At 35.5% G+C, this 72,089-nt stretch overlaps 3 protein-coding genes and 1 long non-coding RNA gene across 5 annotated transcripts; 2 read left to right on the top strand and 2 right to left on the bottom strand.

The window, feature by feature from the left end:
- Positions 1-36,012: 36,012 nt before the first annotated feature.
- LOC147520005 (uncharacterized) lies at positions 36,013-36,541 on the bottom strand. Its single transcript, XR_015214345.1, has 3 exons — positions 36,490-36,541; positions 36,186-36,409; positions 36,013-36,107 (listed from the first exon to the last, which is right to left on the bottom strand). It is a non-coding gene; the product is annotated as an uncharacterized LOC147520005 (long non-coding RNA).
- A 6,559-nt stretch (positions 36,542-43,100) lies between these two features.
- Positions 43,101-44,453, bottom strand: LOC147520004 (uncharacterized). Its single transcript, XM_086594224.1, has one exon. It carries the CDS (start codon positions 44,451-44,453, stop codon positions 43,101-43,103), a length of 1,353 nt encoding a protein of 450 aa, XP_086450350.1.
- Positions 44,454-50,677: 6,224 nt separating this feature from the next.
- LOC147520003 (kinesin-like protein) lies at positions 50,678-55,146 on the top strand. 2 transcript variants are annotated; one of them, XM_086591510.1, is made up of 6 exons: positions 50,689-51,090; positions 51,173-51,273; positions 52,676-52,839; positions 53,142-53,249; positions 54,525-54,693; positions 54,805-55,146. In XM_086591510.1, the coding sequence occupies exons 1-5, from the start codon at positions 50,744-50,746 to the stop codon at positions 54,651-54,653; spliced, it is 849 nt and encodes a 282-aa protein (XP_086447636.1). In that variant the 5' UTR covers positions 50,689-50,743; the 3' UTR covers positions 54,654-54,693; positions 54,805-55,146. The 2 variants fall into 2 exon arrangements, with proteins under 2 accessions (XP_086447637.1, XP_086447636.1); XM_086591511.1 differs by having other exon boundaries at positions 50,678-51,090; positions 54,525-55,146.
- A 4,766-nt stretch (positions 55,147-59,912) lies between these two features.
- Positions 59,913-62,137, top strand: LOC147520002 (thaumatin-like protein 1b). Its single transcript, XM_086591509.1, has 2 exons — positions 59,913-60,790; positions 61,517-62,137. Exons 1-2 carry the CDS (start codon positions 60,048-60,050, stop codon positions 61,692-61,694), a joined length of 921 nt encoding a protein of 306 aa, XP_086447635.1. The 5' UTR covers positions 59,913-60,047; the 3' UTR covers positions 61,695-62,137.
- The last annotated feature ends 9,952 nt before the right edge of the window (positions 62,138-72,089 follow it).

Genomic DNA, 72,089 nt, shown 5'->3' with positions numbered 1-72,089 from the left:
CTTCAAAAGATCTTTCTTCTATAAGTAAGCTTAACCATGAACAGAAAATTGCTTTTGACCAGATTATTAGTTTTGTTCAGTAGAGGAATGGTGGTGTATACTTTGTTAATAGGCCTGGCAGGACATGTAAAACATACTTATATAAGTCCATTTTAGCAAAACTCTGTGTCAATGGACATATTGCTATTGCAACAGCTACATCGGGAATTGCTACTATCATGATGCCTGGAGGTCGTACAGCCCACTCTAGATTCAAGATTCCAATTCCAATTAAATCCAATTCCACTTGCAAGATAAGAAAAGATGGCAATTTAGGGAGTTTGTTAAGGCATGCGAGCATACTGATATGGGATGAGGCTACAATGGCACATCGTTATGCGTTTGAAGCACTTGAGAGAACTTTAAGGGACATCACAGACAATGCATTACCTTTTGGAGGAAAAGTTTTTGTTATGGGTGGAGATTTTTGTCAGGTGCTACCTGTTGTTCCTCGTGGTACAAGGGAACAAACTATTGATGCATGTATTACAAGCTTACCACTTTGGGATAAAGTTCATGTTTTATGTCTACATAGGAAAACATACGAGCTAAAAATTACCCCGCTTTTGCAGAGTTACTGATGGCCATCGACGATGGTATTCCGCCAATTATTTATGAGGAAGACATCTTTGAACTGCCAAAAGATATTGTCGTTCCGTGGGAGAATGAGTATTCACGTCTGAAGCTCATAAATGAGATCTTTCTAGGATTAGATAGAAATGCTGGTAACAAAGACTACATGATTAGGAGGGCAATAGTAACTCCTAAGAATGATACTATTCATTTATTGAATGATGAAATAATTGATCGCTTTCCAGGTGAAGAAGTCACATATTACTCTTTTGATTTGGTTCAAAATGACTCTCGTGGTCTATACCGGCAAGAATACTTGAATTCAATCTGTCCCAGTGGTATACCTCCTCACAAATTGAAGCTAAAGTTGGGAGCTCCCGTTATACTAACAAGAAATTTAAATCCTAAAAATGGCCTATGTAATGGAACAAGACTAATATGTAGAGGATTTGACATGCATGTAATTGATGCAGAAATTGTCACTGGAAATTCCGTTGGTGATCGAGTTTTCCTGCCACGCATGCATTCCACTGTGTCCCTATCAGGATGCAAGGTTGCCATTCGAAATGACTAGGAAACAATTTCCTATTAAGTTAAGTTTTGCTCTTACAATAAACAAATCACAAGATCAAACCATTCCCAATGTTGGGGTCTATTTGTCCGATCATGTTTTTTCCCACAGCCAACTCTATGTTGCCTTATCAAGAGGAGTATCACAAACTACAATGAAAGTCTTAGTGAAAAAGGGAACAATACTCTAGAAATGTTGTCTACAATGACATTCTAGATTCTTGCAATGTTTAGTTACAAGTGGTAGGTTTTGCTATTGTCTGGCTAAATATTACTTTAAGCACATATATATTATTTTGTTTCTTGCTTAATTTATATGGCGACCGAGTCTCATTGTTATACAGTATAAAACCTAAAAAAACATCCATTTCAAAAATCCCTTCAATTTTTCATGTGGACGTTGGGCAAACTTTAACCCAACAAACAAGGTTAACGATGTTTACTCATTTTTATGTACAATTTAACCATTTTTTTTTCTCGGTATTGATATGATTTAAATCGTTTTTATTGAACTCAACGCTTTTATCCTTGCAGTTTATTTTGGAGGTGATCCCAAATAAGTTAAGAGGCTTTTCAGAACTTATCAACAATTGAAGATGGGCTTGAAGGATGCTTTGTATGATGCATATAATGTGCTTGATGGCTGACCAGCTTAGCGTAATTAACCAACTACAATCTAAAAGAATATTATAAACAACTTATAAGGTATGTGGCTATTTTTGAACTGTGTCAACTTTTCACCTTATCAAGTTTAGCTATCAGATGCCCGTCATTCATCAACAGGGCAAGACTTAATCAATTAAATTAAGTTGATTGAGGGGTTTGTTTGTTAAAATGATTATCCATACTTGACGTGTAAACTCAATTAGACCTAAAATAAAGTGATACAATAATGTGCATTGACGGTACATTTATTTGCAAAAAAAAAAATGACATCTGTCTTATTCAATATAATTAAAAAGCATACTAGAGCATGTAAATGTGGGCAAGTACATATATTTTCCCTTATATAAAAAAATGCAAACCTGACATATTATGAAAATGTCAAATATTGTGATATATGATCATCTTGGCCAAACCCCACTCAACCATTCTATTATGCCAAAAGATAATTGTGGTGTAGTAAAATTTGTTTTAAATATTAAGTCGGTCGGTAGCGTAGTCACGGTTGAATAATAGTTCTTAAGCAAACCTTATTATTGTTAATGGGAGTCAAATCTGGATATCTTTCGTACATATCCAAATCTTATCATTAGCAAATGAGCATTAACTAATAGTGAAAACGAGATAGAGAGATACAAAAATCCGTTATACATTAAAATGATTTTTTTTTTGTTAGGTGAAATTCTTAATAAGATATTTCATCTACGCTTGATAGGTAGACTCGATTAGACTTAAATTAAACAGATGCAATAATGTATATTGGCCATATATTGATTTTTTAAAAAAATGAACTTTGTCTTATTTAATTAAGATAATAGTTGACTACGTTATAGTTCTTAGGTAGACCTTATTATTGTGCACATGATTCAAATGTGGGTATCTTTCGTACATATCCAAATCTTATCATTAGCAAATGAGAATTGACTAATAGTAAAAACGACATAGAGAGATACAAAGATCCGTTAGATAGTAAAATGTTTTTGTGTCAACTAAAATTATTAGTAAGATATTTCATCTACGCTTTATGGGTAGACTAGATTAGACTTAAATTAAAGAGATACAATAATATATATTGGCGACATATTTATTCTAAAAATAGTATGGACTTGGTCTTATTTAAGATAATAATTGGCTAGGTTGTCTATTGACATATGTACTAGATTGCCTAAGTTTAAAATAATATATATGTTATGTTGTATTTATGCTAAGAGGCAGTAACAACATTGTAGGGGAACAAAAAAAAATAAAAAATAAAAAATTAGTAAGTTGCATTGTTAGGGTGGTATTGAACAGCTTTGAGCCGCACATTGTTACCACGGGCGAGACTTAAATTTACATATATGCAGTAATAACATTCACTACACCATAGCAGGCTATTTGCAAAGGCAAAAAACCGTTGCTAATCATTTTCGCAATGCTTTTTAAGCGTTGCAAATATGGCGTAGGTAAAGTGTTGAAAATATTTGAAACGGTTAATAAGTGTTGCAAACAGAAATTTCCAACGGCTATTAACGGTTGCAATAATGATTTGTAATGCTTTTTATAACTATTTTGTATACAAATTTAAAACATTTGTAACGGTTATAAACCATTACTGATGTGTTGCTGATAAAAAAATAATAATTTCTCATATTTTGTAGCGAGACCCGCTAAACCTACAAAAAATGAATGGCATTCACAATTTTGTGTCACTAAATACCCATAAAAATGAAAAATTAAATAACTTACAAAGAATTGAATTTCAGTAACATTTGAAATAAGAAAGAAAGAACAGATTTTAAATTCCACAATTTTGAAAAATTAATAAGCGTGGCATCCACAATTTTGTGTCACTCATCGCTCGACTTGCTTTTTCCACTGAAAAAAAATCCACAATAGCATAACTCTCCTCTTGATTAACATACACATCAAGTACAACACCTATAAATACAGATGCAAGAGCGACACGTGAACTTGTATAATGAGAAACCAAAACAAAAAGAGTGCATAGTTAAATATTTTAGGTGAGAAAGGACCTAAATAGAAAGATCCTTTTACTTTACAATTAAACAACTCCACAATTGCCTGTTTCAAGGGATACAATAGTTAGAACAATGAAATAAAACATTAGGCAAATACCATCAATATATACCTAGAAATACAATGCCAATATGTGAATCAATCACTCTGTCTTTATATTTCACTTTCATATTTCAGCTATAACGCATAAGGTATCTTTGACATTCTGGAAAAACACTCGTCATTCAGTCAATATAAGGAAATTATAAAATTAACTAGAAGCAGAAAAACAAAATTTATGAGCAAATAATAGAAACAACAAAAAGAATATGAAGGCATTCCAAAAGAGAAGAAATGGGGAAATAAAAGTTAAACTCTCAACTTTCAACTCTCTCTCAGAGGAAGAAAATAGAAAAAGCAATATCCACATTGGAAAGATATGTTATTACTTATTAGCGATATTGACTTGTTTATTCTGCAATCCATTTAAGATACATTGTTGTGCTTCCCTATAAAGTCACATAATATCACACCAATAAGAAGCTGCAATAAGCAACACCTACAAGGCTACAAGAAATCCGAGACAAGCTCAACCGATCCCAGACAATAGAGGGTTAAGTATAACCCTGACTAAACTTGCCTATAAGCGATAACTATTACCATTCTGGCCTTTTTTTGGTCAATTGCGTGCCCATATCAATCAACAACGTCAAGAAGCGTCTGGAGGGAATGCTTGAAGACTTACGCTTTATATATGTGGAAGGCTTGCCTAAGCCGGCTAAGCGTATGGTCGAAAACTTATCCAATCTATTCAGTTTTAACTATGAACCATGGGAAAATCTGCATAAGTTTTTACGCTTGTCTCTATGGACTTGCAATTTCTACTTATTTATAAATATCTCTAAGACTTGTATTTGAAATGAACTAGTATTTTCAATGAAGTCGTTGTACTTTTCTTGAGATGGAGTTCTTCTCCGTGATACAACTTGTATCCCTTTGGTTAGTGGTGACTATCCATAGGGTGGTGGATTATTGTTTTTTCTCGAGTTTGTGTAGTGTACTTGTCTTTGTTGTTCTTTCATCACTCAGTTGGTGTCAACCTAACAAAGGACTAGAAGCATAGGTGAGTCGGCGGATGCACCGCCTAAAATAAACTACAGACAGAGGTCTTCTAGGGCCGATTTTTTGTATTGCTTTATATGCATCTCGAGAAATAATGACTCGTCAATTTAAGATAAATAGATTTTGAAGAACTATTTTGTACTCTAAGATTTTTAGAACTTCGAAGTATCCCTACTTGTGATCGGCATCTCTATTTTAATTAAAACTGGTACATTTTTATTTTGTGAATGGATATCCTCTTCCTATGAGGAAAAAACAAGTTTGACGATACAGTAAGTTAAATAAATAACATAACAACACCTCTTTGCTTGTCCCTGAACGAAGGCCACCAACATATATTCAACGTGCATGTCTAGAGGCCTACGCAGAAAAGATGGAAACAAATACACAACTAGGACTTCTGACATGATTTGCATCGGCACCAATGCAAAAGCCCCAAATTCACATTAACAATGACACCATCAATAAAAACTTCAACAGTGTATAACAAGAAAACCAAATCTTTCTGAGCATAAGCACCTGTGGTGTCACATGAATCCTTGACATTGTCTGTTCAACTGTAGCAAGAAACAACACAAATGGACAATAACAGTTAGAACACTTTTTCATTAAACATCACTAGCATTGCACACGTGTTTGCGTGGGACTTACGATTGTATATATGAAAAAGAGAATATAAACTTTTACGAAAAAATAATATATTTTACAAGTATCATTCAAATTAGTAGGTTATGGATAGTTATACTGGATTAGGAGTGTGGAATCAAATAACAAGGGACCATGGAATCAAAGACAGAATTCAAGCTTATCGAGCCGAGCTTCACTATGCTCAAAATAAGGTATTCTTTTAATAAGGGGATTCCTCATTCGATATTTGGACAGGGGATCCCTTGGGACAACTCAAGAATTTCATATTCAACATATGTTATGTCGTAATTGATTAATTTGAATGTTATAAGGTGAATTTAGAAAATTTAAATTGCAGATCTAACTAAGAGGAAGAATGAATCAGTGAAATGTTGGTTGGCCCTCATATATATATATACATATCATAAGAAAGAAAATCTAGCAGAAATAAGTAATCATTCTAAAAGACCCATAATAATACCTATAAACAACAATAGACAACAAAACTCTCAAGTTATGTCAACAAGTAAGAGACCGTTTTGCAAGAAAACAACAATAGTATCTGATAGGGGAAAAGCAAGAAGATCTGAAAATGTTTATCCCAGTTATCGAGTAAAAATTTGATAAAAATGGAGTAGTAGAGCACAAACTTTGAAGAACAGGGTCAGGAGAAGTTGGAGAGTGTCGTCGAGACCTTTTCCTGTAGAGGGAGCAAAAAAAAGAGGCAAGTTAAAATTGGCCAATAATTAGAAACTAGGAACTAAGTGCTCCACTGAAAGGGAAGGGGATGGTTTCAAAGGTACTTACAAGGTAAAGCAGTCGTTCATATGAAGGACATCTCAGAGGGGGTGATGATCAATCCGGTGGACATGGGCATGGAAGCTACCATCTGGTTTTTCCTGGATGTGAAATACTGCACAATTAACATTGATACCACCACTTCCTTGAACATCAAAAGAATGCAAAATAGTAAGATGGTTAGAAATTGAGAGAAAGGTGATATACATACCCCAACCGATGAAGCCATCTTAAAGTAAAACCAAATTAAGAACGCTGGTCTCTTAAAGTTTCAAAATTTGGTAGTTAAAATTTGAAAATCGAGCAGCGATAACAAAACCCTAAGATTGGGAAGAGAGTAGTAGCGGCTGTGAGAGAGAAAGAGTGGTTTTCTATTTCGACATACGAGCGCGATTTCTTTTTTGTTTCCCACTTTCCGAAATTTCGAAGTTGTTTTGGTTTTTTGGGATTTCTAACACTTATCACAAGGTTTTTAGCGTTAGAAATTAATTCTTGAAATTCATGCGAATTTAAGCAACACTTAACAACATTCTCAACGCTTACAAAGCGTAGGCAACTTACCAACTCTAAAAAACTGTTGCAAAGCAAAATAGGTATGTGTTACAAATATCCTGTTATGGTGTACTGATTATAGGGGAGTGAAAAAAAGTTAAACATATAAAAATAGTAGATTGCATAGTAAGAGTTGGGTCGAACAGCTCTGAGCTGCACATTGCTATCACAGGCGAGACTGAAATTTACATATCTGCAGAACATATCTAAATCTTGAGGTCGGCAACAATAAAGTTATTAAATAGTTGACAAAATGTAAAAAGCCATCAGTGTCCGTGACACATTAAATTATTGTTTTCTGTGTCAAACAAAATTATTGTTAATAAGATTTATCATCCACAGTTGATAGAACACACCCCCACTCTTTTTTTCCTAACCAGGCGTCCGGGCTAGCTTATGTCACCTCGACTAATCCCAAGGCCCTGGTTGGAAATTCGACCGAATACTGCCTCGCCAGTGGCCTTGAGGGACCCACTCACTCAATCATGCTAAGAGACAATAATAACATTGTAGGGGAGCAAAAAAAAAAGGTTAAAAATATAAATTTAGTAGGTTGCATAGTGAGGGTGGGATCAAACAACTTTGAGCCGCACATTGCTATCACGGGCGGGACTTAAATTTACATATCTGTAATACATATCTCAATTTTGACGTCAACAGCAATAAAGATGTTAAATAGTGTACATAATGTAGAGAAACATCAGTGTCCATGACACATTAAATTAGGAGAATAATAACTATTCAATCATGCTAAAAGGCAATAATAACATTGTAGGGGAACAAAAAAGAGTTTAAAATATAAAATTAGGAGGTTGCATAGTAAAAGTGGGGTCGAACAGCTCTGACCCGCACATTGTTATCATGGGCGGGACTTAAATTTACATATCTGCAGTACATATCTAACTCTTGAGGTCGGCAACAATAAAGTTATTAAATAGTTGACACAAAGTAAAGAGCCATCAGTGTCCGTGACACTTTAGATTATTGTTTTCTGTATCAAACAAAATTATTGTTAAGCAGATTTATCATCCAAAGTTGATAGAACACAACCCCACTTAATCATGCTAAGAGACAATAATAACATTGTAGGGGAGCAAAAAAAAGTAAAAATATCCAAAATTAGTTGGTTGTATAGTAAGAGTGGGATTGAACAGCTTTGAGTCGCACATTGTTATCCCGGGCAGGACTCAAATTTACATATCTGCAGTACATATCTAAATCTTGACGTATATTGACAACAAATTCATTATAAAAAAAAAATGTACTTTGTCTTATTAAAATTTATTATTAGGTAGGTTGGCCTACGTTGACATATAGACTAGATTACCTTACTTTGTTAATGCAAAAACTTATATAATCTCTCCACTCTCTCTTTAATGTTCTGAGTTCATTAGAGTGATTCATTTTTTCTTTAAAAAAAAACGTCTATTTCACTTCAGAAAACTTATTCCACAAGCTACCATTGCCAAATGGCAACATAAGCATGTCAATTCCTTGCTAATCTCCAAACAGGAACTGATAAGTGGAAAGTTAAGGTTCATGTGACAAGAATGTGGGAGTCAATTGACTTGAATAACAACAACGTCTTAAGCATAGACTTTTTGCCATTAGATGTTCAGGTAATCGGGCACATTAGGCTTAAGATTGTTTTTAAAAAAAATAACGTACATGCAAAATAACTTTTTTTTTTTAATTCTTTATGAATAGGGAACTCACGTACATACAAAATTGGTATCGAAAATTTTTAAAGAATTTGACAAATTTGCAAAAGGAAATGTGATAGAAGGAGGAAAAATCTACCTCATTCAAAGATTTGATGTGATGTTAGCAACAACCTATCGGCCAGTGGTGCATCCATTTGTGATTCATTTGAAGCCAGAGATATTGATAGAATCAGTAGATAAAGAAGGGCATGAAATAGCAAGGCACAAGTTCAATTTTGTGGACTTCAAAAACCTTCAAGAAAGGGCTAAACGGAAAACTCTTTTATCAGGTTATATATTAGAACTTTATGCTTAAATATTTCATCTAATTTATAATTTCACATTAGATTAATCATTCTTTTCACTTGAGAAGCTAAATGATAGAACTTCTAATGTTCTATTTACGTCAACACGTAGATATTATTGGTGTCTTGAAGAGAGTTGGCAACCCAAAAGAAAAATCAGGATCAAATTTACAAGAGATCGTAATCATGGATAAGAAGTGAGTAAAACATTTATATCTTTAGTTAACAAAACAAATATATTGTTGTAACTTAATGAAGTCTACCCAATCTATAGCAGCACCGAAATAACAATTGCTTTGTGGGGTGATCTGGGTAAATCAATTCCAGAGGACATTATGACTAAGCATAATGTGATCACTATAGCAACTTCGCTGAATGCAAAAAATTATCAAGACACATATACATTGATATTGTTTACAATTTATGCTGGTAACGAATATTAATTAATATCAAATTATCATATTTGAAATTTCATCCAATAAAAAGGGTTTTTAATACAGTTTTTGTTGTAGACAAAATTACACTTTCATCTCTTAGCGGGACAAAAATCTATATCAACCTAGAAATTGACGTTGTTGCTGAATACAAGCGCAAGTGAATTATATATATATATATATATATATATATATATATATATATATATATATATCAAATTATTTTTTACCAAAAAATTATTAACATAAACTATATTCGTTAGCACTATAAATGAATGTGTTACATTGGGTTCAATTTCCTTTCCCTAAATTGCTTTGCGTATTTAGGGAATTGCGATTCATTTGCATTTTTTTTTCCTATTCCCATTATAATACATACTTTTTTTTTTGTTGCATACTAGCATCCGAGGTACATACATTTTCGTCGAGGTGGAGGGTCCCATTGAAAATCTTTCTGAAGAAGAACTACTTAGAGATAGAAGAGTGACCATAACTAAATTAAAGGAACTTGGAAGAGATGAATCACAAAACAGATCAAGCTATACTTGCTTTGCCATAGTAGACAAAGTATATAGTTTTAATTGGTTCTACAATTGCTTCAGATGTTGTAAGATAACTATCCCACAAATTGAATCCGATAAACCTTGTTCCAAGTGTAAGGTGGAAACAGAGAAAAGGTTGGTAAAATAAAACTTACGTATTTTACCTGTTTTTCCTTTATGTATTCAACTATATCCTTCAGCACATTCTAATTTCAAAGTAGGTATAAGCTTCGAATGTGTGTGAATGATTTCTCCGATATCACCACTTTTATCGCTTTCAACAAGCATGCTGAAGACTTGGTTATGAAGTCGGTCGAAGAGCTAGACCTAATCCAACATGCAAGCTAATTCAAAATTCATTAATATATCCTTTGAATATAAGTTGAAACATTTCTTATCCAAAAAATAGGTGAATGGTCTCGATGCAGTTTCAAGAGAACTTCAAAAAATTGAAGGAAGATCTTACATCTTTCAAGTGCAAATCAACGGCTTCAATGCCAAGGAAACTTTTGAATCATTTACCATTGACAAAGTTTACCCTGAAAAAACTGACTTAGATAGTCAAGTGGTTGAGAAAGTAAAGTTATGTTTTTTTTTTAATTTATTTTGTTTTTTTCCCCTGACAAAAATTTATTTAAATGCATTAACAATTATACATTTTTAACATAGGGAAATCAGCTCGCAATTGGTGAAATGGTTGGAAAAGATGGTTCAACCAACGAAAACAACACTGAGATACAACCATAAAAAAAAAAAAAAAAAAAATTCTAGGTAAATGAACAACACACACTTTTGTGTGTTATTATTTAAATATTCATTTCCTTTATTTGCTACCGGGGAAATATAACAACGTTTATTGTTTTTGACCTACATTGTAGAAGCCATCTATGAATGAAGAGTCAATTGTGTTATATCTGTATCTTTATTTCCTTATATGTCTACTGCAAAATGGAAAACGAGTGAGTACTACGGCAATCTCCATCCGATGCTGGGTTCATCTAATAAATGCTGAGGATTTTACTCTAGTCAAGGCATGTGGATCGGAGTGTTGTAATAATATTTATGTACATATGTTTATTTTTAAATAACTTCCTGCTGTAACCAAGTATAACAACCTTTGTACATGAGCTTCCCATCAATAAAATAAACTTATCTAAATATTAAAAAAAAAATATCAAATATATATATTATGCCTCCATCTGATCCATTTTTTGTTCCAAACTCTTACTTACAACCATAGTCCAAGAGTTCGAAATCTGCGTAATTCTGCGAAATCTAAAAAATAGAATTACGCTGCTTATTCCGTTATACTACAAGAACATTTCGAAATTTAGATTTTTCCTACAAAACATCTGGAATTACGAATTTCTCAAAAACCAAAATATTCAGCGACATTCCGAAAATTTCATCAAAATAACCAACTATACTTATGGCTAACTAAATGCATAGTAACTATCATGCAATAGCATTACACTTTGTGGGTGTACAAGACATGCGCTATCATATTCGTGTTTGATTGCTTCTTCTTATTATAACAATACATACTATTTAATTTTCTCAACATTAACATATGAATAATTATATTGTGCTGAAACACCTATTTAAAAGTTTGGTTATGATAAATCATGTTTTGAAATTATACATGTATTTTTTTTGTTTCTCAATATTTTTTTATAGAGACGTCTATAAATTCCTCACAATCACCCCTACAGCTTTAAAAGTTGACTCTTCTGCTTGATTAAGTTAAAAAAAAAACTACTTAAATGGTAATTCCTATCTCATAATTTCAAACTTGAATTTATCTTTTTTTTATCTCAAAAGGATGAAAAATTTTAACAAAAAACCAAAAAAAAAAGTAGTTTAGGCGTGACTTAGCATATGATGAGGTCCATTTGTTGGTGGGAAACAATCAAACAAACAACACATTAAAAAAATTGGTTTTGATTATTAAACAAGTGGAATCCATAATATAGAAAATATCAATTGACAAAAAAAATCCATTTATCAACCACTTGAAAAAAACAAAATTGGTAACTTATCGATTAATGCATATTAAAAAAAAAGTCGGAAGCAACTGACATTGTATCAACCATACGTTAATATTATTAAATAACACAAATTTTGAGATAAATAATAAACTTATATTATTTATATTAGTGGGGCATAGCCTTATAGAGCCTTCCTCATATCCTTCCGGTTCAAATTCAGTCGATCTATCTCCACCTCTAAATTACATATCATTGTCTCCAACATGTAGATATGTTCTTCACTTCGCAGGCGATTTCCATCGACCCATCGGAGATCAAATTCTTGGGCCTCTATAGACCTTTCAGAGTCATCTGATCTTCCTCTAGCTCCTCAACACACAGATGATACTGAGTTAGAGTTTTCTCTAACTGAACTATATGACGCTTTGTCTCTTCCAAACCGGTATCTGCAACCTTCTGTGTGGTTGCTCCTTCAGTTTCTTTCTTAATACTGCAACCAACATGAGTTCCAATATCCAGCCTTTCATTGTCAGCCACTAAACTAACAATCCTACTACTCTGCACATTTAAATATTCTTGGTACTGACGTACCACATCATCAAGGAGCAATTGAACCTATATAAAACATTTAACTTTAATAAATCAAACAACAAAGTAAATAAATAAAAATAAATAAAAAACCTTACAGAGGTTAATCCATTTTGAGCATTAGTAATTCTCAAAAGAAGAGCATCATTGTTCCTTCCCGAACAACCCAAACTCTATAACTAAGTAACGGTTGTTCCTGACTGCTATTTGGTTCAGAAACACCTATACTGCTTAGACAATCCCGACCAATAGCATGGACGCCCTTAACGCATGTTAAAGGCTCTTCCATCGCCTTGCGCTTCATATGTTCCTCAATAGCTTCACCCTTGCCTTTTCCATCACAGGAAAAAAAAACTAAGACATCAAAGAATTATATAGCTGTTTGAGGTCTCTCTCTCTCCCTTTGTCTCTTGCTACCTTTTTTTAAAAGTTTTTTTTTTTCTGGGGGTTATTTTAAAGATATTTAAAAAATCTTTATATATAAAAGTTCTGGCATAACTCTTAAACTTTACAATTAACAGGCCTAACATAAAATAGCCCAATATAGCATATATAAAGAAGAAGAAAAAAGAAACTACGCTTTGAGCTATAGCTTTTTCCATATCTCCTGCTCCTAATCTCGCACACACCCTTCTACTCAAACCCTTTCTCTCTTTCTCATATTATGATCGCTTAGAGAGCACCTGAACAGTTTATGTTTCGTATATACCCTTCCATTACCTTCACGCAACCATCGGACCCATGATGTGTTTTTCTTTTGCCCTTCTTATTTGACTCCTTCATAGTTATAGTAATTACAAGTGGGGATAAAAAATTTAAAAAAAAATAAATAAATAAAAAATAAATAAATAAAATAAAAAATAAAAAATAAAAAATAAAAAAAAAAAAAAAAAAACACACACACACACACACAAGATTAACAGTTGCTATAATTTAAGTTTGATTTACTTTGATCCATTTAACGGGATGCTTAAATACTTATAATATGTAGTTACTTCTTCCATTTTAAATTTTGTCCGTCAATTGAAGAATACCCGTTCTACATTTGTGTTATATAGTTGAAACTAAAGAATTGAATTTTAGCATATCCTTAAAAGCAAATGCATGAATCAAATTCAAACAATTTGAATTTGATTCCTTTTTGTTTGAATCCAGCAATTTAATAAAACACCATGTGTTACATAAATTATTATTTCCATTAAAAAAAATTGTAAACGACTGGAATTTTCATAAATATTCACTTTATTCATTTATGGGTTTGTAAGTTTTTTTATATTAGTATCAGTTGTTCTACATATAAGGACGCAAATTTTTTATTGTTTTTTTAAAAAAATTATAAAAACAAGGATATTACTATTGAATAATCATATTTTGCATTATAATATACAATGACATTCAAACGTTACTTTAAAGTTGAGGTTTTTTTAAAACAAACGATTTTTTGGGAAAAAAAATTAATTGATGGAAGATTACTAAGATATTGGTGCAGCTCAATAAAACTACCTACATCATTCTTTTTCATGTGATTTTATGGCATTTCTAAATAAATCAAACGAACTTCATAGTAATATTTGCGAAATAGTATATCATCATATATAGTTATGATAACTGTGAAAACAAACATATATATATATATATATATATATATATATATATATATATATATGTGTGTGTGTGTGTGTGTGTGTGTGTGTGTTATTTTAAAAAACAAAAAATGCAATGAAAACAATCAACAACTGTTAAAGACCAAGAAGGGAATATCTGTATGTTGAAGTAAACTCGCAAGGTTCTTAAAAAATGTGTGTTTTTAAAGTTAAAGAAAAGCTTAAATGCATAATTTAAAAAAAAAAAAAAAAAATTAAGCTGAAAATCTAGAAAACAACTACATATACTCCATTGCATATGATTAAGTTGAACACTTCTCCTATACAAGCCAGGTAACCCAATTAGTTGGGTTCAACAAAGGATCTATAGTTTCTATGACTACTAAGTCAGACACAACGACCAAAACATTAATGAGGTGAGGCCCAACTCTGTTACCCATGATATCTTCTAACACATTTTCAAACCCGAGTTCCAATGTTGTCTGCCACATTAAAAAAAATTAAAAATCATACAAAAGTTATTGCGATGGGCTCGAGAATTACATTATTGTGAAAGTGGGCCCCATTCACAGAACAGCAAAAGATTTTACTATATGAATCATACATAAAATCATTATGCATGGGCCCACTTAATTACAATTACTTATGGTGTACATATTTCACTGTAACTTTTTAAAAAATAAAACATATATTGAGACATACAAATTTGGACATGTAATTACTTTTAAAGTACTATACAAGCTCCACTATAAAATTTGCAAATATCATTTCATCATCATAAGAACTTTTCGTTGTACTAAAAAAAAGTCATTTTTTTTTAGAAAAGATGCAAGAAGGATTTGAAAACTTAAAAGTACTTTCATTTATGCATACAAAAACCGAGTCAAACAAAAATAAATCGTTCATAAATTCAAAGCAAACTGGTGTGAGTTATAGAGAGTGTATGAAAAATCATGTTGCTTCAATTGGTGGATATGCTAATGATGGTTGTTGCCAATATATGCATATAACTTCAATTAGTGCAACTGTTGTGAATGAAGATTTATCACTTGAATGTGCCGCATGTGGGTGTCATCGGAATTTTCATCAACAGAAGGTTTTTGGTCGGGTAAAATTAATCAAGATCGATTGTCAGATGCACTTGGTAATCATATTGGAGAAGAAGTTGGTATCAGTGGTGGTTCTAAGAGTGTCAAGAGTAAGAGGTTTAGAACAAAATTTACAGAAGTTCAATAAAAGCAGATGACAGAGTTTGCTAACATATTAGGTTGGAGAACAAAAAAAAGTGATGGTGTTGCCATTAGCCAGTTTTGTTTGAAGAATGGAGTTGAGAAAAATGTTTTTAAAGTATGGATATATAATAACAAAAGAAGAAGGTGAAGAAGAACCAACAACTAACCCTACACCTCTCATTGCAGTTGCAACATGAGCATTAAAACTACTATGTTGATCTTTTCTACTCAAAATATTAACTAAAACTGTTTAATTTTTTTTTTCTATTTGTTTTATATATTTTTAAACTTTTTCATATTAAATATTACACCTCGAACTCAAAGTTATTTGATATCTAATTCTATAGTAGAGAAAAATCCCCACCATAACCATTGACTCCATAAGTTTGTATTTTCTTAAGTTTACCGATAAAAAAAACATATACGATTGAGTGATTGGATAATCATATATGATTGGATTTTAAGAGCCGTATTAATTTTAATTAGCTTGATGTAAGCATTTAATAATTGATTGTTCTCTTAGAATTGTCAAACTTATCATGATTTAACTCCTTTTTCCTATGTTTTATTGTTATATTTTTTAAGCTCCATTTCCTTGCTTACTCAATCACAGTTAATGACTTTACTTTGGTGTCGGTTTTATTTTTAATTATTAACAATTTTATAGATTTTATATCGTGTAATATACTCAACGCAAAGTTAGTATACTGTCATGATGTATTATTTAGTACTTCAAACTAATCTAATCTTTGTATAACATATCAATAACTTATCATTCATTTTGTTTGTTTTAATGCAGAAATGAAAACAAAGGAATCAACCTCAATGAGACTATTGCAATCACTTCTTCTACAACAATACTTTGCTCTACCAAAAAGGTTAGTTGATCGACCCTAGACTGTGTTTTTTTACAGCTTCGAGCATGTAACTCATTGTGCTCTCGAATTGGTTGATACATATTACATGCATGATATTTTCATAAAACGAAGAATATACTTACAGTTACTTATGAATTTTTTGAGATGCCTTTTGTTTTACTTTTTGTTATTAATTTGCTGCCAGGAAATGCTCCACAATATATAATTTCTACGTTGCCAATGACAAATGCTTAGTAGAGTTTTCTTTCTATTGTTACTACTAGGATGGACGTTGATGACCTCCAAAGCGTAGAATATCATTGCCTTAATGTATAGTTTGAAAGTTGGTCATGTTAACTATTCGAATCTATGGCATTCACAGCCAATTACTGATATCGATAATGTCCAAACTGTTATGTCCATTTGTGAAGTTGCTTTGTAATTTAAGAAAGCATAGTGGAACTTATTGTCTTAAGTTTTTCAAAATTTCTATCGTTTTTTAAGCTATATACGCAGACAGCTTCATGTTTTGGCCTCGATCTGGAACATGCAGATAGGTATGTTAGAACCAAATAATAAAGAATTTGCAAATTGCTTGGTTAAGATAACTTACATCTACCGAAGAAATTAGCGTCAGTTACGCGCATATCACGCAACTTAAAACTAGACTATGGAATTAACCTTCTCTATCTACTTTACAATTCAAATTTCCTTTGAGACCCAACCTTCGCTTCTAACTCTCCATTAAAAAAATTTATAGAGCCCCACCATTTTAATTATGTCTTCATATTTTAATATTTCTTTGCCACTATAAAAAAAAATGCACCCTTTTATTTTTCTTCACACAATAATTATATTCCTCATCCATTCTCATTAGTCTTCCACATAACAAACTTTACTTCTCAATGACTTCAAATAAGCAGGTAATCCCTATCTCACCTCTGGTCCAAATAGATTACTTCGCTGAAGATGTCCTGCAAAACACAGTGGACCCCATGGAGGGGATCCATATTCTTCACGGGTGTATCAAAGCAATGTATGCACGGCAAGGATTTATGCATGCACAGTTAATAGATTTACAACAACGTCTTATAGTATTTGATGAAGAACAGGAACACTTTTTGGAGAACTACTCACTGTTCTTAGAGAACCACTCGCAAATTTTGGGGAGCCAAACACAAATTTTCAAGCACCAAAGAGACCTTCAGCAACAAATTCTCCAACATATAGAACAGCTTCACACTATTGTCACATCTTTACTTCCACATCCTCCCCGTTACAATCGTCCGCCTAGCCCTTCATAATCTAATTATGGCTCAACTTAAAAGTCTCTCCGTTGTTTTTCCTAAGATTCTTACTGACTATGTAATATTGATGTTATGCTACATCTTTGTTTTGTGCATTTATGTTTTTGAATATTGTACGTAATATATATATGTCAAAACCAAACAAAAACTTTTATTTAACACTTACGTTGCCCTTAAAGAAATACATATAACACTAACATCACCCCTTATATACAAAAATCCTCATATAGAATAATCAATATCACAACAACACTCATTACCACAACCATTGTTGGGGTTAAACACCGATACCAATCAATTCCCCACTACACAGATAACTTGTATTTGAACAATAACCACTCCAATCAACAATCTAAATATTCCCTACAACCGAACTAACATGCCCAACTCGCTAAACAACTATTAACAACAGATAATAATGTAAAGCAGTAAAAGCAAACCACAACACAAAGATATACCGTGGTTCGGCCAATGGTGTCTACTTCCACAAGAGTTTGTCCTTTTATAAAGTGGAAAGGAAGATTACAATCACTCCTTGCAGTCTCTCACCTTACTAGATCACTCCTCTCTCTTTACAGGGTAGTTTCTCTGTAAAGATTATCTCTCAATCTTGATTGCTTTCAAGATTGGGTTTCTCTCTCTTGTGTTGTGTATTTTCGTGTCTTCTGACTTAGTTAGGTTTTTCCAAAAACCCCAACTTGTATTGCAAACTCGCGATCCACAAAAATAGAATTCTCCGAAAAATAGGCATGGGCGCGGGGAGCCTTGGCCAAGGCCAAGTCGAGCGCGGGGCGCGCTGAAGTGCCTGGAGGTCGACCAAGGCATGAGTGCGGGTCACGCCTTGAGCAAGCCTATTCTGAGCACGAGTCGCGCTCAGGCTTATGCACGCAAGCATAACTCTTTTTCTCCTCATGTGAGGGATAACTCTAACAACCATCACAATCGACAACAAGGGTGATCTTCTTTTCATTTGGCAGCATTGGTTGGTTAGTTACAAGCAGTAAATTGCATCTCCTTACTAAAACATCCAACCCAGTCACATTTCAACAACTTTACCTGACCGATCCCAACATTTAACCAAATACATAATACCTCTACAATTTTCCTCCCTGCATCTTCGATTAAGGTAAGGACAAATTGGAGCTGTGTGGCCTTCTTGCTCACATAGCTAGCAAATCTAGAAAAAAAAAATAACAAAAAAACCAAATATCATAATTTAATACATGTCATGATGTCGTCTTTAATGATTTACTTCCTCCAGTTGTTAGCTTAATTAGGATTTGTTCCTAATTTAATATCAATAGAGTTGTGTAAATGAAGTTTTAAATGAAGTTATGTAAAATACCTTCGGTGCTACAAATTTTCAAAAAGGAGCTCTACCCATTTCTGCTAAACTTATCAACATAAGAGCAAGAGTCTGCCACACAAAAAAATAAATAAAGAAATAACTTCTAAGAAAAGTGTTGCTTAAACTTTTATAATACAACAAAAAAGAACAGTTCTTAATTTTTTTCCCCTTGGATGAATATGTAGATTTTTGACACATTTCATGAAGTTTAGTTGAGTTTGAACGGTCCAATTATATTATTACACTATGTCGATATACAACATGCATTAGGTAGACCACCCTTAATATCCAAGTACACAAATACTTTTTTCTATCAAACCTCTAGCGAATGACAATTTATTTGTGTTTTTTTTTATAGTGATTTGTCATAATTTTTTTAAAAATATCAAATTTAACTGTTGTTCTTTATTTTCCCCTTCACAAAGATATCTTACAAATAACAAAATGGGTTAAATTTGGAAAAAAAAATACCAAATTATGAATGGTTAAACTTAACACAAACAACCTCAACTAAATCAATCATTCTCATATATAATTAATTGCTTACTATATATTATTTTTAAAAAAAAATATTAATAAGAATAATAATAATAATATATGACAACATCCCATGAGATTTTCCAGAGTAGAGTTAATTTGAAGCGTTAACTTTTTAAATTTTAAATCAATTATAGGCACGATATATAAAAACACCCCAGCACACTAAGACAAAAACAGATCGGTCCATTTGTCTCCTACTCACGGACTCCCTCTTACATGTTAACATTCTCTCTTTCGTCTCTGATTTCTTAAAAAACTCCTCAACAATAGTACTTATCTTGCTCGCATCTCGTGGATTCCAACAACCAACCCCCGTCAGGTAATTGTTCTCTTTAACTTCTTACTCTTATTTTTAATCCGTTTTTTTTTAAAATATATTATCCTTTTGTTCCATCTTCTTCTTAATACATTTCCCATTTCGGACCATTATAACCTCTCTTTTTTTTTTTACTTAATAGTAACCTATTTTAAAAGATAAAGTTACCAATAAAACAATAAAACAGACATTGTAATCAAAAAAATAATAGTTTTCATAATAACAATAATAATTATAATAATAACAAATCAGATGTCTTATTTGTTCCAGTTGTTTAATGTAATATCTTTTATAACATTTTGAAATGATCATAATTAATATATTGAAACATGACGTAACCAATATAGATATATGTGGTATATCTTTGCCATGTTTAATCATTTTGCCAACACAATATATATTATTTTTTAATATATATTTAAATAAGTTTGATTTTCTATACATTCTTTTCAATATTATTTTGTTTTTTATAAAAAAAATATAACCATATACCATATATAGTAGCAATATGTACAATTTCTTCTAATATATATCATTGCAAAGTTATATATATTTGTACTGGTCATGAAAAAAAGATATAAATCTTTGATTAAAAAACAATATTTAAGATTTTTTTTAAAAAAAAAAAAACCTCTGATATATCTACCAACTTATTATCACTCATAGGACTCAAATTTGGGTACCAATGGGAAATATGTTGAATTTGTTCCAACTGCTTAATGTAATTCATTTGATTACAATTCAAACTGCTTATTATACAATGTTATTTGCTGATTCTTTTATTTGTTATAGTTTATAATTGTTCGTATTGTCTTCAGTCTGACACATAATTAATTTATTTAACTTTTGATATATTTTTTATGATTAACAACAGCGACGACCATGAGCAACAGATTTGATATTGATGAAAGGGAGATTGAAGATGCAAAAAAAGTTATAATATTAACATTGATTATTTGTGCTTTATTACTATTATGGAAAGTGGCTTTAGGGGTCTAGGCCTAAACAAATATATGTAAATTGTTTAATTGTTTAACGTATGAATGTTTTTAATTCAATAAATATATTTGATCATGTCATTATATTTTGTAGTAAATGTATTTTGTTTTTGAAATTTTTTTATTATATCACTGTAGTAAATATTAATATTTATCTAACTAACTCTACCTAGCTTTTATAAAAGCCCTATTTACAATTTACATATTAAATGCATTAATGGGACAAGTGTAACTAATAATTAGTGCTATCAGGGAATTCAAAGCATTTGTCCCTATAAAACCCCACCTCATTCTTCAATATGATTAAGCTTTCTACTAAATTATAGTTTAACCCATTCCATTCTCCAAAAAAAATATTATTAAATTTATAATCATAAAAACACGGTCTTCTTAAGTTTTTGAAACTCAACTATGTATGATCACATTCCCTTTAGTAAGTTTTTTTTTTTAAATCTACGTGCAAAGCACGTGCACTTATGCTAGTATATATAGGGGAGGGATAGAGCCACTCCTATTATTAGAGCCACTCCCAAGCCAATCCTAAAACCTACAAAGCCATGTCTCATCCTACAAGTTCAATTAAGGGCTGATATTTGTAGATATGATCTCCCCACCATAAATAACATGCCTACCAAATTTCGGCTCATTCAAATATGTCTGGACCGTTAGATAAATGTTTAAAATTGAACACTAGTTTTCGTAAGGTTGGACATATCCAAATAGGATGACATTTTATGGGCATGCTATAGCATTGTGAGAATATCATATCCACAAGAAATGGGGTCTTCATTCAATGTGTGTAAGTGGATGGAGTGGCTCGGGAATGGCTCTATCCCTCCCCATATATATATAAACCACATCATATTCAACCAATGAATACTACACCATAACAGTTTTTTTGTGACGCCTATTTGGCGTCTCAATTGGTGTCACAAAAATTTGTGATGGTATTTTGGCGTCAGTAATTTTGTGACCGCATTTTGGCCACAAATTTGTGACAGCATTTTCACATTTGTGATGGCATTTTGGCATCACTTTTTTTGTGACGGCGTTTTGGCGTCACAAATTTGTGCGCCATTTTAGATTTGTGACGGCATTTTGGCGTCAGTAAACGTGTTTTAGTTTAAAAAAAAAATATTATTATTATTTTGCTATATAAGCAATCATTTTGCAGTCTTGTACCCTGTAGTACTGTTCAAGAGACAACTTATTTTAAAAACAATTCAATTAATCCACAAAATACACAAATATACCTTCAACAATTAAAATTTTACTATAACTCAAAATTGTCAAATAATCCATTTCACATTTCAGAAATAGTCTACAAAGTACATAAAGATGAACACTCAAAATTTACTCTATATCTCTCAAAATTATTATCAGATAATTTTCACACTTCTGCAATATACAACTACAAGGTACATCTTCTTCGCAAGTATCCAAGGTCTAGTATAAATGAAGCACCTTCAAAGCTCCCATCAAGTGAAAAGAACTAACTCTTAACTTTCCCTTCACAAAGAAAGAAGAAAACGAAGAAAACTTTATTAATGAACTAATAAAAGAAGAGAAAATATATATCTCACCTAAGTATATATATTGAATATGACAATTGCTAACCAAGGACAACACATAAGGTATGCTGAAAACTTAATAAACTCTTACGGCCAGTAAAATGATGTTTAGAGAAGCAAATGCACCTTTACATTTAGTGTTACCAATATACAAAACTTTATTTACACACTTCCCTTATTTTGACATCTATGGATCACTCATTCGAATGACATGAATCCATATAGTCAAAATCCATTAGCAGTAATAGAAAGGATAAACACAAAACAAAGAAACAGTAGGGAAAAAAGAATAGCATAAACCTAAACTAGCAAAACACAAAGAAACCTAAACTAGCAGAGACACAAAGAAACTTACAGTTTCTTGATGTTTAGCATTCTTTCTCCAATGTATGAAGGGATTGGGCCAGTAATTGAGCAGCTTCTTAAAACCCTTCGCAAAAAGGTAAAGCTTAGTCCTTTACGAGACTAATAGTAAGATTACACAAGAAATATATATCCACAACTCAACTTACAATTCTTCCAGTTTTGTCAGCTCTTGCAGATCATGAAAATCCATACTCGATACATTCAGGTCAGATATCCTCCTAAAACAAAATTTTGATCAAACAAAATGGTTAAAAAGATAATTAAAACTATCATACAGTGACAAAAGGCTTTCCAGTTATGTTAGGTTTCTCAAGAGATAAATGTTAGGAGGAATAGGACCCTCCATATTTGTTCCTTGCATATCTCTGCATTGGTCCACATAATTGTTAGTAAATTATGCAACATTTCTCAAAACAAAAGTATGAGATATTGAAAAAGGCATACACTCTTCTCAATCTTTAAAATGAGTAATGAGTAATGAACCAACCAAGCTGACTTTAAAATACAAAAGAAAGAGGCATACGCTCTTCTTAGTCTCACCTTGATTTCCAAGCTCTGGAGGAAGGGGTCCTCCAAGATTATTGTCTTGCAAGAACTTGTAAATAATTTAAGTTGGGTTAGTATAGTATAATTGGCATTATACGAATTTACTCTTACTCATTTTGGAATCTTACAGTTCTTCCAGAGTAGCAATACTACCGATTTCTCTTGGAATGGTTCCACTGATAAAGTTTCCCAACAAAGACCTGATAATGTAATGTAGATACTTATTATACTTGACTAGTATAATACAGTTAAATAAATGTGCAACTCTTAAGTTAAGCCTATGAAGTTAAAGTAGTTACAAAATGACGAGAGGAAGTGAAGCCCAAGTTCTTGGAATAGACCCATTCATAAAGTTTCGTGTCAGATCTCTACACGAGAGAGAAAAATCAAGACCCAACTTCCATTTCAAGTATTATCAAATAGTCAAATGCGAGGGAAAGAGTTGTTGGGCCAAATACAGTGAGGCCCATGAAACTTGAGTTTGGGCCTCGGATAGTATAGCCCATAATTGGCCTTGGTAAAACTCAATTGGGAAAAACGATCCAGGCTAACATTTCGCGCAAATAAGTGAGGTTGGCCTAGTCAACTGGTAATTCTCCTTCTAAGCTCAAACTCTTGAGCCAACTGAAATTGAAACAAAAACACGACTATCAAAAATGTAGAACATATTATGTAGCAATTGAAAACCTTGTAGAATCATTTGATCTTGTGTTAATTAAGAAAATTGCATACATGTTTGTGACATGGAAAATGGTGGAGGCATTGAAAGTACAATCATAAGTGACATTGCTCAAGGCATCCGACGATGACCCTGGTGTGGTTATACTAAAACTTTGGCCTGTTCAGCAAGAATTCTGGTTCACATTCCACTGTCTGATTTCCAATTTTGTGGAAATTTGTTGAAGTGTTTCCAGTCACACCATTGCACACCAGTACAACACCACACACTGCACACAAACAGTCCACACACCACCAATTCACACAATGCACACCACCAGTCCACCACCACACACTGCACACCATCAGTTCAGACACTGCACCACCAGTCCACACAATGCACACCACCAATTTTCCACCACACAATGTGAAATATAAATGAACTAGCAGCTTGAGTAAAGAGACTTGAATAATTAATAGGATGTAATGCAAGGAATGAAGGTTGATGAAAACATCGTGACTTACCTTGTATCCCGGAAATACAGTTTGAATTCGAATAGTTGCAATGTCCTCAATGCTTCTTTCTTGCTCTTCAGCGAAGCATATATTCCATCTTACAAAATGCGCACTTGAATTTCACAAGAAACCAAAGCATGAGATGTACATGATATTTCAAATAATATTTTCATAACTAAAGTGAAGGATTGAGATTTACTTGTGCTTAAGATAAGCATAGAAATTTAGCGGAAAAGCGACTTGTTGTGAGAAGAGATGGCAGAGATCAGTTTGTAGGAAACTGATTCGGCTTGAGTTTCTAGGGTTTGCCATTTGCATGATTGGGGAAAAAGAGTAAAGTTGAGAGATTATTTTTCTTTGGGATAAGAACAGGTGAGAGAGATGAAGTCGTGGGAGCTGATACTTAGACGTCCCCACATGTTGAAAGCGTTAACTTTATTTTCAGAAACCGCGCTGGCCTGCCGTCACTTTATTTTTAAAAACTCTAACAATTTAATTCCCGTAATTATCTGTTTACTAGTGATGGTTTTAGTTCATTACTGACGCCTATCTGCCGTCACAAGCTTACTGACGCCTTACTGGTGTGTCACAAACTGAAAAAGCCCAGTGTCACAAAAATACAGTTATAGTGTGAAAACCCATGATTCTTGAAAACAAGAATAGCAAACACCATTACTACTTCTTCACATACCTTCAATACAATGGGTTGATAACAAGATTGAAAAGACGAATAACCGAGATGCGATGAAAAATCAAAGATTCAAGGAGATGAAGGATTGCTTCTATGTTTTTAAATGATGTTTGACGTTTTTTCAAGCAGTTATAATGGCGGAAAATGTTGAAATCAATATTTGAAAAGGAAAACAGATGAATTGATCGCATTTGAAATGATTGAAAACAATTGAAATAGATGAAAAAGTGATGATTGGATTGAGGATTTGAAAATAATAAAAAACTTACTTGAAAAGATGAATATCTAATCTTGATCAAAGTTGTTCACTTAGAAACTTGAAGTTGTTCCTTGATGAATAGACGACACCAATGTAGAGATCAAATTTCACTAATTTATTAATTAATCATTAATGGTGTTTTACAATCTCTCAATTCCTCTCTTTCTCTCTCTTCAAATGTGAAACACATAAATGAAATGTGGAAATCTCCCATTTCTTTCTTCTGCATCCAGTCTTTTTATAGATACTCCACATGTATGATTTCATCCAATAGCTTTGTGACATGTGTTCATTCCTTTTCTCTTCTCTTCTACCTACAACTTAAATGAATATATCAGCTCTTTAGCTGATATTGTATTAGAAAATTAGTGAAATAATGGTGAATATTTGTATGTACGATATTTGGCCACAACACCTATGTTTTGTGGCGTCTATGTGGAGATAACAATTTGCTACTTGCATTGGAAATGCTTAAAACCCAAGTGGGGGGGGGGAGTTGAAAATAGCAATCCCAGCTAAAGAGATTTGATGCAATCTTAAAACTCTCAAACAAGTAATTCTTCAGGCTGACAACATATCAAATTAACGTGTATATTAAAACACATTGGTTTTTTTTCCCAAGTGAATAATGCAGATCCAATCCCACTTTTGGGCCTGGTCCCGAAATCATTCAATGTTAATTAAATCCAACCATGAAAATCTACTTCACATCTACTATCTACTATCTATCTACTAAAGTAGAGACCTCTAAAAGAGATTTCTCTCTCTCCTAGGTGGCACTCTAATATGAGAGATAGTCTTTCCTCTATTTCTAATAACCTACAATGCCACGCGAAATTTTTTTTTGGAGAGTTTGAGTGTATTTCCACTTTTTTTTATATATTTTACTAAATAAAAAAATTTGCTAAAAAATAAGTGAAAATAGATGATTTGTAGAAGTTAGCTTTCTCTTATGAATCAAACACTTTTAGTGTCTATTATAAAGCACCAACTTATTTGGAAGTTGGCTAGATCTAAAGATTTTCTAAAATTTGATGTAATCAGGTCGTCCCTTTGTACTTTTGCCAAGTACTTAATATAAAATGGTATTTGTTACTGTCGGACCCCAATTTGTGTTGGGCGGACTCCAAAAAAAACGATTATTACAAGTGTGCCATTGGTTTCAAAAAAAAAAAAACAATTATTATAAGTATGTCATTGATTTCCAAAAAATTGAATTCTAAAGCCCAAACTTAAACGACCCGGCTAGGTCGTTTAGACTAAGTCCCAAACGACTTGGCCACACCGTTTAGGACTTAGTCCAAACGACCCGACCACACCGGTCAAGAGCCCAAAAAACAGAACTTTGAATTTTTTTTCAAAGTTCAAATCCCAAACAACATGGCCACACCGTCTGGACTGAGTATAAAACGATGTGGCCATGTCGTTTGGGATTTGGACTTATAAAAAAATGGTCACACCGTTTGGACTTAGAAAAATCCCCAACGATATGGCCACACCGTTTGGACTAAGTCTCCAACGATATGGCCATACCGTTTGGATTTAGTCCAAAACGATGTGGCCATGTCGTTTGGGATTTGAACTTTGAAAAAAAATTCAAAGTTCTATTTTTGGGCTCTCGGTTTGGACTAAGTCCCAAACGACTTGGCAAGTCGTTTTAGGACTTAGTTTGGACTAAGTCCTAAACGGTGTGGCCAAGTCGTTTGGGACTTAGTCTAAACGACCTAGCCGGGTCGTTTAAGTTTGGGCTTTAGAATTCAATTTTTTGGAAATCAATGACATACTTATAATAATTTTTTTTTTTTTGAAACCAATGGCACACTTGTAATAATCATTTTTTTTGGAGTCCGCCCAACACAAATTGGGGTCCGATAGTAACAAATACCATTTTATATTAAGTACTTGGCAAACGTACAAAGGGACGACCTGATTACATCAAATTTTAGAAAATCTTTAGATCTAGCCAACTTCCAAATAAGTTGGTGCTTTATAATAGACACTAAAAGTGTTTGATTCATAAGAGAAAGCTAACTTCTACAAATCACCTATTTTCACTTATTTTTTAGCAAATTTTTTTATTTAGTAAAATATATAAAAAAAAAAAGTGGAAATACACTCAAACTCTCCAAAAAAAGATTTCGCGTGGCATTGTAGGTTATTAGAAATAGAGGAAAGACTATCTCTCATATTAGAGTGCCACCTAGGAGAGAGAGAAATATCTTTTAGAGGTCTCTACTTTAGTAGATAGATAGTAGATAGTAGATGTGAAGTAGATTTTCATGGTTGGATTTAATGAACATTGAATGATTTCGGGACCAGGCCCAAAAGTGGGATTGGATCTGCATTATTCACTTGGGAAAAAAAACCAATGTGTTTTAATATACACATTAATTTGATATGTTGTCAGCCTGAAGAATTACTTGTTTGAGAGTTTTAAGATTGCGTCAAATCTCTTTAGCTGGGATTGCTATTTTCAACCCCATTGGGTTTTAAGCATTTCCAATGCAAGTAGCAAATTGTTATCTCCACATAGATCCCAGTTGTGGCCAAATATCGTACATACAAATATTCACCATTATTTCACTAATTTTCTAATACAATATCAGCTAAAGAGCTGATATATTCATTTAAGTTGTAGGTAGAAGAGAAGAGAAAAGGAATGAACACATGTCACAAAGCTATTGGATGAAATCATACATGTGGAGCAACTATAAAAAGACTGGATGCAGAAGAAAGAAATGGGAGATTTCCACATTTCATTTATGTGTTTCACATTTGAAGAGAGAGAAAGAGAGGAATTGAGAGATTGTAAAACACCATTAATGATTAATTAATAAATTAGTGAAATTTGATCTCTACATTGGTGTCGTCTATTCATCAAGGAACAACTTCAAGTTTCTAAGTGAACAACTTTGATCAAGATTAGATATTCATCTTTTCAAGTAAGTTTTTTATTATTTTCAAATCCTCAATCCAATCATTGATCACTTTTTCATCTATTTCAATTGTTTTCAATCATTTCAAATGCGATCAATTCATCTGTTTTCCTTTTCAAATATTGATTTCAACATTTTCCGCCATTATAACTGCTTGAAAAAACGTCAAACATCATTTAAAAACATAGAAGCAATCCTTCATCTCCTTGAATCTTTGATTTTTCATCGCATCTCGGTTATTCGTCTTTTCAATCTTGTTATCAACCCATTGTATTGAAGGTATGTGAAGAAGTAGTAATGGTGTTTGCTATTCTTGTTTTCAAGAATCATGGGTTTTCACACTATAACTGTATTTTTGTGACACTGGGCTTTTTCAGTTTGTGACACACCAGTAAGGCGTCAGTAAGCTTGTGACGGCAGATAGGCGTCAGTAATGAACTAAAACCGTCACTAGTAAACAGATAATTACGGAAATTAAATTGTTAGAGTTTTTAAAAATAAAGTGACGGCAGGCCAGCGTGGTTTCTGAAAATAAAGTTAACGCTTTCAACATGTGGGGACGTCTAAGTATCAGCTCCCACGACTTCATCTCTCTCACCTGTTCTTATCCCAAAGAAAAATAATCTTGCAACTTTACTCTTTTTCCCCAATCATGCAAATGGCAAACCCTAGAAACTCAAGCCGAATCAGTTTCCTACAAACTGATCTCTGCCATCTCTTCTCACAACAAGTGCGTTTTATCTGCGAATTTCTATGCTTATCTTAAGCACAAGTAAATCTCAATCCTTCACTTTAGTTATTCACACTGGGGCTATTTTTTATGAAAATATTATTTGAAATATCATGTACATCTCATGCTTTGGTTTCTTGTGAAATTCAAGTGCGCATTTTGTAAGATGGAATATATGCTTCGCTGAAGAGCACGAAAGAAGCATTGAGGACATTGCAACTATTCGAATTCAAACTGTATTTCCGGGATACAAGGTAAGTCACGATGTTTTCATCAACCTTCATTCCTTGCATTACATCCTATTAATTATTCAAGTCTCTTTACTCAAGCTGTGTAAAAACTCAAATTCTTGTTAAGGGTATTTTTGTAAATTTCATAATAAATCTAGGGTCATTTATGTAAATTGGTCGTCAGGGTTATATTTCAAACGTACGTAACTTACTGGAACTTAACTCCGACTCATAAGTCACGTTAGGTAAGCGACCATATGCGAAAATTTGACAGAATGCCGATTAGCGGTTTTCTGCGTGCGAAGCTGGCACGAGTAACAGCTTACACGCATGAGTGGGTTATTGTTATAGCGTGCGGTGAGATAGAATATAGAAAATTAAATTTAGTGGGATGGGCCGGAAAAATGATTACGACGCGACGTCAAACGAGTTGGTGGTTAGGAGTATTAGGACCTTAAGCCCAATTGGGTCATATTGGGCTTGGGCCTTGACCGTATCGCACTAAACCAAAAATAGGCCCAAAACCAAAATCGCGAAAACAGAAAATCGCACCTCTTCTTCCCCAATTCGCAATACTGAAAACCTAGGAGAGAGAAAACTTCCTCCTCTCAAATTCAACCGATTCAACCCTCAATTCCTCACACCCAAACCTTGTCAACACTGAACGCGAGAGTGGGGATTCGAAATTTATGGAAATCGCGTCGTATCGAGGTAAAAGGTGAGTGCGATTTTGTATCTATTTGATAATTTGATTTAAATATTGATGGAATTGGATATATCGATTGTAACTGAGTGTATTGGGGGTGTTGAAGGTCGGCAGTAGCAGTTGGAAGAGCTGGAGTGGAGTGAAACAGTGGTGGAGCCGAAAATTCTTGGAGTGCGTCGGGTTTTCGCGAAAGGTTAGTGAATTTCGCCTACAAATCGATAGTGTAAACTCGATTTCGAGTTAATTAGTGTTATTGGATGAAAGATAATTGAATGGGGTGGTTGTTATGTCGACAGCAGCTGTGGGTGGCGACAAAGTGGAGCGATTTTGGTGGAGCAGCAAGCTAGGAGCGATTTTGCTTGCTGACTCGGTAAGAATTGTTATATTCACTTTAATTTAAAGAAGTTATGTTAGTCTAAACTTGTTTAGGATTTGATTCAGTAATGCACGATTGATAAGGAACACGGCGACAAAGAATTGTTATTAGATTTAATATGAACCGAAGGGTGTGGAATGGGTTGTAGTGGAAATTTGGACTTGGATTGGGATCTTATTACAAATGGAAATTTGTGTGGGATGGGAGGAGAGTGAATACGAAGCATCTAAAGGGGTTAAGTTACTGAGAAAATATATGTAAGAACTGGAAATGGCTCAGTAGTCGACTGACGGCACTGACTGTCGGGTATTCTCAGAACGGTTTGTGGTGGCCTATAACAGTCTAGAACAAAACTTTTGGTAACTAGAAGGGTAGTACGTTAATAATTACTTTAGTGGTTAATATAATCAACGAGTAATTATTTCTCTCGACTTATGTTGAAAGGAAATATTAATTGTCTTCTTCGGGTTCTAATAGATTTACTATTGGGCTTATATGATTTATAGGAGTTGGATTCGGTTAAGCTGGCTGGATTTAGTTAAGTGGGCTTGAGGAGAACGGAGCTTGCTAAGGTAGGAACCTACATACCAATATATAGCATGCTTATTTTCATGCATGATTTGAATTGTTTAACTAGGAAATAGATAGTTGCGTATCAACCATGCATGTATATATGATATTCATGTTTTGCACTGTATTTCCTCGCTATAAACTATATATACATATAGCTTTCGTGTGAAATGGGTTTTCTGTAAAATCGGGGATAGCGAGGGATTGTTTTCTGGTTAAAAGTGAAAAACTGGTTTTGGGAAAGGTTCGCGTCTCTTTGTGCCGATAAGGAGACGAGAGAGATGGATTTTGTACGCGGTAAGGATTACCCGATTGTTTGTAACTAGGTGCGAGGTTCGGATTGTTCCCGGGATGGTCGTGTTTTTTTACGATGATTCGGCCGTTTGGGAATCATCGGTTGTTATTTACTATGACTGGCCCGTTTGGGAGTCATAGGTTGTTCTACTCGAGGATGGGAAATCCAGGAACTCACACCTACATAATCAACAGTTTTAAAAGAAAAACTACATAGGTAACTAGAGTATTTGAAAATAATCGGTAATATGAGTATATATATATAGATATTACTATGTTTATCACGAGGGGATTTAGAAAAGGGATTGTGAATTCCTATAAAGAAGGAACTGTTGTCACATTTCCGGAGACGGCAGTTCGCTCTAGGATTCCAACTGTGGTGTACACCTTTCGAGGTAGTGGGCCACCTTTAAAGGGATGCATCACTGGATGTAGTCCGGGAATTCCTTTTCTACTTTTCTAGATAACCATGCTTGTATGCGTGTCATATTTGTATGGTGATTAGCTTGTGTGGGGTTACATGTTACCTCGATGAGGTTTAGACGCCGAGGAGTGAGAGTTTAGTCCACTCGGATGTGTCGATCCCGGCGGTCTGCGAGCCGTCGAACGGTTGACCACCGTAAGTTAGGTGACAGCTCGTATGGGGGTCGTGGTCACAGGGCCCACCTGAGCCCTAAAAGCTTTGGGGATTTTGTGTGTACGAACACAACAACGGCATTTCAGCTCCCTGCCGGTAAAATCAGGAAAACAACGGTGCATGGTTCACACTGGGAAGTACTGAACCGAGATTGCCTGTGACTGGGGCTGAGTACCAGTCGTACCCTCACCATTCTAATAGGATGCAGCGGCCACAATAGTTGTATGATGGTTGTGATAACTATATTTTGAATATTAAAGAAGCATGCCGATATGATTTATGCTAGCTAGTGACTTATTGTATAGTCACGATATTTTGATATTATTATAAAAACCTGCATGTTTTAACTGTTTTGTTATAAGTAGTCTATTTATTGGCTATGTGTGTTTCTACTGGGCATAGTTGTTTGCTCATCCTACTTAACATTTCAGACGAGCCAGTTGCGGATGAGGCTTTTCCTAACCCTAGCGATGAGGGTTATGGGGATTTGGGAGGATTCCCTTATGCTTGACGAGAGACAAAGTCAAGTTCATATTTTGGGATGTATAGAGATAATCTAGGTTATTCTTTTGATGTATATAATGAGCATAGCTCTTTTCTTTTGGTTGTATATACAGTGAGCTAGGCCATCTTGATGTAATAATCGATGTATTTAGCGACGGTTCTCCTTGTTTTGTAGATATACCATCATATCCCTGTAGTATTTAAAGTTAGGAGTAGTATGTATGGTTGTTGGATATATATATGGTTGGAAGAATGAATTATGAGATGTCCAGGGATTATGACAGGTTTTTAGGGTTTACGAATGTTGATCAAACAAAGGAAACTTTGCCAAAATTTCGGTAGAATTGTGAGGGTGTCAGCCTCGAGATTCACTCATCGTCCTTGGGATGTGTGCTAGGGTCTCGGGGCGTGACAAGCTGCTAGTTCATTTATATTTCACATTGTGTGGTGGAAAATTGGTGGTGTGCATTGTGTGGACTGGTGGTGCAGTGTCTGAACTGATGGTGTGCAGTGTGTGGTGGTGGACTGGTGGTGTGCATTGTGTGAACTGGTGGTGTGTGGACTGTTTGTGTGCAGTGTGTGGTGTTGTACTGGTGTGCAATGGTGTGACTGGAAACGCTTCAACAAATTTCCACAAAATTGGAAATCATACAGTGGAATGTCACTACTAAAAAAAAATGGTTTTATATCGGCTAAAAGGTGATAAAGAAGACTTATTATATCGGTTTCTCAATAAACTTCAAACCGATATAAGTACCCCCGATATAACATATAACCATAACCAATATAATAAGTGTCCCTTTCTAGATCGGTTAAACATGAACTGATGTAATAATCTTATGTATTTATAACATAAATTCATTAAAAATTGATATAACTAACAGAGAAAACCGATATAAAAAAGAGTTATTATATCGGTTTTTATATTGTTTGTTATATCGGTTTTGATATTTGTCTGTTATATCAGTTTTTGTAAAATTGTTTAATATCGGTTGTTTTGTAACCGAAATAATATTATTATTATTATTATTTTTTTAATATTAAAACCAATTGCAGCACCACAAAATAACCTCCAATCTCACAATATACCAACAACATCCTTGCAAAGTAAGCTAACAAAAGAAGACTTGCATAAGAAAGCTTGCTATAGACAATTTTCCACGAAAAGTATGTGTTGCACTTTCATGTACAAAAATTAAAACAAAACAAAAAATCAAAAGTAACACAGGATGCCTCCATGTAAAGCTTCCTCGATTAGTTCTCTAACTTCCATTCCATGCATGTACAAAAAAAAAATTAAAACTAAACAAAAAACCAAAAGTAGCACATGATGTCTCCATGTAAAGCTTCCCCCATTAGTTCTCCAATGAAAAATTTACCTACACGGCATAAATCAAGCACTTCATCAATACTTTGCAAGAGAAGCCTAACAAAATAATACCAAGCACGTACACCAAGAAATTAAACATGTAACCACTAAACTCCAAGATAAGTCGCCAACCTAACATTGAATATGATTTTACACTATTTCACACATGGCAAATAAGTGTAGTAGTGTAAGTGTAAGTGTTTACTTAAACTTCCTATCGGCTTGAATGGGCAAGGTAAAGGGACGATGATTGTTCCTACCAAGCACACTCACTCAAGCTCACCTACAAGTGCCTTCCTCGCTACATTTCGACCAAAGAACCGACATAGCACATTGCCCAACCAAAGGCAGGGGAAGAAAGAGCATGTCCAGATACATCTATTACATAGATGAGGTTACCCCTTAAGTCCCCGACTCATCGTGACCGCTTCTAGTAGCGAAGTCACTTTTATCAAGTCAAGTGTCTCGCCTAACAGCTTTGATAAAGATAGAGCTTGACAGGTGTATCCCCAAGGATAACCTAAAGCCTTGACAGATTTTCCAACTCATTTGTTAATAATATTCATAAGGCATGTTATGTGTGACACAATTATTAATATTTCTAAGGATGTATAAGGGTGGATAGTTGAAATAGTCGGTGAGCCTTGGGACTTGGTCCCATTGTCTTGGGTTTAATTCCCACCTTCCCAAGGAAATAGAAAGGGGAATCAAGTTCTAACTATTAAAAAAACTTATACCCCAATCCCAATCACCCTCTAAAAGGTTTGGTGCCTCAAGGCTCTCAAGTGTTTTCTTAAACCGATGACGCGTACTCCACGTTTTTTTAAGGAAAAAAAGGAAATTAATTCAAGAGGGACAAACACAACCAACAATCACATTTGTTAATACTGATATGTCATGTGAAACATATATAAAAGAACAACCATGAAGTAAGCTAAACAAGGCAAAATAAACTCTCTCAGCATTAGCAAAACCGACTAAAAATACTTTTAGACCCTATTTGGCAAGAATAAATTATGTAGTACTTAATCAAGATTGAAGTATAGTAATGAATGTCATAAAGGTGAATTGTTCAGAAGTTGTTTGGCTTCCACACGTGCTAGATTATGCCACAAAACCTAAATCTGTAAGATCATCAAAAGAACAAAAATAACAAAAAATTGGGAAAACAAAGACATTTCAACACCCATAGTAACTCCAAAATGCATACTATTTTGCATAAATTTTACATTGCATAGTTTTGCATTTCCAAAAACAACAAAAACCCTAATATGGAATTAAAAGAAGAAGAAGAAAAAATGTTGGAAGAAAGTACAAGTGTCCGATTTAGACACAGGTACGGAGATTTGGGTACGACATAGTCTAAAATATCAGATTCGTTGACACGGCTAATATTCATTTTAATTTTAATTTTTTTTATTAAATAGACTATATGATGAGAAAGTTATAGTAAAGATAAGTAAAACGCTGTAGTAGGAATAGACAAGTCTAACTCTTGTCCTTAATAGGAATACAAATGCGGAGGTAAGCTTGTTTTAGGTCATAAAGGGAATAGGTTTCATGCCATCAAGAAAGACAAACATGCATTCATGCCAATTAAGAGCCAAAAGCATAGGAAGTACCTATTCTCCATGGTTGATAAAATCCAAAATGTATTCAACTAACTCCAAACGAATATCATTAAGCTCCTCGTCTTCGTATGTCGCTACTTCCCCAAGTTCTTTCAACTTAGATTTTGTCGACAGAGGATCTTCCATAAGGTGCTTCATAAATTTCATTCCATAAACGCCGCATTCCTTATTCCCTGTTTGTTTAGGGCACTACATAGAGATGAAAAAAGTCACACACAGAGGATTAAACTATGTGGTATATCATCAACACAACTATTCATTCCTCACCTTCACCAATTCCCAAGTCGGATTTCCTTTAGTTCTTTTTCCCATTTTCATAGCTGCCACTTTCATCGCACTTCACACAACGGTATCCATTACGACTTAGTATTTTAAAAATGAAGCCTTGAAAAAAAACAAACAAGAAGAATGAACTACTCACTCATTCACTATGAACTTTACATCCAAATCAATAGCCTTTCGTACCATGGAGTCCAACCAAAACACTTCCATTGATATCATATCAATGACTAACAAAAGCCAATGACCCCTAAAGCCACAAAAGTGGACGGATTAAATGACAAGTAAGATTTAATTACATACAAGTGGTTAAAATTAAATAACTAGTAAGATACATTGAACACACATGAATATACAATACATACACACTTACATGGTGGCGTATGGCACAAAAATCAATTGATCCTTTCTCACAACTTTCATTCTCTTTATCAGGCTGTGTTTCATCTCTTCTCTATCTCCAAAATCATTGAAATGTGAAGGATGGAAGAATCCATATTTTGCTCGAGAACTTTCAAATCGGTCGTAGAGAAACCTAAAAAAATAAGTATAGTAAATTAAATGGCAATACCACCCAATGTATAAAAGATTCCTCTTGAGACAAATAGTTTACCTTAAGTATGCAGTCATTGAGTTAACCTCAAGCTTCTTCATGTTACAAACATCTAACAAATCAGATTTTAAGAAATAATTGAATGCTATCTCTTCTTCAAACACCCCCTTCTCAAGTGGAATACTTATTTGACTTGATTTCATCATTTTTTCTATAATCTTGCCAAACTTTTGGAGCTGACTTGCCACTTCACCATTAGCTGCAGAAGAATCATCAACCATATCCTACAATCAAGTAAAAATGTTAAAGTTAGTTACGATAGTTCTAAAAGCATAACTAATAAAATTTGGAAAATATATTTTACCTTATCACCTACTATCACCCACTTTTCAGGCCAAGCCACAAATGAGTTGTGTAAATCTAAAATAGAGGTCAAAACACCACGCATGTATAGGAGAGGGGAATCAGACACACAATACACAATCAATCGACACTTTTACATTGTGCTCCCCTAAAGGAAGATTGTGAATTTTTTCTAATGGTCCCGTCTTCTCATAAACCTTTCCTTTGGCAACAATCTTGTCCTTTGATCCCAAAGTCAATCTACAATTCTGCATCTATCAAATAATACATACAAGTATTAAATACTAATGTATATGATAGAATGAAACTAATGTTGGATATAATTTCACAATTTAGCCCATAAAACATACTTGCGGGATACTAAACTCAATATTTGACGTTGCCTTGTCCACTTTTGAAGTACCACCATCTTCAAACTACATGTAAGAGATAATGAAAGTTAATAAATAAAGACAAAGCAACATTGCATAAATTTCTACTAAACCAAAAAGCTAACAATGGGGACCATTTCTTGGGAGACAGGATGCGACATAACTTAAGTCGTATCAATGATCTAGTAATCCCTTTTTTGCCGCGTTTAGTTAAAAATATGCAAGTTCCTTGTTTCTTATCCAAAAACCTTCGCTATTCTATTCCTTTTCGGGCAAAACATCCCTCTCGTTGTGGAAGAACACCGTTCATCATCCTACTCATCCAATCCTTGTGTATGGTTTTAGTCATTTGTTGGTAAAATCCTACACCTAACACAAAGATAAGTTCAACAATGGTAAAACAAATCTTTAGAAGAACCATGAGTTCCCAGTTTTTGAATGTTCAGAACTTCCCACCTCTCCAATCCTTACATTCCAACGTACAAGAACAAACACACAACATGGTAGATAGTCACCATATGCAAGGAGTGAATGCAGTAAATCCAGGAGCTCAAACAAGAAATTGGAACGAAATTTCCAGGTCAAAAGGAGGTGCATGTAGAAAATTTCAGAACCATACCTGAGAGTAGCATGTTTAGAAATGATAGAGGGGAAGAAATCACCAGTCTTCCTGAAGCTACAGCGGAACAAACCCAAAATGAGAGAGTGGAGCAGTTGATGCAGGTAGAAGAGAGAGAGGAATCAGCTGAGAGAGAGGTACGGCTGAGGTAGAGGAGCGATCGGGTTGTAACATTAATGAGGAAGTGGACACGGGCTTTTGGAGAGAGCAGCTTGTCTCTGTAATAATGTAGGTAGGCTCTATGGTAAAGAAGGGAGGAAGTGCTACCGGATTGAGGTTGTGTCAGAAAGAGAGGAACAAGTTGAGAGAGAGGAGCTGCTAGGCAGAAACTCTTATGAGGAAGTGGGCATAAGAAGTTCAGGAAGAGATGTTGTCTCAGGTAGTAGTGCAGAATCGATAACAGTAAGAGAGCTTGTGATTCGGTCGGAGGTAGTGGCAGAAGCATCAGCAGTAGAGTATAGTGAGTCTGAGGAAAACAGGGACAGGAGAGGTGAGATAGAGAGGCCAGAAGGAGTTCTCGATACCTTTGCTAGTGCAGTCAATCGGCTAGAGGCAGAGATTCTGGTCAGCAGTGCTATAGTGGTAACAGGAGAGGAGTCAGAAAGTGGGGTTGAGTACAGTGAAGGGCTATACAGAGAGAACAGAGTACGGGAGCAATGAGGTGGTTCTGGGGGATCAATTGAGGCTAGATCAGAGCACTGAGGGGGCTGTGATAGTACAGGAGCAGCACGGAGTGGTGGATTTAAACATGATGAAACATGTTTAAAACCGGGTTTAGTTTATCGGGTTTAGTTTTTCTATATTTACTTGGTTTAGTTTTACATTTTTATCAATGCCATTTCTAAATACCTTGTCAGATTTAAACATGATGAAACATGCTTTGAAGTTTGAACTATCTATCCCTTCTTAGATTTGCATGTAGATATGCATAAAGTGTATCTGAATGTGTATAAATTCCAAATTTTCAGCCTCTAGTATTGATAGTTTGATCCTAATTTTCAAAACAACCTACTTTGTTATGCTTTCTCCAAATTTTGATTCACTAAAGCCTAAGGAGAGCCCGGTGATCGACAGAGTCACGAGAGGTATGGGCTTTGACGGCAAAGGTGATAGAACGTTGGGAGAGATAGCTGGTAACCTTAATATCTCTAGAGAGATGGTTAGGAAGCATGAAGTGAAAGCACTAATGAAGCTCAAGCACCCAACCAAAGTCGACTATCTTCGCAGATATATCCTCTAAACTAAGAACTTTGATGTTCTGCACTTGGAGTCACTCTTGAAAGTCTCGTGTATGGTTCCCTCGTCTGCCATTTTTTTTTTCATTCCACTGCTCTTGCTGTATATAAGTGATCTATAACATAGTTCCATTAACTATATATAAGATATCTTATACCATTCTGAGAACAGGGAGAGGTTGTCAGGGGAGTTTATGGAAGAGCATGTTAACGTCTTAGTGCCTTATCTTTAAAAAAAAAAAAAAAAAAAAAAAAAAAGCTAAGGTTTGGCAAACTACCTGTCGACCTCTTGAGATGCCGCTACTATTGGATGCAACATTTTCTGAATGGTGGGAGTTATTTGTCTCTTTTTCCTTCACAATATGTTCTAAAACTCTCACCCTTTCCTGAGATTCATGTAATTGGACCAACAGCTCCGCATTATACTTCTTTGTTCCTCGTTTTGGTATTTTGAAATAGGCCATTGGCGTGACATGCTTCCCTAGCCTCTAACTCATTTTACGCTGGTGCTCTCGGGGTACCCAAAGCCATAGCAAGAACATCATTGCTTCCCTCAGTCACTACAATCCCCTCATCTACTTGCTTTTTCAGATCATCCTACAATAATAATGAAACCAGTGAATCCCGAGCCATATGTATACAGGTGATATAAAAATAGCTTGATGTATGGGCATGCAAGGCAGTCTTCCTACTGCCCCGCAAATTAAAAGCAATCAGTGGAAACCACCTACTGCTCAAACCATAAAAATTAACACTGATGGAACAGTTGGGAAGAATTCCGGACCTGCAAGCTATAGTTAAGGCGTTTGATACATCACAACCTTGGGAAATCTTACAAAAAGTCCAAAACAGTTGACAATGGAAACTTACAATTTTTCCTATTACTTCCCTTGTGGCGTCATTTGAATATTCACCATTTTTGTTTTGACGAGCCAATTTCCATTTGACACTCCTATCTTCATGATCAACAAAAATGCCTGTCTCTATGGATTTTTTTTTCTACACATGAACCATAACAACACAATTAGACATCTAAGTTAGTTTAGTTTGAACATAAGAAACTACTTAAAATAGTATTTACTAAATGTACTTATAATATCTTCTTCAAGACCCACATAGCCTGATCTGCTCAGTCGGTGTGTATACACATTATTGGATTGCCTTTCAGATTGTAGCAAGTTTAACTCCTTAAAAATTCCAAAGAAGAAAAGACATTAACATATGTATATATATCTAAAATACATTAACAGACAAAAGAAGTAGATATATACCTGGAACTCCGGGGTCAACCTTGATTGCACAAATGCAGTCCAAACCATTATGTCAAGATATTTATACTTTGTAGGTGGCGCCACAAGTAGTTCGAGATCATCTTTGAATGGAAGTATGTACTTAGTAGTCAGAGTTGTCTTAAATGTCCTCCACTTGAGGCTAATATCAGATATAACTTGACCCCTCGTATTTGGATCCAATACAAATCTCGTCTATATCAAATGAATTAAATGGTAAGCCCGCAGAAAATTCATTCTAAAATATATAAATAACAGGCCGGAAAGCGCACATTTCTTTACCTGCATTGTAGCCCATAAATCTTTTTCCAATTGCCCTCCCCAAAAATCTTTTAGTTTGCGCCAATCACTAAACGCGTTTAGTGGGACCATTACTCTTGCCAAAGCCCCTTCATAACCATCTATCTTCCTGCGTACTGCTCGTGGTGTAGGCCTACCTTTTTTATCATACTCAACAGTAATTACCTTTCCATCCCAATTCTTGGTCATCTCAAGCATTACAGTTGTCCCCCTACTAGCTTTCCTTTTTTTCTGAATGTGGGGTTGATCAACATTACTTCTATTGTCCTGTGATTCACCATTCCTTTCTGGATCCATTACTATGCTATGAAAAAAACCATACATATCAATAAATATATTGTGCATGGCCTAGAATGGGTAAGTTCAACATGATACCGTGAAACAATGCAGAGCATATGAAAGTATGAATAAACATAGTACAACAATGCAATGCAGAGCATACGAGTATGAATAAACATAGTACAACAATGCACTGCAGGAAATATATAGGAACAAAAGACACTTACACAAAAATCGCAATTACCATACATAGTACTGATTACATGTCTTTGGCATCAATTTTCAAAACAAACAAAAAAAAGATCATAAGACAAAAACGGACCGTAAAACAGTAGCACCATGCAAAAGATCTATCACTTAAATATCATTGTCGGTCAAATCCCCTAAACATCTTCACGTGTGTACATTTTTTCTCAGATTCATTTACAAAGATCCAAAGGTTCATCATAATGCACTACTTCAGGACGGGTATGATCTTCAATGCCAGCATCAAAGAGGTCTTCTTCATTGTCATCAGCATGATAGGTTCTTTGAGGAGCTGCTAGAGCAATGGACCATTTCTGATTGACTGGATCAGGTACATAGAAGACTTTCTTTGCTTGGGAGGCTAAAATGAAAGAATCGGATTTATAGCCAATTCTAGAAAGATCAACTATGGTGAAACCCAACTCATCAACCTTAAAGCCATTCTTGTTGTCAACCCAATCACACTTGAACACTGGGATTTTGAAATGACCATAATCAATCAACCATATTTCCTCAATAACACCATAGTATCCTGCTTCGCAGAAAACAGGATTTTTATCCTTTGCACTAGAGACATGCATTGCAGTGGCCACTAGACTAACACCACTATTCTGACTGACACGTGAAGCATCACGATCCTTTGTGGTAAAATGGCAGCCATTAATTGTGTAACCATGATATTTCATTACATGTATACGGGGACCTTGTGATACCCATCTCAAGATTTCTGAGATTTTGTTACCAGAGACACGCCGATCTTCAAAAACCTGTCCTTAAAAATGTTAGCTACATTTATTAAATAGACACAAAACATGTTTTACTGTTGACAATTGTTACCTCGTTTTTGAGCCAAGAACTAAAAGAACGATTATGTTCATCTTGTAACCATTTCTGAACTTTGGACTGTCGGGGAAATGTTTTCTTTAGGTGGTTCATGTGTCTCCTACATAATTTTCCATACGAACCGCATGGTTAGCTCTAAAATTTCCATAAAGAATTAGAGTAAAAAGTAAAAATTTGTAAGTCAAATAGTTAAAGTATAATTACTCAATATATGGCTGAACAACACTTGTATTGTGCAATACATAGCAATGTGCTTGCTCCAAGGACTTAACATCAGCTGCAATAAAATCACCTCCTGGAGGATTCTTTCCAGTCACAATTTCAGAGGGTGTGTTATTTTCAATGGGAGAAATTCCAACTGCATCCAATCCAGAGAAGAACTCACTACAAAACTCAACCGCTTCCTCGGCAATATAACATTCCGCCATGCAACCTTCTGGACGGTAACGATTTCTTACTTGACCTTTTAACACCGACATATACCTAAAACACAGAAACCACTCTTTACTTTAAATAATTTAAATTAGTAATAATATTAGAAGAATATTTAATGTTCTTAATACCTCTCAAATCCATACATCCATCGAAAGCAAACGGGACCACCAAGCTGGACTTCTTGAACAAGATGGACGGTTAAATGAACCATAACATCAAAGAATGACGGTGGGAAATATTTTTCTAGCAAACACAAGGTGACCACCAGATCTTCTTCCTCGAACTTCAAGCAATCTAAGAACATCTACTACCTTTCACATAATTCATGGAAAAATGAGCAGAATTTGATAAGTACAATCCTCACATGTTTTGGTAACACCGATCGTATAGCCACAGGAAGTAATTGCTGCATCAACACATGACAATCATGAGATTTCATACCCCCCAACTTCAAGTCTTGCATAGAAACCAATGCTCTAAAATTCGATGAGTATCCATCTGGAACTTTTAACTTATGCAATGTTTCACACACACTAAATTTCTCTTCTTTGGATAATGAGTAACAAGCTGGTGGTAAGTACGCTTTCTTTTCACTTACATCAGGTACCAATTCATCCCTTAAACCCATCTCCTGCAAATCAAGACGACTATTCAGTCCATCCTTTGTTTTGCCTAGAATATTTAGCAAGGTTCCAATAAGACTCTCACAAACATTTTTCTCTATGTGCATCACATCCAAGTTGTGCCGAAGAAGCAAGTACTCCCAGTAGATGAGGTTAAAGAAAATTGACTTCTTCTTCCAACAAATTTTAGCACCATCATCACTAACATCTTCCATCCGCTTCCTCTTTAATGGAGTTGACCTTTTTTATTTATTTTTTTTTTTCTTGGGCTTCTCTTTTGGTATTGGTTTCCCCCACAAGGTTTTGATTCCATCAACCTTTTCTGCCACTGTCTCACCAGTCAAATGAATAGGTGTTGATCGAAACTCTTGCTCACCCATTGAATGTTTTTTTCTGTTTCCGAAAGGGATGATCTTCTGGAAGGTACATTCTATGGGCCATGTATACATTCTTCCTTGAATGTTTTAATCTACACGATTGTGTCTCTTTGCCACATACGGGACAAGCATGATAGCCTTTTACAACATAACCAGATAAATTACCATATGCAGGGAGATCATTAATAGTCCACAACAATACAGCTCTCAATGTAAAAGCCTCTTGTCGATAAGCATCATAAGCTTTAACCCCTGTATCCCACAGTGTTCTTAAGTCATCAATTAGTGGCTGTAAGTAAACATCAATGTCGTTTCCAAGTTGTCGTGGACCTGAAATCAACATCGTTAACATAACAAACTTTCTTTTCATGTACAACCAAGGTGGGAGATTGTAAGTGACTAACATTACTGGCCAACAACTATACTTGCTGCTCATTGAGCCATGCGGATTGACCCCATCTGCTGAAAGTGCCAAGCACAAATTTCTTGGCTCTTGGCCAAACTCTGGCCATTTATCATCTACCAACTTCCATGCGGGGGAGTCAGCTGGGTGGCGTAACTTATCATCAACCTCTCTCTTGTCAGCGTGCCAAGTCATATGTTTTGATGTCTGTACCGACTGAAACAATTTCTTAAACCTAGGGATAGGTGGAAAATACCACAGAACTTTTGCTGGCACCCCCTTATGTTGCTCAGTCAGGTTCTTATTCACTTTGTATCTTGACTCACCACAAGTAGGGCAATTAGTTTTATTCTCATTATTAGATCCCTTTCTATAAAGCACACAATCATTCGGACAGGCATCTATTTTCTCATAGCTCATCCCATACACAGACAATGTCTTTTTCACCTCTCTCATACTTCGGGGTAGTAAATTATCATCATCGGGTAGCATATCTCCAATGATTTTCAGCAACCGTGAAAAGCTTATGTCAGACCACCCACTCCTTGCTTTCTCATTAAACAATGTAACGACCGCAGATAATTTGGTGAACTTTGGGCAACCTTTGTATAAAGGTTCCTCAGCCTCTTCAAGAATTTTCTGAAACTTTTCGGGATTAGATGAATACTGGTCACAAGCGGTCTGAGCCAATTTTATTGTGCTTGCAGCATCATCTGGGGGTGTGGTATCATCTGCGAGTGCATCATCACCTAGGGCTTCACTCCCAAAATGGTGATGGGTGGGCCTATCTAAAGGCACACTCGAGGGAGCTTGACCAGGAGATTTTTCTCCATGCCATATCCATTTGGTATAACTTCCATCAACACCATGGTAAAACAGATGGAACTCAACATCCTTAGCCACAAATTTATTGAGATTCCCACATGTTTTGCATGGACATGGCATGGGATTATGTTCACCAAACTTTTTGGCAAACGCGTCATAAAACTTTCAACCCCTTTCCGTTATGCAGTAGTAAACCGATTCAACGACATCCAAGACTTGTCCATTTCTGGATAGCACAATAAAATGCTAGAGACAAGAAATAATCAGAAAGCCATTGCCTAATTACCTAAGAATTTTTCTAACAATGCCAATATTATGTAAAAAAAACACATGTACAACTTATAAAAAATCGGTATATTTAAGCAAATACACAAAACAAAACTGGAAAATAATAAAGTCTACTTCAAGATTTGTTTTAAATCATTCCTATTAAAATACAAAGAAAATGTTTAGAACTGGAAGTAAGGTAGCTTAATGCATCATAGATAAGTTAAGTTTCCAGCAGATTTGGTAACTAGTGTGGTTCTAAGCTAGACAATGGAAATGAAGCTACCTACTTTAAATTTAATTGATGCAAAAAACGTAAGCCACACTTTAATTTACATTCTAAACAAACATTTAGTCAAAGAACTGAGCATCAAAGTTCAAAGTTTCATTAACTAATAGATCCACACCCAAAACTATGACTCTAGCAAGAACCCAGAAAAAAACACAATATTTACATATTATATTGAAAACTAAAACAAACCCCAACCATGTTTAGCAACCGCCAGATGCACAATCGCAGTAAACACAAAGATATTCAAAAAAAACAAGAACACCGCAAAAGAGGAAGAAAAATTACCACAGGGAAATACACCAAAGCACTGCAAAAGAAAAGAAGAAAAGTCGCAACTTTGGAGAAGAAAGATGTCTACTTTTGAGCGAGAAGTTTCTATTTTGCTGTTTGAAGTATTGTGGGCTGCGAGAAGAAAGATGTCTTCTATTTCCATTTTAAGCGGGAGACTCAAAACTTTCGGCGTTGTATCCCGCCTATGATTTTAAGTGATATAACATACTTTGAGAGAGGGCTTTAATTTTTAACGAACTATATTAAGTTATGGCTTTAAGTTATTATCATAGCACATGAGTCGGCCCGATATTAAATATAACAAACTAATTGTATCGGTTTCAATTTTGTGATATGAAATTGCAAAATTAATATATCGGTTACAGTCTGCCCGATATTTGAAATTTGAAACCGATATTACAAAATTGGAACCGATATCAGATGTTTTGGAGGGGATTATTATATCGGTTTTACTTACAACCGATATTAAGAGATTTTATAACCGATATAAAATCACTGTTTTTTAGTAGTGTGTGAACCAGAATTCTTGCTGAATAGGCCAAAGTTTTAGTATAACCACACCAGGGTCATCGTCGGATGCCTTGAGCAATGTCACTTATGATTGTACTTTCAACGCCTCCACCATTTTCCATGTCACAAACATGTATGCAATTTTCTTAATTAACACAAGATCAAATGATTCTACAACGTTTTCAATTGCTACATAATATGTTCTACATTTTTGATAGTCGTGTTTTTGTTTCAATTTCAGTTGGCTCAAGAGTTTGAGCTTAGAGGGAGAATTACCAGTTGACTAGGCCAACCTCACTTATTTGCGCGAAATGTAAGCCTGGATCGTTTTTCCCAATTGAGTTTTACCAAGGCCAATTATGGGCTATACTATCCGAGGCCCAAACTCAAGTTTCATGGGCCTCACTGTATTTGGCCCAACAACTCTTTCCCTCGCATTTGACTATTTGAGAATACTTGAAATGGAAGTTGGGTCTTGATTTTTCTCTCTCGTGCAGAGATCTGACACGAAACTTTCTGAATGGGTCTATTCCAAAAACTTGGGCTTCACTTCCTCTCGTCATTTTGTAACTACTTTAACTTCATAGGCTTAACTTAAGAGTTGCACATTTATTTAACTGTATTATACTAGTCAAGTATAATAAGTATCTACATTACATTATCAGGTCTTTGTTGGGAAACTTTATCAGTGGAACCATTCCAAGAGAAATCGGTAGTATTGCTACTCTGGAAGAACTGTAAGATTCCAAAATGAGTAAGAGTAAATTCGTATAATGCCAATTATACTATACTAACCCAACTTAAATTATTTACAAGTTCTTGCAAGACAATAATCTTGGAGGACCCCTTCCTCCAGAGCTTGGAAATCTGCGTAGACTAAGAAGAGTGTATGCCTCTTTCTTTTGTATTTTAAAGTCAGCTTGGTTGGTTCATTACTCATTACTCATTTTAAAGATTGAGAAGAGTGTATGCCTTTTTCAATATCTCTTACTTTTGTTTTAAGAAATGTTGCATAATTTACTAACAATTATGTGGACCAATGCAGAGATATGCAATGAACAAATATGGAGGGTCCTATTCCTCCTAACATTTATCTCTTGAGAAACCTAACATAACTGGAAAGCCTTTTGTCACTGTATGATAGTTTTAATTATCTTTTTAACCATTTTGTTTAATCAAAATTTTGTTTTAGGAGGATATCTGACCTGAATGTATCGAGTATGGATTTTCCTGATCTGCAAGAGCTGACAAAACTGGAAGAATTGTAAGTTGAGTTATGGATATATATTTCTTGTGTAATCTTACTATTAGTCTCGTAAAGGGTTGTTTGGACTAAGTCTCAAACGGTGTGGCCAAGTCGTTTAGGACTTAGTACAAACGACTTGGTCGGGTCGTTTGGACTAAGTCCCAAACGGTGTGGCCAAGTCGTTTAGGACTTGGTACAAACGACCTGGCCGGGTCGTTTAAGTTTGGGGTTTCGAATTCAATTTTTTGGAGACCAATGGCATACTTGTAATAATTGTTTTTTTTTAGATTTTTTGAAACCAATGGCACACTTGTAATAATTATTTTTTTTGTGGGAATCCGCCCAACACAAATTGGGGTCCGGCAGTAATAGGACCCTATAAAATAGTACTTGACAAGTCATTTTACTATTTGTATGCATCTTCAGATGTTCAATATGATTTTCCTTACGGTTTTTCAAATTTGCCGCTAAACTAACAATTTTTCTTTATTAGTAATTGTTTCAGCAAGATTTGCCAAAACACATCAGTTGAAGGTCGGAAGTAATGTTTTTTTGGAAATGGTGAAGGAGATGGTGGTTGGGAAAAGATGAGATTGGACTTCGGTTTTAAAGTTGCCTACGTACCCAAATGTATTGCTTGGGATCAAGTCTCGATGCGTAGTTCTGGAAAAATGACGAAGGTTGGATTTTATAGGTAGCATTGTTAATAGTTACTTCCTCGTTCTCCAATATTCCAATCGTGGGATGAAGTTGGAGAACCGGGCGGGAGAACCGGCCCAATCATGGGATGAAGTTGGAGAAGTCCGGGACAACCGACAACTTTCGTGGGATGAAGTTGAGAATGGCCGAGACAAACTGTGGAGTGGGATGAAGTTGGAGAACTGGCGGGACATCTGTCAACTCGTGGAATGAAGTTGGAGAACTGGCGGGACATCTGTCAGCTCGTGGGATGAAGTTGGAGAACTGGCGGAGAAGTCATTTCGTGGGATGAAGTTGGAGAATTCGTGGGATGAAGTTGGAGAATGAAGTCGGGACATCGGACATCCGCTCGTGGAATGAAGATGGAGAAACTGGCGGGAGAACCGGCCACCGCTCGTGGGATGAAGTTGGAGAACTGGCGCATGAACTGTCAGCTCGTGGGATGAAGTTGGAGAACTGGCGGGATAGCTGTCAGCTTGTGGGATGAAGTTGGAGAACTGTCATGGGATGAAGTTGGTGGAAGTTGTTTGACTCGCAAAACATCGTGGGATGTAGGCTTTGAGCGTGGGCTTTTTGTAGATAAGCTCTGAGCATGGGCTCTGAGCGTGGGCTTTTTTGTAGCAAAGCTCTGAGTATGGGCTTTGAGCGTGGGCTTTTTTGTAGCATGGACTTTGAGCATGGGCTTTATATTGAATAGGGCTTTTATTGGGCCACATTTGTGGGGGCCGGAACAGTAATAAAAAATAGAAAAAGGGAGAAGAAAGAGAAACAAATAGTTTATCATTCCAGCTAGTGTTTTACTCTACTGTGTTTATGAATTTTATGTTCTTTAATTTGATTACAAAACATCATCAATAATATTCAAACTTCTTTGACGAAACTGATAGTCTTTGGTGGATTGCTAACTCAACATGCTCAAAGAAACACATGTAAACTCTTTGACTTATATGGACTTAAGGAGTCGGAGCAAGCATGTACCACTAAAGAGCATTTTCCTTTGTGGCGGCAATTTTATTTATGTTAAATACTGTTGTGGGAGTTGTTGAACAAACAAACAATCCTAGAAAGTGTTATATCTATGTCTTGTACAAATAATATTTTATTTGTCTATTTTCTTACTTCTATTACCATATATTTGTCACGTACTTTTTAGTATTTATTTTTATTTAAATATAAAAGGGAGAAAAAGAGGTTTATTTCCTTACTTCTATTGCCATATATTTGTCACTTTTTAGTATATATTTTTATTTAAATATAAAAAGGAGAAAAAGATAAACAAAGAGTTCATCATTTTGGGCAGTGTTTCACTTATGTTATTTGATTGCAAAACCTCATAAATAATATTCAGACTTCTTTAATGAAGTTGATCGTCTTTGGTGGATTGCTAACTCAACATGCTGAAAGAAACACATCTATGGACTTAAGGAGTCGGAGCATTACCACTCAAGAGTGCTTCCCTTTGTGGCGACAATTTTATTTTTGTTAAATACCGTTGTAGGAGTCGTTGAACAAACAAACAATCATAAAAAGTGTTCTATCTATGTCCTGTACAAATAATATTTTATTTGTCTATTTCCCTACTTTATTGTCATATATTTGTCACAATTTTTTTTTTTTTTAACTATGCAATATGTCTCAGAAGCTTTTTATTGTTGAAAACTTATGGAGGCTAATTATTAGAAGGGGTCTTAACTCTTAACTAGCTAGGTTGATTGTATAAGTACACTGGGACATTGTAGAACTTATTTCTTACCCGCAGAATCGAAAACAAATTTTCCAAATATTAAATCTTTATGCGTTGCTAAACATTATATTGCTACTCAACAACGTTATTAGAAGTACCATGACAATGGGTCTTGCAAAAAATGGGTGTTGAGAAGAGATGTCATCGATTTATTTAATTAGTTCAAAGAAATAGGACTAACACTCGATGCACACATATTTATAGCATGTGGTGTCCTATTTGATAAGGGGATGTTGTGTTGCAGTTTGAATCAATGAGCAACCATGGAGCATTATCTGAGTGTAAAGAACATGTTAGGGAGTACAAAATGTTTGAAAGAGGTCATGAAGTTCATTGAAAAGATGTCGTTTGACCCGAATGTAGAAGTTTAAAAATCATTGGTGAATCTTTCGAGAATTCATGGTAACATAGAACTCGGGGATCATTGTGCCGAGCTTGGTAGTATTTTTCAAATTACTTATGTATGTAATTTACTCTATAGTTTTATGTATACTTTCATGATAAATAAGCACTAGTTCTAGCTATTATTATGAAAGAAGTAGATCAAATGTCCACTAACATGTTATGAAAATACTCCAAATGTACAAATCTTATATGATTCTCTCATATTTTTACGAGTATCGGATTCAAAAGAGAACTAACCGAATTATTAGGCTTATCCAGGGCCGGCTCTGAGATTGTATGGGCCTAGGCCAGCTCTTTAATGGGGCATTTGTAAAACCTTAAAAAGTTAGCAAAAAATGAGATGCAGATTGTATATGATTTATAACAAATTTTAAAAGATCCATATCGTTAAATAATGTCTGGTCTAGTGGTATTGATGTTAAACGTATGTCCAATCCATCCCCTAATTGGGTGCCTTTTTAATGGGCTATGTCCCGAACATAGTCGAGTGAGCGGAGCGAACGATCTTGGCAGAAGGGGGGTAATGGGTATACGGACAAAAACCAAGTTTGCTGCTTTCTATCTGTCTGTCCTCAACTTTCTCTCTCATTTTTTTTTCGCCCCCAATACCCTTTCTCTTTCACCCATCTCTCTCTCCCTCCCCACATTACCCAACTCTCTCTCCCCCCGCAGCTCCGCTCACTCCCCACTGCCACGCAGTATACTAGTTTATATGGAATTTTAGTTTTGAAATCTAACTAAAAAGAATTTTAGTGATTTTTCTTTTTTACCAAGTGTTTTAGGCGAGTAAAATATCTAAAAGAGCCCGGGGCATATGCCCGGATCCAAATTCTAGTCCAAGTCTAATTCACTGGAACTGTTTTAGGCCTAAACCCAGCGTCCCAGCCCCATCCAAATCCAACCCAAGTTCTCAAAACAAGTTCATCACTTCACTGAGAGAGAATCAGTAAAAGCCAATGATAGTCATGGCTCAAGTAATACGTCCTCTATTTTCTCTACGCACCAATTTCCATTACCGTTTACTGACACCCATTTCCTCCATCCGCCCAAACCCAAACCCACAAAAGCAAAAGAAAAAACACCTTCCTTATTCCACACCACCAACTTCTCTCGATTTCCAGTCACGTGGTTTGAGAACTGTTGAAATGCCATCACCCTCTGATATCCAAGAATCCAGTGGCAGTGACTCAGACCTTCTAGATAAAAAGAGTAGAAACCAGAAAAAACGCGAAGCCCGACAGACTGTCAAGTGGGGAATGGAGCTTGCGGAATTTTCTGTTCCGCAAATTAAACGAATTGTTAGGTATTTAATATAAACTCCTTTGGTACTTTTAAGTAATTATTAAAGATATATGAGATTGACTTGTAGTGGAATTTGTTTGCAGTGTAGCTTCACTTGGGCAAGAGGTTTATAATGCTATTATGTTGGTGAAGAAATTTGGTCCTGATGTTCGAGAAGGGAAACGAAGGCAGTTTAATTATATAGGTTTGTCATTTATTTTATTTTTTTCTTTTGTGGTGTTATAATTGTGTGTTGGGTGCAAATTGCAGTGTTATAACAGTGTCATATTTGTTATCTCTGTTACATTGCGAATGCGAGTACATTGGAGACTTGTGTTGGCAAGCTGCGACTTGCAAATACTTGGGGCAGTTATGGGGCTATAAAATTGAAATGTTCTAGATGCACATCCCGGTTTTGATATATAATATAAGAGAGTGGTAACAGGAAGCGTCACTCTTAGTTATGGTGGTTGCGTGCAGTAGGTCGTATCCATCTAGCATGCTTTGTCTTCCTATACTTCAGCAAAAGTAAAGAAATGGTCTCTAATTGCCATCATAATGGAAACCAAAAGTAACTTCAATATCTGTGGGAGAATTACCTTTGTTTTGATATCTATGTGTACTTGTTGCAATCTATCTTATCCTGGTTCTTTGTGTCTAGGCACAATCTCTATGAGCTCCTATAGCTAATCCACACTACAGGTGAGGTCTTAACCCTTGTGAACCCTATCAATGACGGTCAAGAAGAATCCAGCCCCGAATGTTTGAATGAGATAGAATAGGGAAGAAGTAGGTGCTGTTTTGAGTAAAAAAAAAGAAAAATTAGGGAGTTTATTGATGGTCCTTGAATCTCACGAATCTTTTGTGGAAAGTTGCTTTAGGGATAGAAAAGAGTAGAGAAGCTTTAGAGATATTGTACAAGTGTTTGGAGTGAGAACGAAGAAAATAAAGTTAATTTTGAGTAAGTGAAATTGAGCTCTTATTACCACCCCTATTCCTGGGCTTAGATTGCAGGTATGCATTAAGACTTTAACCAATGGATTTCTTCAGGCGTGTTCAATTCTGAAATCCCAAAACATGCTTTTAACGACATCTCTCTCTCTCTCCATTAAAAAACTAAGTCTATGAGTGTAGCATCTAGTTCACATCTACAATTTAAGTGAACAGAAAACAAACTAAGACCGTGTTGAGATACGATCATAGAAATGTATCTTTGCAACCTCAGAGTATGTTCCAAATACTTGTATGAGATGAAGTCTTCTCCAGAGACTGGAGACTACATCCCAAGTTTTTTTTTTGCTCGAGACTACATCCCAAGATTACCATGACTGACTTCCCAATTTAGCTATTAGTCTATCACTATGTGATAATCGTCATTTCTGAGTTTCAATGTGAATTTTTTTTGTCCATTTAGATTCATTAGATACTTTTTCTCTTGTGAACATACAAGTACTTCAATTATATGTACATGATATGTGCTAACTCCAAGAGGACAGTATAAATGTTTAGTGATTGTACATTTCTAACAAACTTATTTTTTGAAGTAAAAGTATACTTTACATGGTTTTCATGATTTGATCCTAACTGGCTGCAACAATTTATGTTAGGTAGACTGCTGCGTGAAGCACAACCAGAACTTCTGGATGCTTTAATTCAGGCTACTAAAGATGGAGACCAAAGCAAGCTTCAGGAGTTATCTGATGCTGGAGCATCTATTGTTGGCGATGATGAGGAAGAGGGAGAAGAAATTGAACCTGAGGAGGAAGAGGATGTATGTCATAATCTATTGCAAATAATCTGTTGCGTATTTGAAGTTCACGTAACATTTTGGATGATAAATACACAGTGAATACAAGCCCGTAGTTTTAGGGGTTTAGACCTCTCCACCCACCAGCCACCACCACCCAAGATTTTTTTTTTTAAAAAAAAACATAATAATGAAAAGAGCAGCACTGACACAATTAGATGCAATTTTTGCCGTAATACGAATGCTCTGGAAGTTGTATATTACTAGGTGTATATACTAGGTTGTCCACAGAGAAGTCATTGGCATTAATTAAATATTTCTTCCAGGGAAATCACATTTCTGTAGCATCTCGATGGTTTGACGGCCTAATTGATAAGGACTCTGACATTACCAAAGAAGTGTACTCCATTCACAGCGTAGAGTTTGATCGTCAGGTAATTTACTTGCAGAGATAGTTAATTTTTTTGAAACTTGACTAGAATCTTGCAAATACCTTTAAGTTACACACTTACACTATATATTCACCTCATAAAATGAAAATTGTGTTACACCAAGGATAAATCTTTTTCCTCATTTCGCATTTACTTTGTGTATAAATTAACTAGGTGTTGTTTGTTTCTGCTTATATATTGTCAACATTGACTTCTTTAGTTCAACATTAGGTTCAAGTCCAAGTGATTGATTTTTGTACTCCCATTCCATTCATTTTTGCACTGAGTTTAGGTGTTGTTCTTTTTTTGGTATTTTTAATCAAGTATGCGTTCAATAGGGTTCCTTCCATCTTTTAAATTCCACTCTTTCAGATTTATAATTCCACTCTTTTAGGCTCGGCTTGGTCTCACTCCATTCATCGGCCTACTATTTTGACTCCGCTTTTCTTTTTCTTTTTTCTTTTTATTTCATTTTCGTAGGGCGTAGGCAGTTCAGTTAGTCCATTAATAGACAGAATAACCATTGCTTTCTTTTTGAATTTTTTATATTAATCCCATAGAAGATAGAGTAATCTTGCCTGGGAATAATTTTGCTGCACCTTATCTCTAGCAATGTTAATCAAATAATCAGGGAGGTTCTCCATCTTATATCCACGGAATTATGTCTAACAGTAGAATCTGAAACATTAAAGGTGTGGATTTGTCTGCACAAGTTTGAACTGTTCACCCACTACTTTGTTTCCGTTTTTATTTTTCCATTCTAGCCTCTAGGTGTTCGCCACTTCTCTATTAATGATTGATTATGTCAAAAGCCATCTGTAGCTCTTGAAATAAAACTTGAACGTCTTTTCACTTGGATACTTACAAAGTTGTTTGATGTTACCTTGCTTTTGATGCTAATTCAGTCTAGTATGTTATGTTATTGGCATTTAATGCTAAAGAAAATGGTGGTGCATACTGTGTTTTAGATTCTATGTAGAGAGACTTTCAAGTTGGTAGTGCCATGGTACTTGAGTATATGGTGTTAGGAAATATTTATCTGGTTCTTATACCGTGTATTGAAGGTCTACATTCTGTTAAAGCACAATCAAGTATTGCGTTGTATTACTCATGAAAGATGGAGTTATACATTTTAGGATGCTACCTTAACTTTTGCCCTCGCAGATTGCCTTCACATTCACACTAAGTTTTCAAACTGATTCATATCTTAAAATTGTTTCATAGTGAGTATGAGTTGTGATTCTCCATAGCTGTTCCTTATGTTACATCATTATATAGGAGCTAAGAAAGCTTGTTCGAAGACTACGTAGTATTCAAACTGAAGAAAGTGAATCAGCGCTGAACAGGGCAAAGAAGCCCCTCATTCGTTTTCTTCAGTCCCTTGCGAAGCAGATGGAAGATGAATAGGAGCTAATTTACAATGCAATCTTGTGTCACATTGTATAAGGTGGATGACACCCATTCATTTACACCCCGCCAATAGGTTATATTTGATTACATGTAGGGTTCCCATGTATTATGTAAACTAATTATCGGCTAGTTAATCGCAATAATGCAGCCAGGTACTGGAGACTGTCATCTATACAGGGGCTGGGCCATGAGAGATCAAATGGGTGCATCTAGACGGGGAAAGTAAGAATTTCATTGTTCACTCATCTGATTCAAGGCTTGAAGACAGGGCAGGTAGTTGGAAGAAGAAAGCGGACCGAATCTCTCGTAGACCAGTAGACCAATCTTCGCTAATTGAATTCCATTTCATTCTCTGATGGAACATATTCCATTATTTTGAAAATGGGTTGTTTCTTTAAATTACGATGTGATCCAGGCGTTGACTACTTGTTTTTTAGTTATTGTTTTAGGGACATTGAAGGTTCTTACTGACTGATTTAACTTTGCTCCATCTCTTTCAAATTCTAATAACTAAGTGGTTGCTAGAGACCAGAAGAAATCAATTCATCGAATTTCAAAACCAGGTTCGAGAATATGCATTCATCCGGAGAGATGGATTTGTTCAAATTCTAATATACATTCACCCACTGAAAAGTGAAAACTATACTATTAACAAGACACAAGCTGGAGCTGGTTCCGTTCCAAAAATTGCAATCAGATAATGATGCATTTGCTTTTGCACGTTATACCGGTTGCAGTGTGGTAAACATCCGTGTTCCCACTATACACGCACAAAACATCTTTTATTCCCACACAGCGAGTCCGCCCAGTTTAATAACATTTTACGAACACCATCAAGAAGTAGCTTAGGAGCGGATCACCAGTGAAATATATGATTCAGTCTAAAAAATGGATAGATCGGAAGTAGATTATTCTTGCGTTTGCATCATTAATGAGTCTACTGGAGCATATGATTGGTTGACAAAATCCTAAAAGTCAATATTCGGGAATCAAAGTATCAGACCTTCTCAAAAGTTGCAACTTTTTGGGCAATCTCATTTTCAAGCATTGAAGGGTGGCATTTAAATTTTGAAGTGTTGTAGGTTGTTAGGGCGCATTTTTCATCAAACTTCTTTGTTAAGCATGCATACCTCTCGTTAGACAAAGGTTTTGGCATCTAACTTTTTCGTTACAAGACTTACAACTGAACTGAGTAATTGACCCTACATCCTACTCACAGTCTAGTAGGATTTCAATTAATTGATCAATGCCAATATGATCTATATACCCAACCAGTCCACCGCGATACCAACCCTACCGTAGGATGCACGGAATGTTGTTTATATAGATCAATCTCAAAAGATGGTATCAATTTCTCAAACTTCACCAGTTTTGTGATTGCTATAATTTACTATAAAAACATTTGGCCTGACGTGTATTATTAATTGGAAAGGCTTTGATGACTCCCTCGCCCATGTGAATGAAGCAAGTCAGTATCTATAAAGTTTAAAATGAATGAAATAAATGAAGCATCATTTGTAATTGCATTGCACATGGTGTGTTTGCAAAGGGAAACATAACCAAGTAAGCCCACTCAAAAACTAAGTGTTGGAAAGATCATGAACGCAAAAAGAACTTCCCTCGGTGACAGAAGTGATATCTAGAGAGATGTGCAAGACATGTAATCTTCTGAAAGCGATATATATTCAAAATGATGTAGATTAAATTGGTGGAAACTTCAATTTATCAAATCTACTCTTAAATTAAACAAAACAATTAAAACTAAAACAAATTTTTATTTCTCTCTGAAATATTCTCAATAACACAACTCTCCCAAACCCTAATTACCAGTCCATTATTTATACTAATCCTAAAAGCTATAAACCAATAAGAACACGACATCTGTCAACAACTAAAATAGAATAACTTAAACTAGTGGGCTCACGACCCATGGGCTTGGACTCAGCTAAGGGGCGCACACGTATAACACTTGACAGACGAGCTAATGCCCTGCATCATTCTCCCCAATTTGAAAAGAACTCGTCTCGAGTTTGTATACGCAATTGACTAATGAAATTCACTGTAGCTAATGCCCATTACTCTTTTGTTGTTCAAACAAATTCGACCTCAAATTTTGCCCAAATAATTACTCACAAGAATAAGAATGCACCATAATGTATGCAAGTTTGCAAAATCACCATCATGATTTCTCTGCTCTATGAGAATACTACCACATCCCAAAATAACAAATATGCATACCTCCAATTGTAACTTTAGATGCACTGAATTAAAGAGCATTGTATAATTAATTTCAAAATCCTCCCAAACTGGATTGGCATACTTAACAAAAAGATTCCCAGACAAAGAAGGAGTAGTGACACAAAATTCAGATTCATCTGCTCCGTATTCATCAAATATTGGTAGAGTATCTAAAAAACTATCATGTTCTTCCTCTAGACAAACATAAAAATAGGAGGGGAATCCCAATCAACACAGTTTAACTCCATATTACAGCCCTCACTAACAAATAAATCATCAGTAGAAGAAGTAGAATAAGCCATAACGGGCATAAAAGTGGATGCATCATGGATGTTCACTGTAGGGCTTTGTGTGGCTTGAACAGGGCTTGCTGTCTCGATTTCTGGTTTTTTAGCATATTTATTTTTCTCATGTGATGTAAGAGAGAAAAACATACCCGATTCCCGTGCTTCAGCCAAGAATGTCGTACACATAGTGGTTTCTATATCTGGTGGTTTGAGCGGTTCCAAGATTAATTTCCTGCCGTTATGCAAGAATGAGTGAGTGTTCTTGGTGCTATCATGAATACTCCTATAATCAAACTGCCAAGGACTCCCTAGTAGGAGATGACAAACGTCCATTGGAACAACAGTGCACATTACTGTATCTTTGTAAGGTCTTATAGTCAGTGGAACTAAACATTGATAATTGACTGCCACTGGATCTTCCTTTTTAAACCATTGGATAGAAAATGGTTTAGGATGTTTAGTGGTCTGTAGTCCTAGTTTATTGACCATCTCTTGGGAAACTAGGTTATCAGTAGAACCACCATCAATAACAATAGTAGACAACTTACCTTTACTGATACATCTGGTTCTGAAAATAGAATGGCACTTCCATGTCTCCTTATCACCCTCCCTAATGATCATTGCTAGTGTTGCAACTAAGGAGAAGTGTGTTGCTGACATTACTGGGTCTTGTGGATGCTGTTTCGGGGAACTTTGAGCTGACGGTTTTGCTTGAACAGTTGAAGTCAGCACTGTTCTTAACACGGTGTCCTCAGTACTTGGTGCTTCCCACAAAGGCTCACCTAGATTGGGATTAGGCGCATCCCAGTCAATTTCAGCGCCAGTACCCCATCCTACATCCCAGTCGTCTTCATCAAACTGATTTAACTCTGATTCTGTCATGCCAGTCAGATCTATCGACATAGCTCTGTAAAGATTGAAACTTTAATCTTTAGAAGTAAAGATAATCGGTTTTTTACCTTGAAAGAAGAAAAATTGAATCTCCGATGAGAAAAGAAGCAAAAGATTGAAATTTAATTTCGGTTGAAGCGATGCTTAGCGATGAAGCGATTACCACATGAATAGTGTTCCCGATGAACAGTGTTTCATGAACAATACCGATGAACAGTAACACGAAAAATTAAAACGAATAAGAAAAAAAGAAAATTGAATTTTACTCAAGAACGATTCGTGCTCCGATATCAAATGATGTAGATTAAACTGGCGGAAGTTTCAGTTTATCAAATCTATTCTTGAATTAAACAAAACAACTAAAATAAAATAATTTAAAATAGTAGGTTCATGACCCATGGGCTTGGACTCAGCTAAGGAACGCACACGTATAACACTTGACAGACGAGCTAATACTCTCCATCACAAACTCTTTCTACTTATGGTGGATAGATGCTTCATGCTTTAGTGAGTTCGTTCACTCTATGGTCTATACACATATGGAGCGAAATTTTAAACGCCTCTAGGCATCTATCCAACTCCGAGGTGTATAAGTGTATTGGGCATTTGGCCTTCATAACAATTCAAGCTCGGTACATTAAATACCCTTACGTAATACGGTCATAATCTGCTAATTCAGACAAGCCAATAGACAGAGTCAGTCAGCTTTGGCTGACAGGCAGTTGGATAATTTAGATTGAACGCGTCACATTGTAGACTACTCCGTTTGATCTTTCGTGTGCATTTGAGAGACGGAGATGTGCACTGCTGGCTGCTGCGGGGTTGTGTCTGTGTTAGGCTTTGGATCAGTGGGCGGCTGGGAACCCATTTTAAGTTTCAAATCTTTGGAGAATTTTCTAAAAGATATTTTGCTCATAGTGATGTTTCAAATTTTCAATACCAACATGCACATTAATTTCGTGATCCCATTTCAATCATGCACAGCAAATGAAATGACATACACGAGAAACATAACATAGATACTTCTCTTTTTTCTATGATAACTGACCCCGTAAACATGAGTTTTGAACTACACGAAATCCTAAAAAACTAAAAATCAGATAAGACCTACTGAAAATCTAACTTACTGTACTGTTCGCATTTTATTTTTACCATTTTTCAAACTCTAGATATTTCTATTTTTTCCCGACACTAATCGTAAAACAAAAATTAAATTCTTGTCTTTTTCTGGAGCCCAACAAAACTTCATCATGCTCATCACTCATCACTCATCACTTCCACGAGCTAACTTAACAATAACCCACATTAATTTTCGAGAGCTACTACAGCGGTTCTCTCTTTTAAGGAACAGTACCTAAGCATTAAGTCAGAAGATTTTTTCAACCTTCTACGATAAAATATCTTCTAAATCCCGTCAAAAAATCTTAAAGGCTTATTCAGAAATATCATCAGAGTTCAGTCTAAACTCTAAAGATTAAGAATGGTCATTTCACATTTATATTTGGTCGTTTTAAGTAGTAACCGCCTTTGGACCCTGGCAACTGTAATCTGGTGTCAGTAGTTAAGATTTTTCTGAATAAGTCTAAAGATTAGGAACTCAAACTTGGATCATCTTTCCTTTGATGATGTCGACCATGCTTTCAGGCCACAACTAGTATCTATAATTTTCTAATTAAGAACGTCGAATTATTCAACACAAATTACTAGTGCCCAACGTGCAAAGGGCGGTTACTACTTTAAAACAAGCAACAATTGCCGACTTCTTCCTTTGTGGGGTCCATTTACCGGCTTCTCTTCTCTCCCTCCACCCTATAAATTGTCTCCCTCTCTCTCTTCAAAAAAAAAAATCACATTCTCTTATTCCCTTTCCTTTTTCTCCCCCCGCATAAAAAGAAGAAGAAGAGTTTTGCTTCATAGTTCATACTCAAAGTCCATCTTCCTCTTCTTCTTCTTCAAATATTATCATTCATCTCCAATGGCTAGATTATCTCTCTTCACTTCTCTTATGTTCTTCTTATTCATCTCAAGGGTGTATTCGGCAACATTTACATTAACAAATAACTGCGCCCATACGATATGGCCAGGAATATTATCAGGAGCTGGAACATCACAACTTGATGCAACAGGTTTTTCACTACAAAAAGATGAATCAAAAACAATTTCCATTCCTGCATCTTGGTCCGGTAGATTATGGGGTCGAACTCTATGTTCTGAAGATTCAACCGGTAAATTCACATGTGTAACAGGTGACTGTGGGTCAGGTAAACTAGAATGCGCAGGTGGTGGTGCTACACCACCAGCTACACTTGCTGAATTCACATTAAACGGTGCTAATGGTTTAGATTTCTATGATGTGAGTTTAGTTGATGGGTATAATTTACCTATGTTAGTTGTACCACAAGGTGGCTCTGGTGGTAATTGTAGTACAACTGGTTGCGTAGTGGAGTTAAATGGCTTATGTCCAAGTGATTTGAAGGTTGCTAGTTCTGATGGTAGTGATGTTGCGTGTAGAAGTGCTTGCGAAGCATTTGGTGAACCACAGTATTGCTGTAGTGGTGAGTATGGAAATCCAAACACGTGTAAACCATCATCTTATTCTGAGTTCTTCAAACATGCTTGTCCACGTGCTTATAGCTACGCTTACGATGATGGGACAAGCACTTTCACTTGTGCTTCTGCGGACTACGTTATCACTTTCTGCCCTTCCATTCCGACGAGGTAACTTTTTCTTAAAAGGTTATTTTAGTCTTTTCGAGTCTGACAATGTGAACGTTAGATAGATACCGAAACTTGTGCTCTGTATCTAACCTATGAAAAAGTATACAGCGAATATTATATCCTTTTCTGCACCGGAATGGGTCCAGCTCATTTCTTGAGAAACCAGAATTCTCGACTTTTATTGGGATCAGTTCATCCCAATCCCTTCATATCCTTATTCTCGACTTTTAATGCCAGTGTTAGAGATTTCTTGTTATTAACTTCTTATAGAGTTATAGGTCATACCATTTGCATAACCAGCTAGTGTTTTTTTTGTTCCAACCTAACAGCTAGCTAGTTGGCTATTTTACATTCTTTTTACGTTTTTTTTTTTGGTTGGCCCAACCTAACAGCTAGCTAGTTGGCTGTTTTACAATCTTTTTACGTTTTTCTTTTCTTGGTACCAGTTTTATCAACTAGGTCGGTAGTGACGGTCAACCTAACATGTGTTAATATTGCGTTAATTATTTGCGTTCCTAACATATGATTAGGAACTTTGATTGTGCACCAAATATTGCGTAATTAACTAAAATTGTGCGATGGTGCACAATCTAAGTAACAGTCAGCTAAAGCTCTTAGTTTTATGCTGATCGACTACAATTTAAATAGGCGTAGCTTGCAATTGGGATTGTTGATGTGTTTGTTGTAGTGGGTTTTCTTTCTAATACATGGTTAATGTTTTTGCAGCAAGAAAGCATCACAAAATCCCCAAGCAGCAGACTTGCCCCTATACAATTCAAGCATGATCTTCTCGGGTAATCCGGATTACAATGGTGTATCTTCCACCCGCGTTTCTTACATGCAATTTTTGCCTTCAGCTATCACACTGTTGCTGGCAATATGGCGGTTGTTCCATCTCTTCTAAACAACAAAATCAGTTCACATTTCGAAGATGGGCTCTTTCAACTTTAACGGAAAGTGGCCGTATCTCGTGGGGCCCACGATTACAATCATAGTGGGCCTTATAACGTGGTTGGGTCTCACGAATTTAGCCAAACGTGACGGTGAACTGACTCGGACGAAAACGGCTTTGCCCATATTTCTCGTTTCTTCTACACCTTCAAGAACCAAAAAAAATATATATCATTTAATTTATTTTTTGGAGGGTTGTATATGATATAGTGGTCATCATCAGTCACGTTTGCTGTCTTTGAGCGTCGGTGATGAGATGAAAAGAGAGGGGTGACGTGGGGAATTTTTTTATTTATTTTAAAGTTAATTTAGGGGCTGATATTAATTTAGATTAGTATACACTATTACATGTTAACCACCGCCTATTAATGACAAAGAACTATTTCATTTTCTATTCGTCTTGGTGTTTTCCACAACTGTGCTTTGTGGCTTGTGTTTAATTTGAATGTGTTCTATGACCAATGTGTTGCCAAATTATAGTTGGTAGTTTGTCCGGTATAACCATGTGTGCAATTATAATATTTCTTGTGACCAAATAATAAAATTTAGTGTGCGTGTGGATATATTTTTTTTTGTAAAACTGCGTGTGGATATTAGGTGGCATATTGGACACAGGCTTGATTATCTGACTAATAATTTAACAAAAATTGTCATAATAATCTGAAATGTGTTTATGGAGCGAACTTATGCACTTTGCTTACTATGTGGTGGTGGTGGCATATTATTACCCCACCATGTTTGGAATATGCGTTCACTTATTGAGATGAAATTGGCTCTATTGGTCATATGAGAAAATGGAAAGACGGATGGAGCATTAGTGGTGAGCTAGTGCACGCATTGTTCATGTATGGGATTCACTTTAAACAGAGTAATTGAATTTTGAATGGAGTTTTTTTTTTGGTAACTGCGGTTTATTTATCTTATGTTTCTATATGTACATATAGCAGTTTTATCGTTAAACAGTAAAACAGACACAAAAGTAGGTGCTATATTGCACCATACCGATGTATCTCCAAATAAAGAGCTGTTAAAATGGGGTTTAACCACCAATTATGATTAGTCACTGATCGATCCAAATTTAGCAAACTTTCAGACCACAAAATTGCTCTCTCTGTAGCTCCAGCAAAGTTGAAAACTTGTGTTTTGCAAGTAGCTCCTTGAAAGATGCTTGAAAAATTTGGTGAGAAGTCCAATTGGTTATGGATATTTTTCTCAAATATCACATTTTCCATGTTTGGCTTATGAGCTAAATATAAACTAGTTCTCAATTGCCGATTTTTTAGTAGAGTTGATCCTCTAGAGATTGGTGTGAATCCTAGAAGGAAGGCACCATCGGATTCCTTAATACACCTCCTGCTCCGAGGGGGGCTGGATTACCATTCGATCCATCCACATTGAATTTTAGGTGTGTAGAAGGTGGTGATTGCCAAAAGATAGCAATAGGTGATACCTCCCGATCATTTGTGGTGGCGGATGAATGCACTCGATAATCTCGGTTGTAAACTTTCGTGCTTTTGGATAAGCTCGAAGGGTTGGGTGGAATTCGGTTGTTGGATGGAAACGATATTTGTTTCTCTCTAGCCATATGAACCACATAATCGGAAGTGAAAAGCGTTTGCAAATACTCCGCCTCCTTATTATGGTTTACATCTTTGGTATATATGTAACAACCAAGACTTAAAGTGGAGTCTTTCTTTGAGTGAATTAATGACTTGAGATAAATTGGGCCATACCAAACCGCTGCCCGAAAGTAAATGGACATTCGGCAAATAAATGGAAAAGTGACTCATCTTGTTGAGCACAAAGAAGATAGGATCAACCCGACGGAAAATTTCTAGAGGCCAAAAATCGCCAGTTGGGATAACGGCTTGGGTACCTTGCCAAATGAAGAACGTAGCTTATATGGTACCTTCATGGACCATAATCTCTTATAAAAAGGAGCGTAATGAACATCATCATTTTGAATCGACCATTGACAATGGTATACGCTCTTGAATGTAAACTCCATGTTTATCCGGTGCCCAAACGGGTATCTTCTTGTGGTTGGAATCTTAGTAGGCAGAGAAGATTCTCGAGCATAATTTTCAGGCCAATTGTTAATAACAAGCTCATGTTTCCAACAACGTTGAGCAGGGTCAATAAAATCAGCCACTTTCGGTCAAGATTACATTCCGGTGGTTGAGGTAAAAGAGTTAGTGGGATTGGGGTATCGGGGACCCATGAATCAACCCATGCTCAACCCTTCATTCCATCCCCAATCTGCAGTGAAAGAGCCAACAAATGCCTCGGTTTTATATATGGACTTCCACCAATAGATGCACTTTTAGGGAAATGCTCTGAGAAGTTTTTTATTTGGAAAATATTTTGCTTGCATGTAAGTTGCCCACATAGTGCTTGGTTGTAGAAGAGACCAAGCTTGTTTTCCTAACAGTTCAACATTTTGAACCGAGATCCTTAATACCCAAACCTCCTTACCGGCTGCATGCCAATTGCCATGAGAAGTAATGCATTTTGCGGTGATTCCTCTCATGATTCGGAAGAAACACTTTACGTACCTATCCAATTCTTCTATAATATACACTAGAAGGCGTATACACGACATCACATGAGTTGGTAAAGTGTTAGAACGGTAATTGGTCTCCCCTTTGATAGTAGTGCTGATTTCCATCCAAACAAGTCGAGATTGAAATCTTTGGGTTAAAGGAGCAAAATGATCTATAGACGCTCTTCCCGAATGGATGGCACTCCCGGATAATTCGGGAACTTTGTGGTACAAGGTACATGATGCACTATGTAGGCGATGTATAAGTTCTCGTGGCATGGCTTTGTGATGTATTAGTTGAGATTTTGATCTATTAATCTTACGTCAGATATGTTACAAATGTGAATGGGTCAGAGTATCAATCTCATGAGACTCTTTAAGGTCACTTTTGCAAAAATTAAGAGATCATCTGCATACATCAAATGGCTTAATGGCTCACAATTTGCGGCGATTTTGAGTCCTCTCACCTGGTGTAACTTTAACGATAATACTTCCGCACAAAGGATAAAAATATAAAATAAAGGATCTCTGGCGGATGCCCAAGTGGGTGTGAAGAAACCCGAAGGTGTACCATTAATCGAGGACCACACAAGAAGGAGTGGTAATGGAACATCATCCGTTGTACCCATTGGTCATGAAATCCAAACCTTGCTAACACTTCTTTGATGAAATTCCATTCGGTCGATCATAGGCTTTTTGCATGTCAAATTTTAGAGCATAGTGGTGATGCTTTCTATTTGACTTGGCTCTAATCGATGAAAAAGCCTCATGGGCAAGAAGAACATTGTCATGTATTAATCTTCCGGTAGAAAGGCACGATATAGGTCATGATCTGTTCTCACCATTATTTTAGAGATGACCTTGTAGGTGACATTTATAAAGGTGATTGGGCGAAAATGTCCTTCGGTTGGGTTGCCAATCTTCGGGATCAATATAATATACGATTAATCTCCTTTGTAAATGATCCATATAGAAAGAATTCTTTCACCATAGAAATTAAATTGGGGCTGCTTCTTTTCGAGAATTTTTATAGAAAATAGATTGGAACCCATCCGGACCGATTGATTTGAAGGAGCCAATATTCTTCATTGCATCCCATATTTAGCCCTTCATTTGGGGCTAAGAGACTTGCATTGTCGATTGGCGTGACCTTAGGAGGAATTAATTGTAGAATATCATCCTCCATTGTCGATGTGTAAGTAGACAACAAATTCTGGAAATAGAATACCATGTGCTCTCGATAGCATCTTGAGATTGTAACAATGTTCCCTCGAATTGAAAGTTCTACTAATATATGTTCTATGCCTCCTTCTCACGACAGTTGCATGAAAATACTTAGTATTCACTCATTATAGAGTAAGCTATCTACTCCGGCTTTTTGAGCCAGTGGACATGAATTCTCCTTGACAATACCTTATATCTCGTGAGTAGGATGTCCTCTTGTTGAAGAAAATATTGACCATCGGCCATTAGTAATAGCCAAATGTTGTTGCTCCTGTAACTACGAATCAGTACTCACGAGTTGTGCCATTTGATGATGGATGTTACCAAAATGCTTGGAGTTCCATGGTAGCTTTTTCCTACATGTATCCGTTACGCCGAGAATATAAGAGGGGAGCCATGAAATTTTGGTACGCAATGCTCCGTTACCACCTCTTTGCAAAGTCGGATCTGAAAGCCACATGATTTCAAATCTAAAAGGTTTTTGAAATTTTCGAGGTTGTGGAGCACAATCTAACAATAGTACTTTATGATCCGAATCCAGAGTAGGGAAGTGATTAACATGGGCATTTGGAAACAAACTTCGCCATTGTGCATTACACATTCCTCAATCAAGTCGTTTGAGTATTCTTTTGCTTCCTTTTTGGTTGTTACACCAAGTGAAAGGTGCTCCCCTGTAGCCCAGATCCATTAGCGCACATTGTTGAATCATTTCATTGAAATGTTTTATATGAGAATGGGCGGAGGTCCTCCTCGCTTTTCCTCTTGTTTGGATACATCATTGAAGTCTCCAATGCATAGCCAAGGTAACTGTATTTGCAGGAATAAGATTTTGCATGGAGTGCCATCGACTTCGGGGGTTGGGAATGGGGCTACCATATATACAAGACAAATACCAAAAGTCGTTATTCATATCATTAACTTGGCGGCAGCATGTATGATCCAACTATCCGACCATACAATTTGTACCTCAAGTTCATGTTGCCATAAACACCATAATCCCCGGACAACCCTCGCGACCCTATTACAAAAGACTTATAGTCACTAGCAAAAGAAGCAAAAAAATGCGATGACTTATTTACATCACTTTAGTTTCACATAGGAAGATTATACTTGGCCTCTCTACTCGATATGATCTTTTAAGCACCGAATTGTCGAAGTCGAGGCCTACTCCTCGACAATTCCAAGCTAATATCCTCATTGATCAATCAATACGGCCCGGCTCCCCTTGCCTTCTTGTACATATTACGAGCTCCGGTTTGAACCCCTTGAAGAACCGCCAGCTCTCTCGTGACTTTTGTCTAAAACTGGATTGGTGTCTTCTGTTCTCTCCTCACGAGCCATGAAATCTTCCACATCTTGGCATCTTGTTTCATATTGATTGCCACGGTAGTCCCTCGGGTTGCTATTCCCTTTCCAATTTCAACAACGTTTGTGAATCGGCGGTCTTGTGTACTCGATTTTTACACTTTGTGTGAGAAAAGGAACTTGAAACGGACCTATTTCTTCCATCGCTTTCGGGGAGGTGGGATCAGAAAATCAATAGATGAGAACTCGCTCTCTATTGTTTCCCATGATTAAGTCCAAATAAGAGTTTGAATATTGACCAAGATTTCTGCCAGAATTTGTTGTGGAAATAGATCCAACAAAGTGATTCGGTGGATTTTGCGTGTTGATACATTTGCTTCATACTCCGTGAGTGCATAATTGAGATGAGCATCACTAGGATCGGTGAGGAGATCCTCGAAGTTCTCGGGTCTATAAACTCGTTGAACATTTGGTAGTGCAAAAAGTCGCGTTTCAACCATGGGCCGTGGAGCAATGTTTGGATGTGCACCACTTAATTCGCGATTAGTCCATTGCATGTTAGTTTGGTGACTGATACAATCGAATTGCGGATGTCTGACAAACTCCTCATCATCCACATTGAAACGGTCGACCTTCCTATGTACCAATGATCGAGGTATAACTTCGACTAACGAGGATTGTATAGCTCAACATTATCCTCGGTCTTGCTAGATGATGCTAAATTCGGCATTCTTTGCCATTCCAACTTTCGCGGTTCGCGATGATATGGCCCAAAAACCACACCTGAAGCAAAACATTGGAGGTATTCATAAGCAAATCGTATCCATCGAGTTTGATTGCCTTTGAATGGAATGGCATAAGAAAACCGAGGTGGTATAGGATCCCGGAGTCTAACACCGCCTTGATTACAAAAGCGGGTTCATTACCTTCTTTATATTCAATCAACTTAATCGAGTTGGAGTTAGGAGACCGAGAATCAAAAATATTATCCATCACAATATGGGGAGTCCGAAATATAGATGGATAGTTCAAAGAAAGTTAATCCACACATGAAATTTTAGAAAAGCTTCATCTCCGGACTCATTGAATTCCTCCCAGAGAATTTGGAAAATATGATTTGACACTATCCAAGGTTGCTCCTTTAGAAGAGATTCCATATGATCATGGGAGGATAACCATATTTGGTATACATCCGGCTTGATTGTCTCCATATGCAGAATTGCATTTGCATTCCATAACATTTCTAGTGCTGTTTTGATAGTCTTATAATTCAATTTTCCATCAAGGACTCGCCCCACCACGCCTAAAGCGATTGTACTCCCTCGACCTTGTGTTTCATACGATCATTGAAAGTGATAATTTGGAATTTTCGGATAGGTAACCTCATTTTGCTAGCAAAATGTTGAGATTGTTTATCGATCCGAATTTGAATTGGTAATTTGGGATTTGCCTTTAACATCTTTGACCACCATCTTGAAGATATAGGAAATATAAGATCGGAAAGAGGAAAGACCACTATAGAAGTGACTCTACGAAGAAGCCACCTTGATGAGAATATATAGAGTTCAGTTCCTCCATAATCTTCCGCATGTATCACCTTAATCATTTCAACAAATGCATTTTGTTTGCCCAATTACCATTCGATTCTGCGGATGTATCACCACAAAGATCTTGCACAAAACTATGGTTAAAACCTTCCGGTTTAAACATCCAAACTTGGTTCAAACTAACTCAATCGGACTCAATAAAAACAAAGTAAAAAGACAAAACCAACGATTTATAGATCTTACTCGATCTTAAGATGCTAGTAGTAAAGTAGTGCTTGTAATCATGATCAAGAAAACCTAATCAGAAAACCATCCGATCAAATTTAGCGAGAGATGTAGAAATCGTGATGATCGAGGTTTGGAGCGGAGAGAACGAGGTTTGGAACGAGGTTTGGTTGGTTTGGTCCACACCTGTTTTCTTCTTTGTTAGTAATGGAGTTGAAATTCATTTTAGAAGTATCAACAAAAGTTGTGGAAGTTTGAGAGTACTTAGAGCAACTCTAATAAAGAGCTGTTAAAATGGTGCCATATAGGATTTTTAAACTTTTTAGCTTGCGAGCCAAATTTGGCATGCCAAAAGATGCAAAATAAGTCCAATTGGCTTTTTTTTTTAGCATTTTGTGTAATTGGTGGACCTAATCCAATTGCCCTTTTTTTTAGCATTAAGTGAATAATGACGTATGGCAATTCTTCCATCCATTGAACAGTAAAAAATGAACAGTATTCTACTATATGTCGCAATTTAACGGACGGAGAACAGAAATTGTGCCGCCTCCCAAAATTTATTCAAAACTACAAATTTGGTTGGGTATATATAATAATTCATTTTTATAGTTAAACTTAACTTACAAAGTATTCTTTTTGAAGAGCCAAGAAATTCCAAGCTTGGATAATACTTTGTAATGTTTTTTTTTAGTCTATTTAATTGATTGACATAGACCCAAACCCTCTAATCTAAATAGTATGGAGACGATTCATTTTTATAGCTGAAAATCCTAGTGTCACCAGTTCAAATCTAGTTCCTGGCATGTGGTTAATAATGGATACTGATATAATATAAATTAATCCATGTGGATCTCACAACAGCCAAATTTTAAGACCCTTCTAACATCCCTATTCAAATAGTTATTTGGTGTTTGAGGTGCCACTTAACAATCCATATAGCACTCCACTGGACTTCCTATTACACGGGATTTTGGAAATTAAGGTTAAGTGAATTCATGTAAATGATCCTCTTCTCACCTTACAATATCTCCAATCAAAATTTAAATTGAACAATACCACTACAGGTCCTAGTAGTACATAGGAAAAGTATCCTTGTCCTAATCAGCAGCGACTCACCGTCCCACAATCTGTTTGTTTTTAGAGGTTGCAACGTATCAGTACAAGTATGATTTAAGATTCCACATCAACCTCTCCCCTCTGAGGCACTGTGGGAACACGAATCTAAATGGATTGTAGGTTATATAAAGGAAAGAAAACTAAGAAACAACAAAAACCATAACAAAATAATGTAGGAAATTTGCGCTTTGCTTTTTTAAAACGAATCCCTAGTTTTATGATTCTTATGAAAGTATGAGAGCTACATATTCCGATATTCGTCATAGTGCTTGTCTTCGTCAATTAAGCATCTATACATCAACTGGCAACATAGTTATCTAAAAATCTTGCAGTTTTCTAGTTTTATCCTCCCAGAACTTAGGCCAATTAGTTTTACCCTTCCAATTTTTTCATCTAGAGGTTTATTTCTCTAATATCACATCACATCCAAGTCAACTGTTATATTTTCGGTCAATGCATGTAAAAAGACTTCATTGCCCTTTGTCCTTTTAATAGTTTTTAGCTTTTTAGATAACTTAAGGCTAATTAGCTTTATCCCCCCAGTTCTTTCATCTAGAGGTTTACCCCCCAAAACTTGGGTCAATTAGCTTTACCCCCCAAGACCACAACACATCCAAGTCAACTGAGTTTGACCATAGTATTTTTGGTCAATACAAATGAGAAGACTCTAATGCCCTTTTTAAGGTATAATTACATAAATATCCTGTGACTTTGGCAAATACAAAATTCAAATTCAAATCATCTAGGACACATGTCACGATCTTGTGAACTATATCCAACGGCTATACACCATCACTACCATCTAAGGGTGCAAACGGATAGGTTCGGATTTGGATATGGCTGTCTTGTGAACTATATCCGACGGCTATACACCATCACTACCATCTAGAGGTGCAAACGGATAGGTTCGGATTTGGATATGACTGTATCCGAATCCGAATCCGAAAATTTATACCGATATCCGAACTCGTATCCGAATCCGACGAAGATTAAAAAATTTATCCGAATCGAATATCGGATAATATCTAATCCAAAAATTAAAATTAATTAAAATTTTATTTGCTTTGAATAATTTATTTTACCACTATAAAAACTAGTATAAATATATATATTTATCATTTATTATTATTATTTTTTCATTACAATTTTATATTATTAGTTTATAATTTTATATAATATTTTATACAATAAAAAATAAAAAAATAAATTATATATTTTATATATTTTGTTATATACCAATCCTTATCAAATGACATCCACACCCTTAGAGTGATGTATGACTGTCGGATAGAGTTCACAAGATCATGACATGTGTTCTAGATGATTTGAATTTAAATTTTGTATTTGCCAAAGTCACTATATATTTATGTAATTATACCTAAAAAAAGGCATTAGAGTCTTTTTATTTGTATTGACCAAAAATATTACGGTCAAACTCAGTTGATTTGGATGTGTTGTGGTCTTAGGAGGGGTAAACCTCTAAATGAAAGAACTAAAGGGGTAAAACTAATTGACCTAAGTTCTGGGGGGTAAACCTCTAGATGAAAGAACTGGGGGATAAAGCTAATTAGCCTAAGTTCTGGGGGGTAAAACTAGAAAACTATTAAAAAGACAAAGGGCAATGAAATCTTTTTATATGCATTGACCAAAAAGATAACAATTCATTTGGATATAGTGTGATCTTAGGTGGTAAACCTCCTGGATGGTGGGGTAAAATGACTAAGTTTAAATAAAAAGCTAGAAAACTGAAAATTTTGTTAGATATTACCTCTTGTATAACTAGAGTTGTCTACGGTCCGGTTTTAGGTGAATACTTGGCCCTAACCAAACTATTTGGTTATGAAAACTAGTATAGTGCACGTGCTACGCACGTTGGGATTATAGACCCAATTGTTTGTGGGTCTCTAAAAAAAAAAGTTGAGTTTGCTAATTTTTGTCAATGGGCTCTATAAAGACAAAACAAATCAAATAAAAATATGAAGATAAATACTAATTTAATCCCATAGTTTAACAATTTTTACATGGTCTTTTAGAAATTCAATATATAGTTTAGAGCAAGGCCCAAAATATCGATATCGATCAATATACCGGTGTACCCAAAAACCGATATATATCGGATATATCTATTTTTTTTGTGACCATTTCAAACTATTTAAAATATCGGAAATATTGGATATATCGGACATATAATATCGGAAATATCGGAAATATATTAGAAATATCGGATTTATATTAAAAAATAGTAAAAAAGTCAACCGATATATATCGTAAATATCGGATATATCAATTATATCGGCGATATAAAGTTTTATATCGGAAATTTCGATATATATCGAAAAAAAAGAGTTCTATATTCGGTAGATATATGTCAGAAATATACATATCGGTG

The sequence above is a fragment of the Coptis chinensis genome, chromosome 2 (genome assembly GCF_015680905.1).
Source record: "Coptis chinensis isolate HL-2020 chromosome 2, ASM1568090v1, whole genome shotgun sequence".
Classification (NCBI taxonomy): Eukaryota; Viridiplantae; Streptophyta; class Magnoliopsida; order Ranunculales; family Ranunculaceae; genus Coptis; species Coptis chinensis.
Note: the sequence above shows the minus strand (reverse complement) of the source record. Positions and strands in the feature narration are given on the sequence as shown.

Coding starts and splice junctions, on each gene's coding strand:
- LOC147520003 (XM_086591511.1), top strand. CDS start 50,744: ATGATAGTCATGGCTCAAGTAATACGTCCTCTATTTTCTCTACGCACC. Junction 51,091..51,172: donor CAAATTAAACGAATTGTTAG/GTATTTAATATA, acceptor ATTTGTTTGCAG/TGTAGCTTCACTTGGGCAAG. Junction 52,840..53,141: donor AACCTGAGGAGGAAGAGGAT/GTATGTCATAAT, acceptor TATTTCTTCCAG/GGAAATCACATTTCTGTAGC.
- LOC147520002 (XM_086591509.1), top strand. CDS start 60,048: ATGGCTAGATTATCTCTCTTCACTTCTCTTATGTTCTTCTTATTCATC. Junction 60,791..61,516: donor TGCCCTTCCATTCCGACGAG/GTAACTTTTTCT, acceptor ATGTTTTTGCAG/CAAGAAAGCATCACAAAATC.
- LOC147520004 (XM_086594224.1), bottom strand. CDS start 44,453: ATGCCATGTCCATGCAAAACATGTGGGAATCTCAATAAATTTGTGGCT.